The following is a 60,948-nucleotide window of genomic DNA, read 5'->3' on the forward strand; positions in this document are numbered from 1 at the left end:
TCTCTAGCCTTTTATCTTCTCCAATGACCAATAATTCATACTTACCAATAAACTTCTTTGTTTGTTGAATGTAGGAGATTAAGAGTACAACATATTTCATCAGTGTTTCTGTATTAATCGACCTCCTCGAGGGTCCACCATCATCCAAACAATTCTCTTTAAATTAAATTAACAAATTAGAATTCTCGTTGAAATAACTGACGTTTCATCTTTTTGCTTCAAAGAAACCTTCTTCAGTTTGTTGCCGGGTCCAAAGTGCTTTCAGGGTTACAGGTTATTTCAGCACATTGGTGTTGCACTCAACTTGAGTGCAAGTTGTTGAGAGTATTTTTATAGTCGGAGAGAATTTCAGCCCGCGGGTCTAATCTGCGGGAGAGTTACTGCGAGGAATCAGAAAACCATCAACTGTGATTTGCATTTTGGATGCCTGTCTCAGCCGAAACGCGAGGAAGGATTCTTTTTTCTCTTCTTTCATCCTGGCATTAGCCGTTCTACCTGTCGGCTGATAGCACTGTGTGTTAACAAAGGAAAGACACGCAGGGACAGATTGTGAGATGATGTTGCGGCTGAGATGATAACAGCCTTCCTGACTTTCTCCCGTACTTTTTTGAGTTCCCGTGCTTACGCTTCTGCTTGGTCTGTCGAAGACAAACATTGTCACGAGGCGCTTTCAGTTTCCTGCTGCTGGAGATTTTGACGAACTGTATTCAGGTGGATAAATTAATCCTCCATCAGTTTTGCCCTCACCTGCTTTTATACAAGCCGAATAGATGTTATTTCCTCTCTCTGGCGACTATTTAGTTGCTTTATTAACGTGTAAAGTTCCTGTTTTCTATTTACGGAAGCATTTTCTCAGAAATGCTTTTAACTCTTAACACAACAGTTGAGTTTGATAACCTGAAATGGCCTCTATCTACTGACTCAATCAAAATCGAAGAAATATTTTCAAACATGTTGAAAACATCGGATTTTTTTGCAAGTACCTGTCCCGCTGTCGACTCACTCAGGTTCAACTAACGCTTGTTCAAAACTGTGATGATCAGCATCATGTTCACCTTAATATTGTTGAAGGTTTTCACTGATCAGAAGACGATAAAGTCATCTTGATTTTTTTTTTTCATATTTATTTCCAGTGGTTCTGATCTGGTTGTGGGCGCTGCAGCATATTTCAGCAGAAAACTGGATTGTAAAGACCCCGCGGAACATGACGCATGGGAACAGAAAGAGCTAAGAAGCTTTTAACCTAAATTTAATCTAAACTGAAAGTACAGAACTAATGAAATCAGCGAAGATACAAAATTGCAGGTTTACCTTTGTGTAAATGAAAGTATGCAATTATTATCTGTTTATTTCTAAATTATTTATAGATTATTTCCACTAAATTTCTGAGGGCAGAGCCGGCATTAAATTGAGTTTTTTGGTGAAGGAAATTAAAATAAATATATTTGTTCTGTTATACAAAACAAGTAAGTAAGTCAGAGTAGACCAGGGTCACAAAGCACTTCAACCATCAAAAACAGCACACAGTCAAAACTATATACTATACAAGGCCAAGACACATAATACAAACAAATGATTCCCAGAAAATCAAGGAAAAGCCTGAACAAATAAAAATGTCTTGAGATGTTTGTTGAAGGAGTCAGTAGATCATCAAACACAGAGGGAGAGGAAGATCGTTCCAAAGCTTAGGAGCAACAGCCTGGAAGGATTTCTCTCCTCTGGTCCAGAAGCGTGTTCAGGAACCATCAGTAGATCTTAGGTCTGGGGTCTCAGATCACTGATGTAAGGTCTGACCATGAATAGATCTGAAAGTAAGAACCAGAATTTTAAAATGGATCCTGAAAGAAACTAGCAGCCAGTGAAGAGTTTTCAGGATCGGGGAAAGGTGAGTTCTTCTACTGGAGCCGGTCAGAAGTCTCCCTTTTACCAAATAACCCAAAAATGGATGTTAATGGAATTTAAAGAAGTGATGATAATGGAAAAAACAACAGATGATAACATTTTGGAGGTATTTACATATTGCCATCTGAGTCCATGAAGCTTTTTGAAGAATTTGCCATACTGTATAGAGGAAGCTGCCAGTGAAGTTGACTTATAATGATATAAACATGCCAAGAAATGTGAAAAAATATATTATTATTGATTTTAAAATGGTATCAAATTAATTCATATCTAAAAGATAAATGAAGTGTAATAATATTGAGTGTAAATTAGAGGCTTGTGGAAGGTTTATGCTCTCTAGTATTTCCATTCCATTCATGAATCATTCAATCGTCTCTCTCCAGTGTTTTCTTAGATCTTTTAAAAGTTCTTCTTATGTATGACCTTTCCTGGCCACAACATTTATTCCTTCATACATGGGGAGACAATCCTTGTTCCGTGTTACACAGCATAAAAAGTTATTAGAACTAAAACAGTTTTGTAAAACAAAGCTGTTCAGTGTTGTTCAAAAGACACATTGTTGCAGCAATTTCTCTTCAATAATGTCAAATATATTCAATGAACGGGACAGAAGAAGACAGAACGCTCCTAATAACAATATGTTTATTTAACAAAAAGTGTAATAAACACCACCTCTCACATGCTGGCAGACAGCGTGAGAAGGATTGTTACTGAATGTATGTCTTTATATATTACAGAGATCATTGTAAACATTCACTTATGTCTTGTCGGTTTATCTTCACAAAGGTTTCGAAGGAAGTTAATAGAAAAGCACTGACAACTGACGCACGTTGTTGCTAGGAAACATATGAACGTAATATACAAAGTCAATTTATCAAAACAACATCATCATAGAGCATTCTCATTAAAACAGTGCCATTTCTCACCGTAAGTCTACATTCCATTCAGCCACTTCCATGCTAACGACTGCAGATGAACGCTAGCATGCAGGGAGACGTTGAACCCCAGCAGGCCTTTTCACCAGCAACGCATGTGTTTTGATAAGTCGAGAGTCATCTTCGTGGCTCATCCCTCATCCCGACATGTATTAGAGGAAAATGTCCAAGTATCCTCTGAAAAATGGTGCTGTCAGTGTAATGAGAGTGTCGCGTTAAGCAGCCCTGACTCTACTGTTTGCAAACAAGCAAGCAAAGCACATTCGTGATCAGAACCAGAGAGGGAAGAATAGGTGCTGGCAGAGACGGCGTTTAAAGATGCTGCGTCTTTTAAGTTAGACATGTTCCCTCCAGCCGGGTCATGACCTCCATTATCAGGGGACTTTGATTGTGTTTGGAAGATTCATTGAACTCTGTTTCCTACACATCTTGAGGGAAAAAACTAAGAAAAACATTATAAAACAAGTATCAGATACGTTTTTGAATGTTGTCTGCGTTTGATTAATGTATTGGTAAAAGGCAGCAAGAGGAGTAAAATTCATAGTAATTCTCAGTGTTCATATTATTTAAAATCACATTAGAAAATGATTTTTCATCACGCAAAATGAGTCAAGGGTAATTAGAAATACAGTAATATATATATATATAATATTGCAGACCTCTGTCATTATAAAGAAATAATACTCTTTTTTTAGAATTTGAAATATATTTAAAAAAAATAAAAAAATCTTTATGTAACGTTTAATGGGTTTTTGTGTCAATAATTCATGTTTATTTCAATGTGATAAGTATGTGGTATTATTGTTTTATCTTAGGATTGAGTAACTGCTTTTAGCAGATGACTTGTTCCAGCTCTCGTCGGAGTGGTTTCCCGACCGAGAGAGCAGCACCTCCAAATCTGAGCCCTTCGTTCTCAGTCAGTATGAGGAGCCAACTTGGGGTTTTGGATGATATCTATTTTAGGGTCTTGTTTTTTTTTGTCTACTTGTACAAGTGAGAGAAGATTAGGGCATGAGATCCAAAAGCTAGTTGGGGCTGCACTGATCTGTGGTTGTAAAAAAAGAGCGCTAAGCCAAAAGGCAAAGATCTCTGTATACCGGTCTACCCTCACCTCTGATCACAAACAGTTGTTATTGAACTAAAGAACAAAATTATGCAGCCAAAATGAATGAATGAATTGTAAATTGTTTAATTTTTGTATGCCGACCTTAAAGTTACAATCATTTATTTATTGTGTATATTATTAGTCTCAATATTTTTAAATGTATTTCATTCATCACCACATACAATTCCTGTAACTATACTGTCATCAAATGTTTTCTGATATGAAAATTAAATGTTTTAAAACTGATCAAATAATTGCTGTTGCTGCTATATTTTAGGGGCTGTGGTAATATTTTTTTTAAATAATAGCTTTGTAGCATATTAAAGAACTATTTCTGCCCCTTATATTCCCTTATGGGGGTCATGGGGGGCTGGTGCCTACAAACTCCACGCGGAAAGGTCACAAGTTGCTTCCCTCCCGACCTGGAAGTGAACCCGCAACCTTCTTGATGTGAGGCGAAGGATAAATGTAGTCAATACGTCTTTATTAGAAAAATATCCAATATTTGTATAATGCTAAAGGTAGCGGCTCAACTACAACTTTTTTGTTCTAGTACTATTTATAAATACATCTTCCTTGTTCAAGCTACATTTTTATTACGAACAATTTGCAGCACAGTGGAGGAAGCACACGGCTCTTAAGTACACTGCGGAGCACTCGAGTGTGAGAGGAAACTAGGTGACAAAACAACTTATGAAAGGTATGAATGGCTTCATGCGAATTCGCTAAAAGACATTCACGATCAACCGGCCGGAATGACTCTCGCCTTCGTATGTTCATCCCTTAAACGTAACCACGTACTTAGTTACACCGACGTGGAGCCGGAACTGTAGCTACTTTCCAGCTTCCTTGAAACAAATAAACGCAACAAGCCGTGAAGGGATGGCGGCAATATCCGCTGGTGACCAGCAGCCTCCGGGGTCAGGAGTTTGGCTCCGAGACTACACCAGAGACGTGGTCAGCTGCACGGTCCCTTATAGAATTGTGTATGTGCGAAGGATTGTATGAGCCGGTGCGAGACAGAAAGACAAAGAGGGGGAGTTTAATGGAGTGTCCCCGGGCGAGGCTCCGTTGTTCCCCCTCATCAAGCACGCTGGCAGTGCTTTAGCCTCATAATGGCAACCGTGTGCCCTCAGCGACTACATGCTTCGCCGTTTCCTCTCACTCATTGCTCATTCTTACAGGTCAGGGCGCAGCCATGTTCTATACTAAGAGGCAGGAGGTGGAGAGGATGCACTACATCAGGAGACAAGTGGCTTGTATGTTCTCCGCCGGGGAATCAAAGATGCACAGGCCAAACAAGAGGGAGAGAGAAGGACCACGGAGTGCGGGAACCAATAAGGGGGCGGGATGGTTTACGAGGTGATTATGGAGGGAATCACATAACAGCACAATCTAATCACAGTTACAAATGGATCCCAGTCTTGGAGAGGGCAATGTCTTCCCCCTGTAAACACCATAGTATCGTAGCACACACTGGAAAACACATATAGAGGGTTCATTCCACTGAGTCGACGTTCAGACAATATTCTTCACACATCACTGGAACATTATGCACATTTATAATGGTATCAGTCCAATGAACATACAGAGGACATCAAACCAAAAACCTGCCCACATTCTCAGTTTTTATATCTCACTCTCTTTTGTGGTCGATTAACTAAATATCCCCCTCTGTCAAGATGTATTCATTCTAATAGAAAGCAACTTAATTGTCAGTGAGAGTCATATAATTTTATTTTACCGAAAGTGATTTCCTGAAAATCTTTGCTTCAGCCCAAACTTTGCGCTAGTCTACACTGCCCCCTAATGGCTATGTCTATATCGCATCCCAAATAACTACACTATCAGAGCTAAAAGACAATACTGAAAGCTAAAAGAAGATTTCCTTTAGTATATCAATTATTTCTATTATGTTTTTGCCTATGACTCTAGCGTGTAAGTCATTTTTTGTAGGAATTATTTTTGTTTGAAACATTTCGTTTCCCGTCTAAAATACACCCAGAGCCTCAATATCTGTTTGGCTGAAACCAAAGCTAACAGTCTTACAAAACAAAACAATACATTAAAGCAAAACATATTGGGTTTTAACCCCCTCATAGAGAAATAAACAAGAAAAAACTTTAATAAAGTTGATCCTGGGTTTTACTCTTTAATATCTAGAAACTAATAATAAATAAATAAGTATTTTTTGATTTATTACGTCCCATTATTCAATGTGTTCACATGTGGCCCTGGAGCCATGGGTTTCAAACCGCTCGCCAATTTGTTGCCCTGAGTAGCTGGGATTGACTCTGGTCCTTAAGGATGACAGGAGATGTTTTAAATGAGTCACAGCAACATTGTTCTTAATTTAATTCCTGTAGACAAATACCTTGAATTAAGTTTATTTACATGTAAATCTAGGTGGGAAAGATTATTTTCTATAACACCTTGAACTATCCCCAAATGTAATATTATTATTAGCAGTTAGTGACTTTTGTTTTGCATTTCAAACCTTATTATGACCCCAAATGTATAAATACTTGCCTCGACAGACACTGAAACACAGACTCCAGAACTTGAAGATTATTTTATCGAATCTAAATGAAATATCAAGGATGTTATTAAGTAAAGACTAGTGGTGCTGAAAAAGAAATGTTCTTCTAGTGCATTATTGCACCTTCAGGTCAAAACTGTCTTTTCCATTTCCTCACCTCATCAGCTCTTCCTCTTTTATTTGCCTCGTCATCTTCACAGACTTCATTGTCTCCGCAGCCCAGATAAGAAGTCGATTATAAGCCTCCTTTGAAAGTAACAAGGGCCGCAGTAGGACCATTATCAGACTCAAGGTCCTCTCAAGTATCATGGTCTCTTTACTCAGACGCAGGCAGAGTCACACTTTTGGACTTTTCTATTGTTCCGTCTCTACCTTATCACCCCTGGATGCTGCAGATTAATGATCAGCCCAAACACAAAGAAGCAGCCAGACAGAAGCATTTATTACAGTCTGCTCTCAAAGCAGGAACTATTTAAAACTAGAATACATTCACCAAAGTCTCTCTTTCAGTCTAGCATTTAAATAAGTTCTCTGTTAACACTGTCCGTCTTTAAAAGGAAGAAAAACTGCTTAATCAGGCGTGAAAAACAGCTTTAAAAAGTTTTATAGCTAGTAACCAGTAACATCACCATCAATCCATCTATTGTCAAGGTCGAGTCTGACACAAAGACCGGAACAAAAGAGTAGAAACGATTTTGTGGAAATAGTTAAAGAGTGAAAAGAAATGTCAATGTGATGTATTGATTCAAGCACCTGCAATATACATACTTCAGTGAGTCGATCAGGACGTTCTAAAGCTAAATCAATGTAATGCGTGGCCTTTAAATACCATCAACAACACACACGCCTAAAAATGAGATTCATTTAAATCATATTTTGAGCAGTTGTATCTTAAAAGGAACAGGGATATACAATGTTGTGATGTTAGAAAAAGGTTTAGAAGAAACTAAATAGCCCTAAAACAAAAGTAGTCAGTCTGATGCCAACTGAAATTTTCACCCAATATTCTTATTTCCCATAAATTATATAACCCTGTTATTACTCAATATATATTTTTAATGTATTTTTTAGCATTTAAAATATGAATTAGGGCAATGAGGAGCAAAAGCAGTGATGAGACCTTGAAAACTATCAAAGATCCAGGTATGAGTTGCGTCTCAAGAGCACTTGAACACAGAATTTGTTTAAGTTCCTGCAAACCATTTGCTAGAAAGTCGGCAGATTGTACTTCTGAGCAGTACTTGTTGTTGTCGACGGGCTCAACATGGTGTATTCTGCAACATCTGATCCTTTTGTGAAGAGAACCTCAGGCACAAAGATCTAATGAACAACACGTATGACTCCAGGTCGGATACATCATCATGGAAAACAGGTATTTCTGACTGAATAAACCAAATATAAACGTGTGCAGGCTTTTCATTACAGTTGCTGTTCCAATAGGTATATATTTTGTGTCTGTTTTCTTTCTTATCTGATGTAATAATGTTCATCTGCAGCGTTCGCGTCATCTTGTCCTTGGCTCTGTCTGCTCCTGTAATAAAAGCCTATTATTGCCTCAACTTTTTATTATGACGGAACTCTTTACTCGCCTCAGACATATTTTTGTCAGCAGAGAACATCAGGTATCATTGGGAGAAAAAAAAACACTTGGACCAAGACATGTCCTTCCCATGATGCAGCAGAATATGGTCACACATGTGACTTTATTTTATCATGCTTATTATTGATGGCCTGCAAGTACAGAGAAATCTTAGTTACTACACTTTATACTGACATGGCAATGGCAACACTATTAGGAGCTACTAAATGAAACTCTATATTATATATAAGAAAAACAGAAAGAAATGTATACTTATTACAGAAGATGAAAAATGATGTGTAATGTTTAATCTTAGGACTAGAAAGAAACATTTTTTCATCAAAAATGTATTCAATAAACATTTTATTGAAAATGCAAGTTAATAAAAAGATGAGCTGGATTGAAGTTCAGTTTAGGTTAGGTGTCTCTCAGTCTCCCATCCTACAGGATTATAGAACAGTCAGTAACACCGGTATCAGATGCATGATTTTACAGACTTTTGCCAAATCACCTGGCACGCTATGTAGTTTCAGTATTTTTATATATTGTATAAAATGACCACAACACTGAGTGAAAGCCAATGATGTCACAACATCACAGATTTTAATGTTAAATTGTGAATTATTCTGAACTTAACACAAAAAAACAGTAACTGAATTTAATTTGCTTTTAAAATTTAACTATATTGTTCAGTCACTGGCAACTTCCTTTGGCAAGACATTTTCTTTTCTGACTCAACGTGAAGCTTCTTGCCCAGTTGTCCATTAGATGAATTGATATTCAGAAAATCATTAGCTAAAAGCTTCTTCACAAAAAAAGTGATCGTATCGGAACATAAACACAGTTGATGCCCTTTTTTTAATTCAGTTACAAAGTGTACTCGCTAGACCGATTCAGACTACTGATTCACTGGATTTATGCGTTTGTCTTCAGTGTCCTTTTTAAAAATACATCATCAGAAACACAAGTACAGACGGTTACAAGCAAAAGACACTTTTAATATTGATGACAATATATTGACAGCTAGTAATGTGTTTTTTTTATATCGCAACAACTCATAGATGACATTAAAATGTTGATTTCCTTATAATTAAAAACTGAAATTCATATTAATATATATAATATATAAAATGTCATTATTTGCTTTGGTGCTTTAAATTAACTATAAATATGACAAAGAAACAGCAGCTTAGACACGTACCCTTCATCACACAGAAACACGTTCAAATGTCACTAAACACACAAAGTTTAAAACCTGTTTTTTGAGGTTATTCTGTGTTTGGTTTGTTAATGAACAGATGATGTCGACGGGCGTGAGCAGAAGTATATTGTCGGGGCTTTTGTTCTCCAGGCCTTTCCTTCTGCTCCATGGGCCACAGAACTCACGCAGTTCACCATCTGGATGTTTCAGCCACACAACTCAGATTAATATGCAAAACCATATGTTTAGGTCGGATCAGAGGAATTGTTGTGACTTCAGCCCAGGTGGCAAAATAGTATAATAACCTCTAATTTATGCAAAGAAAATTTGGCACAAATACAACAGCAGACTGACAATATATTTATATATACCAGTATAAATGTCTATATATATAAATCAGACTGACATGATTTATATGTATATTACTGTTATTATACTTGATTTTTTAATTATTATATTTTTATTAATTTATGGGTTTTTTTACTTTCTTTGGTAAATACATTTGGAATCATGAATTATTACAGTAGAGAAAGCATTAAACGAGAGAAGTATTGAAATATGAAAGAACACTACTGACCTCCTCTGGACTATTTATAACACTACATCCAAACGTAAACTACGACTTTATAATATCCTAAAAAGTACACGCTTTGAAAAAGACTTTAAAATCGTATACTACATCGTTTTACTCAAGTTAACTTAAAATGTTACTCTTGCACTTGTGCGGGAAATAAACCATTTTCATTACTATTACCAATCTGATTTTCTGCTTTTCCAAATTCCAAACATGTACTTTGAAAAAAAACTTTAAATTAGTATAGTATTGCTACATCACAACAAAAATGACTTCGTAGTCGTGTCCTTTGCCAAGTATTTTGACCAGAAATGTTAATTTGTAATTGGATATAATTTAACAATTAACTGAAAGGAGTTTAAATTTGAGTGTGATATTAAATCTTTGTACGTTTTTTTTAATTTTCATATAGTTTTAAGTTTAACTAAATGTTATGCCTGGGTATATTTTCCCCCTGACAGAATTAAATGGTAAAATTACACCTACCACAAGACGGCGCTATTTCGCTTATATCATCGTTTGAAAACCGCACATCATTTTCGAGCCAATGGTGCTTCATGAAGTTCATCAATCCATCCAATAATACTGCAATACTGAAGCATGGCTTGACTACGACTGACCTATTTCTACTGCAAATATATTCATATTTCAGACCAAAAAAAGTAACATTTAAAAAATGTCCTTAAATTCTCTGACAAATCATTTGATGTTAGATATATGATGGACATCAGATCCAAAAGGATGAATTATCTGTCAACGAATCCTTCTGATCTTCATACTCTGATAGGAAATAATAATCGGCTGACACTCTGGTCAGCAGCAGCTATAAGTCATCCTCGGGTGTTAGAGACCCCGAAGACTCGTCAGGCAGCAGAGAGAGAAGACAGATGGACCAGGTTAACCACTGTAAAAACGGTTGACCTTCTCCGGAGTGGTTAGAGGAGGAGAAACCAAGATAGTGTGAAGACGAGAGAAATAGAAAGGAGGTTGTCAAAGGCGGCGATGACGCTGTGGAATAGCTGCCATCCATCTTCAGTATCTCTGCAGACACAGAAATCCTTTAAAGTCTGGCTCGGAGGAGACTAAGATAGAGGAGAGGCTGCACACGAGCTCGTAGCAGTCGCTCAGGCTGCAGCCACGCATGAGTCCTTTATGTGTGGACTTTAGTGCATCATTGATTTTCACATGGAACTTTAGGGGCCCAAATTTGGGGTACATTTAGGGGTGTTGGAAAATATAGATATAGCAACATATTGCTGTTTCGATATTTATATTTATATATATATATTTTATAAAATGTTTTTATTTGGGGGTTCTAATACTATTTTATTTGTCACCATAGTTATTTTATGGTTTAAAGTCTGTTTTAAATCAACTAATTGTTTATTTCATTCAAAATTAACATGTTAATATTTACAGCGTTTGCTTATTTTTGTGGTGCAATTAATCTTCCAATCATTAGATGGCAGCAGTCATTACGTCTTCTGTAGCAAAAGGAACAATGAAATCCCATGGGATCCTGTAATGACTGAGGACAAGAGGATACAGTCGACTCCAGCAGCTTCCAAAGCTGATGTTTGGACATATTTTGGTTTCAAAACAAATTAAATCAGTTACGACTTCGTCAAGAGTCATGTGGTCCGTAAATACTGCAACAGCAGAATCAAGTACTTGACAATACTACAAATATATCCTTGTTACTACAGTTTCACAACATATCACAATATATGGTATCGCTGCGCCTGTATCGTGATATATACCGTATCGCCAGATTCGTACCAATACTAACCCCTTGGATCATCACTACAGAGTCCAGTTGACTTGCTTTGGGACCCCCTGAATAACCATGACCTGGATAAATCATACTCTGTACATAAATGTACTCTGTATGTTGTCATTATGTTAATGTTGATATGTTGACATATTAACATGCTTTGGTTTAACAAGATAAATAATGAATATCAACACTATCATAAAAACTTATTACAGTAAAACTGAAGTTGAAGAAAGGAATTTGATAGCAGACTCTCTTGAATAGAGTTTGGTAAATATTAAAATATTTTCGGCCTGAGAGTGCTAAACTATTTTGGCCCCTAGTCTGATTGAGTTTGACACCCCTGACCTACACAAAACACTTGGATATTGACTTTGGCCAGTTTATTTTCCTCCAAGTGTTGCCTATAGTCATTAAATATCTGTGACCAGGATTCTAAAAGGTGTAAACAAAGTTGTTATTTGCATCTACTTTTACGCTAACATGGTAACATCAACAACAATTATTCGATCACATTAACTTGGTTAAGTTAAAAATAAAAATAAAAGTTTTTAATCTGCTGCCTGTTGTTTGCTTATTTCCTATGTTTTTTTTATGATGATTCAAACTGTAACCTTTTTATTTCCCTTCTTTTTTTGCAGTCTTGCACTACCTGGCACATGAACAATTAAAATATAGTTAGACCTTGCACTGTGCTAACTTTTAGTCTAGTTTTACAGGTTGTAAAGTATTTACAACACAAACTAAAAAGTTCTGACTTTTCATAATTCAACTGTTGTCTAATTTTGAACAACAAGGTTGGACATACAGTATATTCATTGATTTTATCTGTATTTTAGCACATCATGAGTGAAGAGAAAGTGCATATTTGTGTTACTACATTTATAAATTATGTATGAAATTAACCGAAATAATGTCTACTCAGTGTTGGTTTTTGGAATGGAACATAACAGCAAACTACAACCACAAATGAATCCTGTCTTAACCATATCAACTATTCTGTCTCCTTATGAACAATGGTGGGTCTTTGCACATCTATGAATGACAACGTTAATATTACTTTATAATAATCTTCTACAGAGTGAAGAGAAAAGGTTTGGTTAAATGTTAGTAAAGGAAAAAGAGAGACCAGATGCAGCCATGACTAGAGGCTTATTCGTGCATGTGTTCATTAACACTTGACTGGCCTTTTATCATGTCTGCACTCAACTCACGCACCATCAGAGGTCCAGACATGTTTCCATGTTTAATCATGTAGTGCTTCTTATTTAACAATAATTAAACTATCCTGTTTTTTAAAAGGCCAACAAGGAATAGCTTTTTAAAAGGACAATAATGAACTACAGCAATTATATGAAGTGATTGATACCATTGCATTGGCATCTTTGACCATTTAACATTAAAATTAAACTGAAAATTCAGCTTCTTTTTTTTTAGAACATATTTATAATTGCAAAATGTTTAACTCTTCATAGTTCACCCAAAATTCAAAAACTATTTTTTCTACTCACCCTTATGTTGACAAAGGTTTGGGATTCTTTTCAGAGTAATCGGTTCCTTTTTAAAGTTATAGACAAAAATGTTTGTTCATTTTAATGTAGCGAGTGGAGCTCAGTTGTCTTCGTCTTTATCTTCGTCCCAAAAGACACTAAAAACATGTATATGCCTCCATACTGTTTAAGATCAACTATCACTTTAACATAAAAATATATTATTACAAGATGCTTAACAAAAACGTCTATATTTTCTCTCTTGTTAGGATTTCTTATTTTATTTTAAGTTTAAAAAAAAAGAAAAAATCTGCCTTAAATCTGTTTCTATGCATATTTATTACCGGTATATAAGTATAGAGTTTCATAGAATAAAATTGTTTTGTATGAAAAGTCAGAAATTGATTAAACTTTATTCAAGTTTTTTATTTATATCAGGAAAAAAGGTAAAACCTTCTAATTCTGCTTTATAGTAGCATTCCAACACTTGCAATTTATGCCAGTGTTCTATCACAGTTCAGTCCCGGAGAGATGCAGACCGTGTTGCACCTCAGGGCCAGAATGCTCCATCCAGCATCCATCCATGAAATGAGAAAATCTATAATGCATTTAATTCTGTTCTCTTTAGATCAAAGCTTTGTCTTCCAATGACACCGACGAGACGACTATCACCGCATCAACCTCTGCAGTACAAACACACACACCCGAGTTAATCCAAACTGTCTGCATGCTGGTGTTCATCTGACTCTCACAAACATAAACACGCTAAGTCATTGTAGTTTTGTTTCCTATGAATATTTTAGGCTCTGCGGTTTACATTAGAACGGAAATGAATCTTGGGGGAACAAACTTTATTCAGGAGATTAAAATCTTCAATAATTGAAAGTGCACATTATCATAACTCACGTCTAGCTGTGCGCAGTAAGGAATATTTATGCTCCAATAAATGTTTTACCGTTATTAGACTTGTTTGCTTAAGCTCAGAATTTATTATTTTTACTAGATAAAGTATATTGTCAAACCTAAAAAAATGAAGGTTAATAGGGACTAAACTTTAAAAGAAATTATAATCCAAGCATATGTTTTATATGGTTAATAATCTCAAGGCTGCTTTTGAAGCAGATTCCTCTTTGTTGTCATGGCTACCACACTGGATTCAGACTTTGATGATATCACTGCTCTTAAACTATCCAGGCCATATCTCTGACGTTCTATGACTGTCTATTTCCATGTGTCATTGTCAGTCAAATGAGTCATCTGTAGACAATGGTGAAAGGAGGATGTGAGAAGTATCACCAAGGAGAGCCAGATAGAGGAGTTTGTTGTGATTCATTTAATCTCATCAACGCTAACACAGAGTTGATCTGAAGATAAACAGATCAATACCTTCTGTCTACAACTCCCTTTTTTGTTTGGTTACAAGAGATAGTTTGGTTAAGTCAAATCTGTTTTATTATATTTAGTAGTTTAATTCAAAGGCAATAAAGTAAGATATGCAATTCAATACAACTAAAGACATGTTTTATATTCATCAATCACATTTTGTTTGTTTTCCCAGTAAATAAATCCAACAAGGGGAGCAGAGCATTCCGACGCCTTGCTCGCCGTCTCTGGAACTTATTACCCCTATAACTGGGAAACTTTATTTGACCAGTTCAAATCTCAATTCAAATTTCATCTATTTTAAAATGGTCTATTGTCTTTTCTGCCATTTTATTCACATTTCATTGCAGCTTCTTTTCAAGTTATATTGTTTTAATGTGTTTCATAATTAAGTTAATTTGGTATTTCAAATGCATATATATATATGTATGGTTGAGTGTCTACAAATAAAATGTTTATTATTATTATTACTACTAATACTAATATTACTATTAAATTGTCAAATAGTAAAAGAAAATAAGTTACAGATAATCAAACATCATTGTTGTTGCCTGGCTTTATGTTATGGTTATGGTTAAGCATAATATAAACAATTGTGCTGTGGTTTAAATGTATATAGATTTCAAGTGGTTACATAAAATAGAATTCATCAATACATTAAAAAACTATATTGAAGTTGTTTCCGTGCATGTACAAACCCATTGGGACTCACATTGATAATGATTAAACAGGGTTTATTTTCTCCCAGAAGATCGTACAAACAATTTAGGATTGACTCAAACCTACAAGATCAATGAACTCAAATAGTTGACAGGAGGCTGCTGGCGCGCTATGGGTATAGAGCTACAACCCAAAGAGCGGTTAACCCCAATGCAAATGTACATGACATCAACTATTCGTTAAAGTGACGCAGTTATTTTGACGCCCAATCGTCGCATAATAAACCCCGTTGCATTTTAAACGCGTGTCATGTCGTCTGCACCCAGATATCCGCGAGTGCGGCGCCGCTTTTCTAGTCTACGTGCCGCGGCTCTACGACGCTTCGGTCGTGCCTGGGCGACGTCGTGAACGCGCATGTCAGGCTCGCTGCAGAGATCCTGCTGCTCGACTCTCACGATCCCAGCGAGGGGATGATGGTGTTGACAGTGGACTCGACAAGTGGCCCAGTTTACGGGTCTACCTAGATGACAGGGGCAGAACCTACCTCCCAGACTGCCGGGTCGCATCCACCCCCGAAAAAAACCCCACTTCTTATCTTCTTCTTCTCTCTGTGCGAAAGGGAGACGACGTTGCGAGGACGACATTTTTTTACTGATGGAATTCCCAGTCGGTGCGAGTAGATGGAGAAGCGGAAAGGGTGGACTCGCTATAAATAATTAAAAAAGAGAAAAAGCCATCTGCTGCTTCAAAAAAAAAAAGAGACGGAAAAATGCATCTGCATCAGGTGTTGACGGGAGCCGTGAACCCCGGAGACTGCTGCTACTCCGTGGGGAGCGTGAACGACGTTCCCTTCACGGTGAGTTTGCTATTTTTTATATGTTATATTCTCGTGAAGCTGGTTGACTTGCTAGCGTTAGCCTAGCTAGCATCGCGTTAGCCCCCCGCTAGCTAGCTCAAGCACTAGCTAGCCAAAACTGCCGCACCAGGAGAGCACCATAAAAAACGGCGAAGCATCTCCGAAGCCTTTACCCGACTCCGACCTCCTCCTGCTGCCGGGACACATGACGAGCCTCTCGCCCAAAAAAAAAAAGTGTTATGGTCGCACCTTTTGCCCCCCGAAGCTCATGTATTATTTACGAGTCGAGGACAGTTCACGTTAGCCACTCCAATGACCTTTGCTGCAAGGGAATCCCTTTTGTAATGCGTAAATTGGTGACATTTACACGATGGGTTAGTACCACAAAGAAGAATGACAGTTGGGTTTCGTAATGGGAATCGTGTGAGGTTTGCTGTTTTAACCGATGGAGAAGAGTGTTGAGACTGCGATGCGTTTTTAGTGGCTGCAGAAGTGGATTTGGCGTTAAATCCTCCTCACAGATCATTAGCCTGCTGTCATCCCAGCATCATCTGCGCCAGTCGTGACGTAGGCAGCCTTATATGGACACACGAGGAAAGGCCTGGATGACTGTCATCAGAAAATATATAGGATTCTCTTTTTCTGGATCAATAAATCATTTAAAAAACAATCTTTAAGCAATGTTACCATTAACAACGTGAAAAGATTGATTATACTCACCTGCTCATGAGTTTTTGGTTCAACATATTTAACAATTTCAAATGATGTTCCTGGTGAACCTTGAGACGTAATGAATGTACGGCATGAGTAGGAGAAGGTTTTAAAGGCATCATGACCAAGAAAAATCTCACAAAGTGCAACGATTCCAAACATAAATTCCAGATCAAGGTTATTATCACTTGATCTACATCACACTTAGGCAAAGTGCGGCCTTTTGACTGTATTGACGCGGCCCTCGTAATGTCAAAGTATGATCATGTATAAATGGTTCTAATGCATTAACAAATCTATTTTGTATTTATTATTCATTTACATTTTCACACTTATTTACTTTTTCCCTCCTTTCTTGTGTGTAATTTTTAGACTATATATATTAATCCCTCAAAACATTTTTTTTAAGTTAGTTGAAGAAATGTTTTGAAATAAACTTGTATATACAAGAATAAAATTGCAGCTTATTTAGCTTAATTAATGTCACGACCAAATGACAAATGTCCTTTTTTCAGGGATTTTCTCGTCTTTCTTTTTGCTTGACGGCCCCTGATCTACTCCGTAAGAAAAAAAAGAGAGAAAGAAAGAAAGTTAAAGAGAGTCTACTTCTTCTTTTATTTTTGATTGAATAGTTGTTTTTTCTCCGAGTACAGTATCGTATACTTGTGTTTTATTGTTTGGGCACAATATGCTTTGCTCCTCGAGTGCAAAAATTTGCTAGCATCTTTCAGTTTACATTCCTTTGAGTTTATCATATAGATTCTTACTCTTTGATGCTCTTTGTCTGAGAAATGCTCAAGCTGAAACTTCAATGGAGGCTGTGACGTAGTAGTGTGTCGTGAAAATTTATATTTTGGAGACAAAGGTTTTGAATCCGTCTAGGAGTTGATTTCTAGATGGAATAAGAAATCAGAATCAATAGCTATTTTTTCTTCAGCTGCTGAAAAAGATGAATATCAAAAATAATACGATGCAAATAATGCAACATCAAAAACAAGCCAATCTCAATTATCAAGTTCTGATCACACGAAATGACAGGGTATGCGTGAATGAGTACCCAGGCCTTGGGTTTGACACATGTACTCTAGTACTTACAGCCAGTAAGACATTCTTATATTCAGCAATGCAGATTCTGATGGATGTGAATTTGGACAACTGGAAATATTACTGCTGGTGCTACAGATGCTCTTTTATTGTTGAAGAACACTTGATATGACTTTCGTCATGGATTTAGTAAAAAATGTAGCTGTTTTTGTTTCTAAACAAATAACAAATTGATATGTTATTAACTGACCATATAATTGGGTCGCTTCCTTTTAATGCCCAACATGTAGAGCTCTCCAATCAGATACACTTTATTTATGATTATTGACATTAAATATCATATGATATTTAATTGATTTAAATATCAAAAGATTGAGCTCCTTCTGCAGAGATGATGCACAGATCAAACAGTATGTGCTTTAGCCATTTCATCTGCGCAAAGCATTGATCACTGTGCTATAAATACATCTTCCTCAGTCTGAGGTCTGGCAACCTCCCAGCATTTCTCTTTGTGCTTCAAATTGACAGGAGCGATAAGATTAGTCAATATCCCATTAAGTCCAGCAAGGCATGGACATGGACTCTAATATAACAGTAAATAACCCTGAAAAAATGATGTAGCATGCTTATCTTCCATGATGGAAACTTCCTTTTGTCCATAATGGTCAGGACTGTTTGTGTCTTTGTACACAAACCTCATGTATATACAGTATATGAGCAAACCCATCACTGTATATTTTCTTTGCATAGGAGTAAAGCGTGACGTGTGTGTGTTCTAATGTAACAGGGAAATGAAAATTGATAGAAACATGGCCACATCCACATGGTTATTTCCCGAACAGAACAATGCAATAATGGAATGTTTCTATGAGTCACATGTTCCAGTAGTATCACTTAATAATCGGTTCCATGCATTTGAATTCGTTTTTCTTTTAATTAAAATAATTTTACATGAACGTATGAGGATCACAACCTTGGGTCCACTGTACACAACATTAAACAAAACAATGTTTTGTAAACAAACTTCAGGTCTCATCGTAAATTCTGTTAATACATTTTGAAATTGTTGTTGAAAAGGGTTAACAAGCGTTCAATGTGCGAGCCTGCCTGTTTTACCACCTTACACAACGTATTCCAGACAGTAATATGCTTGATATTGTAGGAGAATTGTAGTGTTCAATACATGCAATTATTATTAAATGTAAATGTAATGTGGTCTGGAGATGTAGCTTTCTAAATGTGTTAATCTCAATGAGTGATGCCTTCATCATCTCATCTTATTTAATATTTTTCAATTGTGGTTGAATCTCTCTTCAAGGCACTTGGCCTCCTCTCTGTGACCCCGAGATCAAGGCTTTCTCAATGTGAACTTAAAGGCCTAGTACCTGAGGTCATATTTGGCATTGCTCTAAGGCCCATTTCCTTTTGGGCATTTGAAGAACTCTAGACATGTTGTCCGAAGCATTTACACTCACACCAATCCTCAGGGCCAGATTGTGACCCAAATACACTGCCTCATAGACAAGACTCGCACGTATGCACTGTTTGTGTATCCATGTCATTGTCCGAGCTACTACTAAAGTTTCTGTCATTTCACTGTTTTACTAGAGTAATAAAGAGATTTAATGAGTAAATGGAACTGGTTTGACACAGCATTTGGTCAGAATTGAAACCGTAGAACTTCAAGTCAGCTTTTAAAGATTGACGATTGTTCAAATGTTTTGTGTTGCAAAGTTAAAGCACAAAGGTATTAGTCTCATTTCCCAATGCATGCACTTCCTGTTTCTTTGTGTATATTATGTTAATGTTCACGGTGGTTGGTTATCAAAAGTGTCCTTCAACTGTCCAATGAGGTTTTTTGTTTGTGTTTTGCCGGGTGTTCTTCAGTGAACTTGGACTTTGTCTTTCCACTAGGATCAATGAATCCTTCAATTCGCAGTATAATATTGACATATACAATTATTTTGTTCATATTCTAGCAGAAGGAAATGGCAAACTATATACAGTGTTTTAAAAGTTAAAAGCATGAATATGTGGGCTCATCTGTTATCCTTACATAACTGAAACTGAAAGCGTTGGAAGGAAGCAGCTGTCAGGAGAACATGCTCTGATGATTTTATTAGTCGGGCCAATTCAAATGTAGAAGCAGAAGTAAAGTTTATCTGTCTGAATCAGATTTTACTAGTCTTTTTTTTATGATACCAGATCTTTTTTTTTCCCCTCTACTCATCGTTTAAATTATTGTTTGAAACATGCTGGTAATAATTCACATTTTAAAATAATGAATAAGAGTCAAACTAGAGAGTATGATGCATACTTAAAAAAAATTAAAAAAAATTCTCTTGTCATATGTCGTATTATTTTGTCGGCATTTATGCTCAAGAGAGTTAAACATTTTGGAGTTGTAAGATCATCTCAAGGTTTAATTTTAAAACATTTGTTATGCACTAAACAAATAATTAAGTTAATTATTTCGTGACAATCAATAAGTCCAGCAAGAGACAGAATAAGGACACGAAACAATGTATATAAAAGTTGCTTTACACCGTTTAATTACTGAGACATAAAGTCACTTCATCACCAGTTCATAATGTTTTGTCAATGTTTCACAGAAGAGAATGTTTGTTTAAAGCCAGCGTTTTCCTACCTCACGTGATAAGCCAGGAAGGAAACCACATTTCTCCTGTGTTGTCGTGATCATGAAGTCAGCATATTTAGAAGCCACAGATTCAGCAGATCCTCATTCTGTCTGTTGCTGCACTAATCCATCGTCTGGAAATAATGAACTTCCCCATTTTGTTTATCAGCTTTCAGATTAAATCACAACAAAGGAAAAAAAATGTTATACTGATCAATATATTATTGTTGTATTTAATAATAATTCATTTTCCAATAACTACATATTTAAATCAGCAAGATGGAGATTCAATTTGTGTCGATTTGTTTTGGAAGTATGTCTTTAGTAGAGGCGTGTATTTGCAAGAATATGGCAATAGGATATCACGATACAGGAACAAAGATACAATATATATAATAATGTAGTAACAAGGATATATGTGTAGTATTGTCAAGTACTTGACTCTGGCTAAAGAATTTACAGACCACAAGACTCTTGATGAATTCATATCTGCTTTCATTTGTTTTGAAACCAAAATATGTCCAAACATTAAGATTTAAAAAGCTCCTGGATTCTACTGTATCCTCTCGTCCTCTGTCATCACCGTATCTTGCTGGCTCATTGTTCCTTCCGGCTGCATAGGACATACTGACTGCCATCTAGTGACCAATAGATTAATTGGAACACAAAAAATTAACAAACGCAGTAAATATCTACATGTTGATTTTAAATTAAAAAAATCCAATTCTTTAATTTTTCACACTTTTTGGAATTGTTCATCTTAAAAGAACAATAATAAAAAATAAAATGTGATTTCAAAACATTAAAAATAATGTTTAAGTACAGTACTGTGCTGTTGAATATTAATGCAGTAGTTTTCAGGTTTGCATTTGTCTAAACTATTAAATATTGTTTTTAAATTGAACTTAATATACTTTGTAATACCATGGTATGATATTTTAACGAACAATTGAGCTTAATTTCATTGTCGTTAAGCTGCTTCTTTTAAATGTGTCTGTCTGTCAATATTTGACATGAGCTCTACTTCCATTTTACAACAAATGAAAACTTCCACAGTCTATTTCCGTCCCTGCAGCTCCCTCTGTCATGGTGTGCACATGTGAATCATGACGGTGACAGATATACGCACACACAAAGACGGAACAAAACCTGACGAGAGGTTAGTCTTTTATAGGCACTGCATTGTGTGGCCTGACTCGAGCCTCCTCGCTTCCAAATGACTTGTTCAACAAAGAAAATGGATTTCACTCTGGAGTGATCACTTGTGTCGCGTGTGCGTTTGGGCGTAAATGAGACTAGGCGTAGACGGTGCGTGACGGTGACCGCGTTCTGATTCCAGCTGTACTGTGCAGCAGCAAATGCTGCAGTGGTGTATAATACTGAAGTCTTCAATTTCCACATCACATATAGAGCACGGGGAAATAAAAAAAAATTGTGTCACAGTTTTGTGTTCAGCCTCAGCCCGCGTTGTCACTTTAAACGCTAGATGTGGCATTGGTGTTCACCTGTGTGGCCTCATGGTTCCCGGGTTCTCCTCCTGTTCTCCTGAATAATGAATCGCACACGCTGCTGTTGGGAGTCAGATATTTGTTGGAGGCCAAGTTTCCTGTCTCTTTTCTAACCATAAACTCGGTTATTATATTAGTTTATCATCAAAAATTGACTATTTCCAGCCTTTGGAATAAGTTTTCATATTGGTGTTTGTTTGCTTTAGCAAAAGAGAGATTCAAGTACTTAAATAGAATTTGATAACCATAAACACACCAATATAGGGATTAATTCAACACAAACAAATGATAAAATGTTTTATTATGAAACAGTCAGTCACAATCAGTGTTCTACACCCACTCTCCTAGCATGCTTCACACTAGATGTGTCTAATATTCTCTTTGGTTAACAATGGCTCTCTCTTCTTTGGCCATGTAGAGAGACTCTTAAAGGTTTGACTCTCCTGTGCTGATGATGAGGATTAATGACTGTATGACAACACAGTCATTAATCCTCATCATCATTTCTGAGCTTAGTTTGTGGTGAAAAATAATGTGAGGTTTTCATGGGATAAGCAGTTCAGAGACGATTATATATGGATAGAGATTGAGATGATATGGACCAGAACATCACGGTTCAAGAACTCTTTCTACCCGTCTGCTGTCCAGATCATGAATATTGTTTAATTCTAATAATTAATTTTATATTTACATGCCTTTTTATATTATGTCTCTTACTTTATTTTATTTTATTGTGTTCTTATTATTTCATTTTAATATTCTGTAATGCCACCACCACAATTTCCTGTGTTGTGTCTACTGGCAATAAAGGTTTTTCTGACGCTGAAGAAATACACTAGCATTATCAGATTCTCCATTTAATATCTCAGTATTATGTAAGGTTTTCTTGTCTTGGCTGAAAGAGTGACCTCCCACAGTGTTAAGCCGACACCACCATCATCGTTCTTCACAGAAAGCGTGGTGTTCTCCGAGTGTTGTTTCTTACTTTGATAATTAACGTCTTTCTATTTACCACTCGACATCAAGAAATGTTCAAGAATATAACCGTTAATAGACATTTAAATGGAATTTCCTGTGTCATCTTTACTGCTGAATCTGATTAGATCTGTGCCCACTTTTGTTGTTTTTTTCTATAGGCCTACGGCTCAGGCTGCGATGTAGTCATCTTGGCCAGTGACTTTGAGTGTGTGCAGATTATCCCTGGAGCTCAGAATGGGAACATACAGGTGGGCTGTGTGGAGTGCTCCCACCAGCTTGGCAGGGTAAGTGTCGACTACACACTAAGGCATATTCCTGTGTGCTGCTCATGGTACTGGTTATAATATCAATTCCATTAAAGCCACAAGAGCTGCAGTCATGCAGTGTGTACACTTGTTATGCCCCGTCTGTGTTTGTCGTGCCCGTTCTCCGGTGTAAATGACTGCACTAACACTGATGGAGTGAGTAATATCGGGATGACGAACACAGCCTTTTTATTTTTAGATCGCTGCCTCCTATGGAAACACAGTCTGCATCTTTGAACCTCTCTCCACCAACCCAAACAAACGTCACAAAGTGAGAGTCTGCAAGAATCTCTTAAACACATTTATTTCAATGTATTTACATATATTTGCGTGTGTTTATGTTGCAAATATGTTTCCCTATTTTGCCACTTGCAGCAGCTAAACTATCAGTGGCAGAAAACAGGACAGTTCTTCCTTGATGCCATCACCTATAACCTGGCATGGGATCCACAAGGTAGGAATTTGACGGCCCCTGTGTAAGCACAACTTCCAAACTGTGCTCTGTGGTAGTCACTAGGTGGCTGAATTGCTTCTGTGTCCTCAGGGAACCGTATTCTAGCAGCAACTGAGAAGCTACAGTTGTGGGCTCCGCCATTGGCCGATGCTTTAATAGAGGAGGAGGATGGGCAGATGACAGATGACAAGCCTCATCCGGTCCTGAATGACTGGAACTGCGTTTGGCAGTGCAAGTATGTGTAGTAACACATTTAATGTTCAACTTTGATTTTATTAGCTACACATTCATTCTTCCCACATTTGAGAAATTAAAGCAGCAGTTCACAGAAAAGTATACATTAACAAGATATTTGTTACATAATTAAAAAAAACAATAATAAAATCATGATAAATAATATTGGCAATTGAATAATAATAAAATAAAATTCAATGTATAAAAACAAAAGTCAATATTATAATGATGAATAGATCAACGTCTACTTCAATTGCTGAATTTAACTAAGAATCCTGCCAATAATGTTGCTATATATGTTGATAATTACAACGTCCAAATCCAGATCAGACCCACCAACACTCGACGGACAACAACTATAACACCAATAGAACTGGAATAGAACGGAGCCCCATTTTGCTCTGATACCACAAATAATTAGCGGTTTTAATGAGTAGAGCAACAACTCTATTATTGAGAGAGCACAAGAAATTAGTTAACATAGTTATTAAAGATTTGTGTCGGAAGAAAACATTCTAAACGACATTTTAACAAAAGACGTTACCAACATATTTTGGGTCTTGTTAATTATGGATGTGCTTCCATGCGTCTCCGTCTGTGTCTTCCCCTCAGGACTGCTGCATCAGTTCACGTTGCCAAGTGGTCACCTGATGGGGAATACTTTGCCACAATTGGGAAAGTATGTAGGTCATGTAACCATAATCTTGAATTCAAATGCTGTTAAATAATCCTAAAAATCATGTTGTTTTGTCGTTGTGCACAGGATGACTGTTTACTTAAGGTGTGGTATCCTACCACGGGCTGGAGGTCTGCAGTTGTGGTTCACGACCCCTCTGACAAAAAGCATATTCCAGTTCATTTTTCCTTCGTTTACTTGGCACATCCTCGGTCAGTCTCTGGCATGTCCTGGAGGAAGACCAGCAAGTTCATGCCCAAGTAAGAGCAAGCATGTTGAAAAGTATACGTTTGTTTTTGTCATTATTTAAAAGATCGAAACCTTTATGAACAAGAATATGCCGTTTTACTCTCCATTATATGAATTAGAAATGTGTATACGATTAGTTATTTTGAACTTGTTTCTCTATTTAATAATAAAGTCATCTTTCTTATACATCCACAGGGGTTCTGTCTGCAATGTGCTGCTTACGTCTTGCGAAGATGGCGTATGCAGGTTGTGGTCTGAGACTCTTCTACCTGAAGACAGCTTACTGGGCGGACAGATATCGGAGAACAGTCATTCTGTCAGTTCTAGTTTACCAGGCTTGGCAGGAAACAAGGACAAGATTCAACATGCTTTGGAGGTACAACATCTACCATGATGTCACGCAAAGATGATAATAATAGTATTTTCTAAGATAAGCAAAGCCCTTGTTTTCCTTTTGCTCTTCAACAGTCCATCCATCATCTGAAGCATCTTCGCAGAGGTCGTCGACGATCCTCTGCTCTCGTGGCACACAGTGATATCCTCCCCTCTCAGCTCGGCACCCAGGACACACACACCCACCGTCACATCGCTCATCACGCTAATGCCCTGTGTCACTTTCACATATCAGCTAGTATTAATCCAAACACAGGTAATTGAATTGAATGTCACATGATTTTAAGCTCTTATTAAACATCCTCTCCTCTCATCCATTAGACATCCCATCAGTGCTGGCTGATTCAGCTTTGTTCAACCCTGATGACGGCACTGGTGGAGGAGGCTTCGTTGTGCATTGGCTTAACAATAAGGACCTCAGCTTCACTTCCTCAATGGACCTATTTATGTTACAACTCCGTAAGTTTACTGAACAGCAGCTTTACCAAACCACTGAAGACCCGCTGGACCCTGAAGGATCCCCAATGAAGTTTGACTTCGGTATGAACTGCAAATAATTAAAATTACATTTATCAGTTTTAAAGCACCTTCTTTCATGTCTTTATCAGACCTGGACGAGATGTCAGACAAGGCCTCCTCAGAGGTCGGTGAAGATGGAGAGCCAGGAGAACAAGGGAGCACCAAGGCCTCCTCACCGGGGTCAAGCTCCAGCATGCCTCTGCCCTCAATGCTGCTGGAGAGGAAGATGGAGACCCTGATCACAGAGTGGAACAAGAGTCCCGACATGCTGTTTACTATCCATCCTGCAGATGGCTCTTTCCTTGTGTGGCACGTGAAGTACTTGGATGAATTCAACCAAGGAATCTTCAGACAAGTCCAGGTGAGTGTTTACTCTTTAACAATTGCATCATCATAATGAAGTCAAACCAGGGATGAGCAGAACTGAAATGCCTTTGATGAACTTTGGACATTTCCTCATCAATCAGAGCCTGTTGTAAAAAAGATAGTTTAGATTAACATCACAATTGAAAAAGTTCACCCGGTTAATAGTATTAACAGAAAAGTCAAGTGATTATTATTTTATTTTTTTAGAACAGACACTATTTTAACTAATAATGCTTATGGATTTTTATAAACTACTATTAAAGTAGTTTTTTTCAAGACGGTAAAATATATGTAAGGGTAGAAATAACGCATGGCAATCTGACAATTAAAATTCTGGGATGTCTTATCTAACTTATAAAGCATTAAAGTTTCTTGTCTCTGTAGGCATCTGAAAAAAGGAAGCGTTTTGGTTTAACTGTTATAAATTGCATCATGACATTTCTCAACAGGCTTCCATTACGGATATTTCCCTGAAGCAGGCTGATAATAAAATTTCCAGAAAAACTTGTTTTATGCTGTTTTAAAAATTGGAATACTTCACAAAACACAAAATAACTCAGTGTTTCATCTTTTAATTTAATTCAGCTTTATTTTACTTTACCTCACAAAATATGTTTTCGTTATTCAGCCTCATAACTTTTTAGATGTATTTTATGAGCAAATGTGTTCAATTAAGTGGATTTGTGGATCAAATGATGATCTATTTTCTCGCAGGTGTCCTTCTCCTCTCGTATTCCAGTGGCGTTTCCCACAGGAGATGCTAACTCACTGAGTAAAAATATCCTGATGTACGCCTGCACTTTAACCGAGGTGGAGACTTCAGTGGCAGCAGACAAGGAGAGGTCAGTTCAACGAGTCTCCCGCTCTGCCTCAACCTCAGCTGGTCTGGGTTCACAAACCCTGGCCACCTCTTCTATCCTCCATTCTGGCATTAGTCCTGATGTCATGATGATTTCCAAGCATGTCGATGGGTCCCTTAACCAGGTAATTTTCTTTGTGAAAATCCCACCATTTATCATAATGTAGACATTAAAACGTCCTTTCTCTACTTTTCCAGTGGGCAGTGACATTTGCTGAGCGTTCTGCATTCTCCAATGTTCTGACCGTGTCACACAAGTTCCGCTACTGTGGCCACCGCTTCCATCTGAATGATCAATCTTGCCACACGGTCCTGCCACTTCTGCTCACTTCATCACATCATAATTCCTTACTCACACCCCCGTCAGCGCCCGGCAGCCTTGAAGGAGAGCAACCTCAGACTTTCCCACTTCCAAAGGGACTTCCCAGGTACGACGTCCTAACAATGGACAAATACATTTCCACAGTGGCCTCATTATATTCTGTGACTGTTATGAGAGGCCGTCATGTCGGAAGAAAAGAGGGCCAAAACCATAAAAACAAAGAAATAAAATGAGAAATCCTAATCTGATTGTGAATAATCATATATTTTTAACTGTATTTTTAGATTCTAAAAAGAAAATGAAATGCTTTAGTTTTTCTTTTTTTTCTTCCTATATTGAATGCTTAAAAAGTGGTAATATGACATCAAATAAGTTGTTTAGTAATTTATTTAAATTCCATTTAAAGATGTTATATAAAAACACTTGACCCAGAAAGAAAATTACAGGAAAAAAAGGTAAAAACAAATATCTTTAACAAGTTAAATGTATCCATCAGAAGCATTTCTACATGATCAGTTTTAAAGTATTATTTTGGCCTCATGTTGAATATATATACAGAGTCAATCAATTTGAACTCATTTTCAAATTGGAAAATATTGACTGAGCTCCATTTTATTTTCAGGAAACAACTTCGTAACGCAGCTACAAGGACCTTTCATGACCCAAACGCCATCTACAGCGAGCTGATCTTGTGGAGAGTTGACCATATTGGACCACTGTCCTGCACTGGAGGCGTGTCTGAGCTGGCCCGAATCAATTCTCTGCACACTTCTGCCTTCAGCAATGTTGCTTGGCTACCTTCACTTGTACCCAGCTCTGTACTCGGTGAGTACAGTTGCTACTGCTGTCCTTGAGAGCTTTGCACTGCCTACTTTAAAAGCCTGAGAAGGATCAAGTCTTGTGTTGCTGGACGACTCGTGTTACCTTCATTGTAAAGTAATGCTTGTCTAGCTTCTTAAGTTGACGGCTTCCTTACTAAGTTTCTTAGAAAATGGAGACATAGTTGGCACATTATTGTATATATCAAACTCATTTGTCACTTGTGTGACTTGTTTCCTGATTATATTTAAATTAAATCTCATTCTTCTTTAGGAACTTACTGCAACAGTGCCAGTGCCTGTTTTGTGGCATCAGATGGTAAAAACCTTCGTCTGTATCAAGCTGTGGTGGATGCCCGAAAACTACTCGATGAGCTGTCGGATCCAGAAACATCTGTGAGTGTTTTTCACGTAGACAAAATAAATCTCTACAAAACATTGTGGACCCATTTCCCTTTGCTGCTATAAAACCTGATCATTGTGAAAAATGACTGTGTAATAATTCACATTTTCTTTCCTGAACGCTCTTTAGAAACTGGTGGGCGAAGTGTTCAACATTGTGAGCCAACAGTCCACTGCCAGACCTGGTTGCATCATTGAGTTGGACAGTATAACAAATCAGGTTTGAACCTCTTCGTATTTCATACGTGCTTTAGAGCACAGGAGTCAAAATCATGGCCTGGGGACATATCATATGCTGGTGTTTAATATAGGATAAGGAACATAGCTTATTGGTTTCAACAATTATGTTGAAGGAAATTAATTTGCTTGGTGAGTGTTTGACAGAGACAAAGACTCTTATATATTGATCCTTTAAGAATAAAAAATAATGTCATTATTATACCTATACTTGATAAATAAACATTTTATTCGCCTGGCAACTTTAGACGGCCAAAGGATTTTGACCCCTTCTGTGATTGAGTTTGATTCACCTGCTGCAGACGGATATTAGTTCCATTTCTATTAATCATTTAAAGCTGCAAGTATATTAATTGAACAAAAATGTTGTCTAGTGTGGCACCAACACACAACTGCTGCACGTCTTCCAAGAGGACTTCATTCTCGGTTACAAGCCTCAAAAAGATCCAGAGACAATCATTCCTACATTTCCAGCAAGTGAAGGTACTATTTATTTCTTTATGAAATACCTGCATCATTTGGTTACGTAGTTTGATGTGATGTACAATAAGTATTTCTCTTCCCCACACCCAGACTACCAGCCTGCACCATTTTCAGAGAAATTCTTCTTGGTGGTGATCGAAAAGGATCTAAACAGAAACTCTGTCCTCCAAATGTGGCATTTGCATCTCAAGTCTGTGCAAGCTTGTGTTGGTATGTTTATTTATTTCTTAATTTATTTATAATATCCTGCAAAACCTGTTCTTTTAATCTCAATATTAATGAAATCTCTCCTTCCATAGACGATCTGACCCCGAACTATAGCTCTCAGGGGGGGCTCTTGGTTCCAAATCAAGCTGTCAATCCTGAATCATCTCCAGAGACTTCTCCTATCAGACCACTGCCACGTTCTGCCTCCACAGCCAACCTGCAGTCGGCCAGCAAACTCATCCTCAACTCAAAGCTGGTGTACAGCAAACGGCTTGACCTTCCCCACGGAGTGGAAGTTACCAGAGCAACCCCATCTGCTGGTGAGAAGTTGATCTCATTTATTTCCTTCACCATCTCAGTGCAATGGGAGCTACTTTAAAACTTCGCTATAAGGCTGTCAAATCTAATCTCTTTCTTGTTACAGGTCATCTGAGTTCCTCCTCGATCTATCCAGTGTGCCTGGCTCCATACCTGATAGTCACCACTTGTTCAGACTCTCGTGTGCGCTTCTGGCACTGTGCCGTGGACAGTGATGATAAATGCGAAGAAGACGACCAAGACAACCGAACATACCGCTGGGAGCCTTGGGCTCTAATGAACGAAGAGGAAGACAACAACAGTGCCGTGTGTGTGTCCGGACGTCCAGTTGCTGTGTCATGCTCATACATAGGCAGGCTAGCTGTCGCCTTCAAACAACCACGACAAGCACAGGTAATATTTAGCAAATCATTTTGTTTTGATAATCAAATGTTAGAAGTTAAAAAAAATATGATAAGCTGTAACAATAGAAATGATGTAATGATAAGTTGAATGATTTAAAATAACTCTTTGTTAAAAAACTTTGTTTACTGAATGTTATTATCAATGAATATTTTTGCAAGTCTCACATTCAACAAAAGAAGGGGAAGAAGAATATGGTGATTATTATGAATTAAACTCTGACATCGATGCAGATTAAACGATTAATGAGACAAGGTTTGAATTTAAAATCGTGTTTACCATAGTTATTTTACAGTATTTTTCTCTCGAATCAAAAGCTATATAGATTATTAAAATATAAATTAATTCATATACTATATGTATACATATCTCAAGGGTTGATATTTATCTTGACAAAACTATAAACTTTAAAAGGGATACAAAAAGCTAGAAAATTGCTAAAAGGTTTGTATAGTCCTTTAATACAAATTCTGATTATTTTTCAGATTTGTGGAAATGACTTCTCCATGCATGTATCCATATACGAGTGTGAGTCGACTGGCGGCTCAGAGTGGGTTCTGGAACAAACGCTTCACCTGGATGACTTCACTAGACCCTCATCAACCCTGGACCCCAGAGTTAGCGTGGACTCCAACCTATTTGTTTATAGCAGGTGAGGCCTTTTCCATCCATGACCAGGTTTCTTCTGGCTTTAGTTATTATTTATTGTTCTCTCTGATTACAGATCTGACCTGTTCATGAGCAGAGATCACAGCTCCCCCAACATTAAACATTACGTCCATCTTGACTGGCTGTCCAAAGAGGATGGGTCTCACATTTTAACAGTGGGAGTGGGATCCAACATTCTCATGTACGGGCGTATTTCTGGGATGGTTAATGAGCAGACGAGCAGCAAGGAGGGGATGGCAGTCATAACCCTGCCCCTAGGAGGCAGCATTAAGCAAGGAATCCGCTCCCGCTGGATCCTTCTGCGCTCAGTGGACCTACTTTCATCTGTGGATGGTACCCCGTCTTTACCAGTCTCTTTATCCTGGGTCAGGGATGGAATTTTAGTTATTGGCATGGATTGTGAGATGCACGTTTATGCCCAGTGGCATCAAGACAAGAAACTTGGTGAAGGAGAGGATGGTAACGCGTCGACGACTGATATCGCAGGAGGACAGAACACGGTCTTTGAGGGGAGAGCTCGGTCTAAGAGTGTGTTTGAGGGCAGTGCTGCTGCAGAGGAGGCTCTGCGTGCCCCTGCAGGACTTCAGGAGGGAGGCCTTTTTGAGGCAGCTCATTCACTATCTCCAACTTTACCTCAGTATCATCCGACACAGCTGCTAGAATTAATGGACTTGGGCAAAGTTCGTCGTGCCAAGGTATGTATTTTTATTGTTGTATACTTAAGTACTATAAGTTCACTATCTGAAAGCGCTGTTTGACTGACGTGACTTTACCCAGGCCATCCTCGCACATCTAGTCAAGTGTATTGCTGGAGAAGTTGCTGTAGTACGAGACGTTGAGGCGGGCGAGGGCGGATCCAGGAGACATCTGTCCCGAACCATCAGTGTGACAGGCAGCACAGCCAAAGACACTATTGTAGCTGGTCGCGATGGAGGAAGAGACTACACAGAGATCAATGCAATACCTCCATTGCCTCTGTACGCGCTCATGTTGGCTGACTTGGACACGTCCTACAAGGGAACTGAAGAAACTGTTAAGGGTCCCAAAACTTCAAACGGGGATGGAGGTCACAAGACATCGGAAGACCAATACGCTGACTTATTTCAGGTGAGAGTTTTGGCCCTCCTCATATTATATTCCAAAGCTATTTGCATGATAGTGAGTCTGTCCATGTATGAATGACATCAGTGATCATCTTTGTTTGTGTAAACAGGTGGCAGCGGTCACCACTGATGACTTTGTCAACTTTGCCACTGACAAGCCAGAGAAGAAGTCCAGGGTCATCAATCTCTCTCAGTATGGTCCCACATACTTTGGCCCGGAGCACGCTCAGGTATTGATATGAAAATGGCAATGAGTTGAGGTTAGGTGAAAACACACTGCTTGGACTATTCTACTGGGTGATGAATCACCAAGTATATTTTTTGTTCCAAGGTTGTTTTTTTTTATAATCGAGGCAAACAATGAAAAATAAAGCAAAAAAGAAACAAAGAACCAAATACAATCAGAACATATGAATGCACAAATGATTTATAGTGATGTTGAGATATCATTGCCAGTTTATCCAAAACTAATTATATTGGCTGCCATATCTTATGGAAGGTCGTTTCTCTTGTGGCATATTGGATTTTCTCTCAAGGTGAATGTCTGATTCGATTCTTTAACCACTGTGTAAAGGATGGATAGTGTGTAGCTTTCCATTTAAAAATGACAAGTTGGCTTGCCAGTCATAAGGCGAATGTTAAAATCTTTTTTTAATAATTGTTAAGATTTAGGTCTTTAGAGCGACAAATTAATGAGTAAGAAAGTTGACCACATGCATTTTGAGGATATCTTATTGTTACAAGAAAAAACATGTTTTATTCTTGTCACACATTTATAATATGCACTTCATGTACATTTTAAAATGAATGTTTTCTTCTATTATAATTATTTTCAACCCTGATGGTTTCCTTTGAACCCTTGCTCATGTTTACAGGTGTTGTCCAGTCATCTCATGCACTCCAGCCTCCCCGGACTGACCCGACTGGAACAGATGTTCTTAGTTGCCCTCGCTGACACGGTCGCAACCACAAGTGCTGAGGTCGCCAGCTCTTCTGACAAACAGTACACAGGTAAATCTCAGTAATATTGCTGTTTTAATTAAGTCTTCTCGGATTGTCTTTCAGGATTATAAGGAATTATAAAATATTTGAAGGTTTGATTTGCATTTTGACTAAATTTGGATGAGACTGCTGGTAAAATCAACACAAACGTATTCTTCCAAGTCTGACACATGATGATGTGTTTGCAGGTGGTGAGGCTCTCGATGAGTGCGGACTGAGGTACCTGCTCGCGATGCGTCTTCATACCTGTCTGCTCACCTCCCTGCCACCTCTCTACCGTATGCAGCTCCTCCATCAGGGTAAGTAACTCTCTCTGCATCACACCAGCCAATTTCCCCAAAATAATTATAATCTAAGATAGTCGGAACGTTAGAACAATTCTTTCCTTCCTTTCTTACAGTTTATTGAAATAATATACATTATACGTTACATCTTTGTTGTGTCAACTCTTCCAGGTCTTTCAACGTGTCACTTTGCATGGGCTTTCCACTCTGAGGCTGAAGAAGAGTTACTGAACATGATTCCAGCGATGCAGAGAGGTGATCCACAGTGGTCTGAGCTCAGAGCAGTCGGTGTGGGCTGGTGGATACGAAACATCAACACCTTGAGGAAGATGGTTGAAAAGGTATCTTTGACGGTTTATAGTACAATAATAAAGCTGTAATAACACCTATTCTATGTCATGTAAAAAACAATATAAATATTGTTTTATCCATTCTTGAGACATGTGCCAGAATTGTAGTAAATTAAGAAATCATATCACACTTCATAGCTTCTTAAAAAAGGTAAATTGTTATCTAAATCACTCACCAAATTTTCTGGTCCACAGGTGGGCAAATCAGCGTTTCAAAAAAACAACGACCCGTTAGATGCTGCTCTTTTCTACTTGGCCATGAAGAAGAAAGCTGTTCTGTGGGGTCTGTTCAGGTGAAACACTTTTTTAATTATAAAATGTCTTGAAGGACGCTCAAAAAATTGCTTCTTTTCGCAGGTCTCAGCACGACGAGAAGATGACCACTTTCTTTAAACACAACTTCAGTGAGGACCGATGGCGGAAGGCTGCACTAAAAAATGCCTTTTCGCTCCTTGGGAAACAACGATTTGAACAGTCGGCAGCATTCTTCCTGCTGGCCGGATCACTCAAGGACGCAATCGAGGTTTGGGCAACAACTTTTTAGACTTGCAGGATATTAGTTAATTTAATCAATCATCATATCGGAGTATTGATCCATACAAGACATATGAAACACAGGGACCACATGCGGCCCTATGAATGTATTTATGCGGCCCTCAGATCTGAATGAAACATGTATAAAATGTTTATCTTTCATCTTGTATTTATTCATTTATTAACTATTAATATTAAGTTACTTTTTATTTTGTCCTTTTTGTGAATATTTCTTCATTATTACAGATTTAGTTCCGTTATATCTTTTTTTTTTTCTTCAATTGTTTAGAAATAATTTATTGGCATATTTAATATTATTGTTCTTTTGTCCTTTTTTTTTTTTTTTTTTTCTTTTTTTTTACATACAACTTTGATTCTGCTCATCTCCCCTCAACAGACCCTGATATGCACTGATTAATGACATGATATTTTTACCTCGCAATACAATACAATGCACATACTTTGTTGATACATGTGCTTTAGAATGATGATGACATACAGTATTTGATAGTAGTTTTTGTGTATAAAAATGACATTACATTTTAACAAATATCTGTGCCTCTTATTAATTTCCGTTTTATCTGTTTAATGTGGGTTGGTTTTATATTTAGTTCTCCGGGTAATTTGTGTTGTTCATTCATGTAGATGTTCATTTTTAGATAACACATTGAAAAATAAGTGTTCCCTTTTTGAAACCTCAGGTGTTGTTGGAGAAGATGGAAGACTTGCAGCTGGCCATGATCGTAGCAAGGCTCTATGAGGCAGACTTTGAGAACTCATCCACCTGCCAAGGCCTCCTCAACGAGAAGGTGCTGGGATGTAACCGGGACGGCTCCGCTTACCACTGCTCCCGACTTCACCCGGACCCCTTCCTACGCAGCATAGCTTACTGGATCATGAAGGATTACACTCGAGCCCTTGACACCTTGTTAGAGAGAATCCCTAAAGAGGATGATGACAACCCAGGTCGGTCAATCTCAAACTTGTTCAGTCATCAAGTCTTCAACATTTTGACTTTTGTGACTTATTTTTTCTGTTCCTTTTTTTCCAGATGTCATGGTGAAATCTTGCAATCCTGTGGTTTTTAGTTTCTATAACTTTCTCAGGACTCACCCGTTAATCATCCGTCGGCACTTTGCTAAACCAGAGGGTAAAGTCACGACTGTAGGTCTAACTTCAGAGAAGAGCACCGCAGATGAGATCAACCTTATAGAGCGCAAACTATTCTTTACCACAGCAAATGCACATTTTAAGGTAGGATTAGCCACTGACTGTTAAAAAGAAAATGTTCTCCACTCTTAGTGACTATTTCATTATTTATTTTGTACAGGTTGGATGTCCAGTTCTGGCCCTGGAAGTCCTCTCTAAAATCCCCAAAATTACCAAGAAAGCTGGTTCGTCTTCTCCGAGCAAAGCTTCTTCCAAGGCCAACGTGAACTCCAACCAACCGATCGAAAATGGCACCTTGGGATCTTTGGATTGGGCCTCACCGGCGCCCCCTGCCAATGCTTGGGGCGGAAACGAAAGCGCATTGGATTGGAGTCAGCCAGCGGTGAAGTCAGAAGAAGACGACCTCAAACTAGACTGGGGAGATGACAAAGACGATGACGAAGATGATGAAGATGATTATCTGACGATGAAGAAGCCAGAGATCAAAGTAGAAGAAAATGTTCCTGCTGATCCCAAGTTACAACGAGACGACTCTAAGGTGTGGAGAAGAAAAACGGGTCATTCTTATGCCTGAATTTTTGTTAATTCCCTCTGTTGTGTTTCAGGGTGAGTCTGAGGTGGACGTGATCGCGGAGCAGTTGAAGTTCCGAGCCTGCCTGAAAATTTTGATGACGGAGCTACGGACACTTGCTACTGGCTTTGAGGTGGATGGAGGGAAACTCCGCTTTCAGCTCTACAGTTGGCTAGAGAAGGAAATCGCTGCCATGCATAAGATCTGCAATTACAAGGTCAAACAAGACAAACTCTGGTGAATTAAAAAGTGGGCATGTAAAAACGGATAATATGATTCTACAGGTGGAGGGTAAGGAGGAGGATTCGGAGGTCGAGCAGCGAGGAGAGCGAACACAGTCCTTCGATATATCAGATGATGTTTTCGAGCGCTCAGACGCTGGCGCGTACGAGCGCCACCAGATGGAACGGCGACGTCTTCAAGCTAAACAGCAGCACTCTGAGAGGCGCAAGGCGTGGCTGAGGAAGAACCAGGCCCTTCTGAGGGTCTTTCTCTCCTATTGCAGCCTTCACGGCGCCAAAGGAGGAGGGGTTACATCCGTACGGATGGAGCTACTGTTCCTCCTTCAGGAGAGCCAGCAGGTGCACACATCAACAGAACTTAACGTGGATTGGTTTATCTCTTGCTAAGCTCATTCTTCTGGACGTGTACAGGAAACTACAGTCAAGCAGCTGCAGTCTCCTCTGCCTCTCCCTACAACGCTGCCACTGCTCTCAGCCTGCATCGCCGTCACAAAGACCGTCATCGCTAATCCAGTCCTCCACCTCAGCAACCACATCCATGATATCCTGCACACCGTCACACTGATGGAGACCCCACCGCATCCAGAAGTCACTGAGGATCAGGTCAGAGTGAAAGATTTTTTAGTATTTATCACTTTTTAAATCATTTCATTCTTGTTTAAACTCCCAACAGATGTGGACAAAAAGTCCACATAGCAATATTTGAATTAGATTTTCATTAAATGTATGGTAAAGGTATAAAATCAAATGTGTTTAAATGATTATTCTATTTTTTATATTATGGTATTATTAAATACTTACAAAAATGCCATAGGCTGAGTAAACAGTTTTAAAACAAAAATCCTATAGTCGTATTTAGAGAAAATTAAAAAAAAAATGTAATAGTTTGTTTCTACATCTTTGACCCAATGAGGGCCTCAAAGGCCAAAGGGCTGCATGTGGCCCCTGCGCCAGGCTTGCCCAGGTCTGATGTTGTCCTTCTGTACAGGTGAACTCTCTTCACACTCTGGCAGCGTCTCTCTCCGCTTGTGTTTATCAAGCTCTGTGCGACAGCCACAGTTACAGGTACTTTCTCTTCACCTCTTTAAGAAATGTCTCTGTATTGTAACATACTGTGTTTAATCGGTACTTGTTTAAATTTTACCATGTGTCATTAAATGCTTGACAATAAATCCTCTTTATGATACGTCTTCAAATATTGACAAGTTTGTTAAATGGACTTTGCAGCAGCCAGACAGAAGCCAACCAGTTCACTGGCATGGTTTACCAGGGCCTGCTGCTCAGCGAGAGGAAACGCCTACGCACTGAAAGTATCGAGGAACATATCACTCCCAACTCTGCTCCAGCACAGTGGCCAGGTACAGCGATGCTCTTTCACTTCTTAGCATAGACGTTATTCACACTAAGATCACAGACGGGGAAGGTTTTGTCAGCAAATAAATTGTATTCACAATTAACTTTGCCTAAGATAATAAGTTACGTGTTGAGGAGAGGATTTCAATTTAGAAGGAGAAACAGGATTCGGCTTTGATGTCCTTCAGGAGTGAAAAAAGACATGATTATAGAATATTCATACTTGTTCATTTGGAGAGTTGACGAACATTTTGTGATCTTGACGATTCTCTTCAGGTGTTTCGTCTCTGATCTCGCTGCTGACGTCTGCCAGAGAAGGGGACCAGCCCAAGCTCAACGTGCTACTGTGTGAAGCGGTTGTGGCTGTTTATCTTGCACTTCTCATCCACGGCATGGGCACCCACAGCAGCAACGAGCTGTTCCGCCTGGCAGCGCATCCTCTGAACAATCGCATGTGGGCCGCAGTCTTTGGAGGCGGAGCCAAAGTCGTCATTAAGCCAAAGAGGCCCGAGGCTCCTCCAGGTAACATTTATATTTGTGGTTATGGCTATAAAAACTCCCCTCTTGCTTATGATTCATTTCAGCCCTGTCCGTTGAAGCTGAAGTGTCTTTAGCTCTCTCTTCTTTTGACTGGCGATACTTTTGGTCTCCGATGTGTTGTGGCAACACTCCAAAGATGCTGGTGTGTAGTGTCTTGTGTGAGTGTTCCCTCTGCCCTGTGTCTCAGTGCCGGCTGATTTTGAGGCAGCAAGGCCTGAGGAGTCTCAAGAGACAGGAAGACCTCAGCCCTCCTTTAACCCCCAACCCGTCCACACTGATATCCAGCGTCCAAAACGACCCCCTCCTCACATTTCAGTGGGAGAAGTGCAGGGCACTGTGGCACCACCAGCAACTCAGACCAGCTGTGAGTAACTGGGCTGGTGGATTGCGGTGCTGGTTTGCAGATTTGCAGTGCATGGTAATCGTACAAGTTTGCAGAACTGCAGTTGCTTGACCCCCTTTTTCTTGTGCGGCTAGCCCTGAATGTTACTGACAAACAACTAAACGATTAATGCTATGAAATGGATTCGCTCACCAACAGCTCTCTGTGTCGGGTCGAGTGTGTGTGTGTTTGTGTGCACTCAGCACTGCATGTACATGTTGTTTTGTCCTCTCTGTTCATCTCATTGTTCCACTGCTACTGTCAAAATTAACCCACAGCTGGGCCTAACAAGGAATGTTCAGAAGCCAAGGCTGGGCGGAATAAATCTGTCTCTGAGACTAAAGCAGGTACATCTCCACATGATATCTGCTTCTACAGACTCGTATGCCGTCATAACAGATTTACATCATCATGATATCATATTACCGCTTGTTGAATAAATGTGTCCTGCACACTGTGTGAGGATCTGTCACAACACGCCATGTTTGACATTTGCATTGGCTGGTAACTTCCCTCGTCACATGAAAACACCTCAGACATTTTTAGATAATTACAGCTATTTTAAGCACCAGATCAGAAAGACGAAAACATAAATGCCAGGAGAATAATATGACTCACGTTTTTAAATTTTGGAAGTGCTTGTTTTATGCTCTGTAAAGTCTGTTTCATGTGAAATACTCATGTTATTTTTAAAAGATTCATGTCTTGGGAAATATTCATGGGAAATAACATTAACTACGGGTCTGGCAAATGGCAGTACGTCACGATAGAGGGCAACGATACGATATATTGTGATACTGTAGGATCTGTAGGATTTGTAGTCGAGTCGAGTACCTGACTCTGGTGTTGCAGAATTTATAGACCACATGTTTCTTGACAAAGTCTTAACTGCTTTCATTTGTTTTTAAACCAGAATATTTCATCAGCTTTAAAAGCTGCTAGAGTGGACTGTATCCTCTCGTCCTCAGTCATCGAGATTTCAATGCTAGTAGTTAATGACTGCTGCAATCTAGCTGGTAGGGGGGAGGAAAATATCAATGCTCTTAAATATTGCACTGTAATGATTTATTGATTAATTTTTATTATTTATTATATTAGTTTTTTATTTACAATTAACATGCAAATATGTACTTGGTTTTGCTGGTATTTCTTCTTTTGATACCCAAATATAGATATCTCGATCAATAAAGTTCTATCTATCTATCTTTTTGAAGTAAGCTAAAGTTAAGCATTGAACGTTGCACGTTAAATATGCTTTGACTATTTACTTCAATTAAATTATTTAAGAGACTTAATAAATCGTTGGCTCTAATGTCTCACATTGTACTGTATCTTATCGTTGCCCTTGTATGGTGATGTGCATCGTATCGGCAGATTCATGCCAATACACACCCATACTAACATGAAGATGTCGCATTAATTCAACCTTAGTGTTATTCACTGTGATCCGAATATGTTACTGTTGCAGTCATTTGAATAATGATGTTGTTTCTTTAAAACACATTTTAAGCTTAGAGAGAGTAAGATTTAAATCTTAGCGAAGTAAATATTGACGAAGAGCTTTGTGTGATTTCATCGTCCATTGTTGTTTGTTCACTGTTCAGTGTCATGCACTTCATCGTCATTTTGACTGATGGAATGATGTGTGTAGTATCTGTGTGTTAACTGCACTGTCTTCTCTGGTCTGTTTGTGTTTTGTCTTGTTTCGTCTGGTGTGACACCAGATATGGATGTCCAGGATAAAAGTGCAGGTTTGTGTACGACCCTGTGTCCCGTGTTCAACCCTCAATGTTTGAATGTTCTCAATGTGTCTCTTGATCAACATTTAGTCGCCTTCCTTGACGCTATGATGCTGGTTTGGTTGTTATTCTCCATCTGGGGGGGGGGCAAAGATTTGATTGACACTTGGTCCATTTCTTTCACTGTTTGTTGTGTTTTGGGTGTAGATCCTTCTGAGAAGTTAAACCCACAACCTTAGGCACAAACTCCTCTTTTCCTTTTGTGTTTAAGTTCATGTATAAGTAAGAGTTTTAATGTTGGCATGACTTTATTAATTAAATTTTTTCCCGCTCCAGCTGCTCCACCTAAGCAGCCAGCAGAGGACGGGGACCGGTACAGACGCAGGTTCACAATGAAGATGCTGGTTCCAGGACGTCCTGTCAAGGAAACCCCAGCAACGCCCCCTCCCGTGCCCACAGAGAGACCCGCCTACAGGGAGAAGTTCATTCCACCGGAGCTCAGCATGTGGGACTACTTTGTAGCCAAGGTGAGTTTAACAAATGTCTAGTTGACACATTTTTATCAGCTTCACACCAAATCCCTCAATTTCCTTTTCGTCAAAATTCCCTTCTCAGCCTTTTCTGCCGCTGTCGGAGAGCAACGCTCTGTGCGACTCGGACGAAAGTGGGGCGGAGGACGATGAAGACGATGACGATGCCTTCCTTTCAGACACACAGATTAACGAACACGCTGATCCGAACTCGTACAGGTGAGGAGACACTGTTCCTATAAGAATTGCTCCAGTTGTGCCTAAACCAACGAATCCATGTGTTTCAGCTGGGCTTTGATCCGCCTGGTCATGGTGAAATTGGCTCTTCACAATGTCAAAAACTTCCTTCCGCTCGCTGGCCTTGATTTCACAGGTAAACACACGACATGAGTTTTTCTCTGGGACACATTGGTTTTCTAATAACGTTGAATTCTCTGCAGACTTGCCAGTGACCTCTCCACTTTGCAACGCGGTCTTGAAAACCTTGGAGAATTGGGAGCAGCTGCTTCTGGATCGAATGAACAAATTCGACGGCCCGCCTCCCAACTATATCAACACTTATCCGACTGACCTCAGCGCTGGTGGCGGGCCCGCTATACTGCGGCACAAGGCCATGCTGGAAGCTGACAACACCCCCTTCAAGTAAGTATTTTGTAGATGTTAAGAGAAGAATCTTTGTTAATACAGTACATTTGAAACGGTCACCAATACTGTGTTTACAAATGTTAGCACTTTATTGGCAAAGCTTTCCTCAGCCTGATGTGATCTGACAGTTTTCTCTTGTGCTTGCCATGTGAACTAAGATGGTGTTTTCTGCTTGTTAATTCCTGTGGTCAGAAGTCACTCTTTGTGAAAGACAATTGTGTTGAATTAGCTCGAGACGGTTGAATACAGATTCATCAGACTTCTGTTCTACTATTTAACCAAAAATATCTTTCAGAGTTACACATTTATACTTGATTATAATGCAATATCCTTTTTTAAAATATTGTTGCAATGAACTCGCAGGGGCAGCAGATGGCAGTTGCACTTGCAAACAGTCGCTTTTGCAAACCTGTAGATGCAGCTCTCTACAACACAGACGGTGACAAATATTGGAAGATGTTGATCAAAATGATAATGGTACAAACACCAGAAAATCTTATCTAGAGCAGGGCTGGACCAGAGTTTTCAATGGCTGTCGTCAGAAGCCTTCTAGCTAATCAATGTAATAAAATATCCTTAATATGATAGTAAATATGATATATATACAGTATATATATTGACAAGAAAAATGGAAATTTAAAATGCAAAGTTATTATAAAAACATGCCAGCATTGTTGTGTTTTTGTTTATTTTGTTTAATGTACATATCATATAAATAAATGTATAGTAAATAATGTTTTCAGAATATTTCTTTATTTTGCACCTCATGAAATGACCCCAAAATAATAAATGAGGAAAAAAATATTGAAAATTGTATTAGTGATAAATGATATATGAATAGTAAGTACAAAATCAGTTTCACTTTGACATTTGAAGATGCATTGTTTTTGTTGTTGATAACTTCAAGAGCAAATTACAACAAAAATGTTATTATTGATCGTAAAAAAATATTTTGTATTAATTTCCAGGACCAAGAACAATCAGTCGTTCCCTGCCAGACGTTTGTGGCATTTTCTGGTCAAACAGGAAATTCTTCAGGAAACTCTGATCCGTTACATCTTCACCAAAAGGAGGAAGCAGAGTGAGGTCAGTATCAAAACACAAGTCTCATTTCTGCAAAGTGGTTTCTTCTAAAACATCTTTCTTTATATTATTATAATATATTATTATTATATTCCTTCATGCCTCTATACGGCAAAATGTTTTTATTTAATTATGACTCTTAAATGATTTAAAGTCTAATAAACAAGCAATATTTTGTCACACAATTTGTGTGGATGTCATGTAGGATCAGGGTTCCTGGTGGGTTCTGGGCAGACCCAGGACCTGCTACAGTAAGTGACGCCTTAAAACCCCTAGAACAGCCGAGACCTCCCTGTGGAATTAACTTTCCTCCATCTTTGTTTTGGCTGCTTCTCTGACCTCGGCTATGATGAGGATCTTATTATTGACTCCGCTAAAGTCAGAAATGTATCAAGATTATAAATCTCATTAAGGTTTTCTTTTTTTCACACCATCGTATTGATCATATTGGTAACATGACTGTAATCGTCGAGTACATGCAGAGCAGTTTCATCGCCTACTGTGATGTCTGCTTCCAATCTTATCTGCTCCCTTCAAAACAGTCTGCTCCTGTGAATATTGTTGTTATTCCCTAATACGAGTGAGAGATAGTCCTGATGAAGTCTAGCTCTGAGGTTTCCTCCGTGCACGGATTCACAGCAGCGTCATGAAGAACCAAGTGCATAATTAAAAGCTTGTTTCCATTTTGTTTTCATTCCATGTTTTATTTTTCTGTGTTTGTGCATGTGTTCCCTGTTGTCGTGTTGTGTGCCGGTGTGTTTTGTCTGTATTGCCGTTGTGTGTGTTGTGTAGTCTATAGACAACCAAACGGACCATGTAAGCCCAAACAGCAGTCTCAATAAGGTAGTATCATCCACCGCACCAGCCCCTGGCTGCGTCTTTCCTGTCCCTCTGGAAGAGTCACTGTCGAGCCAAGTTTGAAGGAACGTGTGATTAAAAAATAAAAAAGTAGTGTAACAGAGAAAGTCTCAAGGTTGAAGCCTGGAAGAAGGAAGTCTAACGTCTCCTCGTCAGCTTGGCCCGACAGCGACTGCTCCTCAAAAAATATTTCATAAAACTTTGAATCAAATACACTCATCTATCCTGAGATAATTATTTCCTTTTGTGTCTCACTTCCTTCTCCTGAGCATCTCTAGCTAAGACTTAAAGCCACTGCTAACTAACCTGCATGCTTACGGGCCTTGGTGAGAGTTGATCGACCCGCAGGTGTTGTCACTAATGGTGCAAACTAATTTTCTTTTTATTGAAGTTCTTGACTCTAAATGCTGTCGAGCATCATCTTGTTCATGTGTTGCAGGTTAGCCATGATTTGGGAAAATAATTAACAGCTATGGGAAATTTTAAATGATTTTAATCGAATGTGAATCAAATCTACCTTCTTTCCTAAAACCAGTTTTTCTTCACACCGTCATTCCTTGTGTTCTTATTCTCCTGTGTAGGTGGAGGCAGATCAGGGCTATCCAGGAGCAAAAGCTAAAATCATTCACAAAGAGTCCGACATCATCATGGCGTTCGCCATCAATAAGGCGAGTTGTTTCAGCTTCTGTCGCCTACATAAGGTTAATTTAAGTCGTTTTCTTACAAACATTTCGCCTCGGACTCCAGGCCAACACCAACGAGATCGTTCTGGCCTCCACTCATGACGTCCAGGAGGTGGACGTGTCCACTCTGGTGTCCGTTCAACCCTACACCTGGATCGGGGACGACTTTGATAAGGAGTCACGCAGGTTAGATCGTGGAGTCACTTCACATGTGCTTTGATCTGATAAACGTGTGTCGCCCTCCAGCTCTGACGACGTGGACTACCGCTCCTCACACACCAACATCGCCCAGGCCAGCTCCGCCCCCTTCGCCCCTCCACAGATGCAGGTGTCTGCGTCCATGCCCTGGCTGGGCAGCGGGCAGACCAGCATGGGGGCCAGCGTGGTAAGAGCCACACTGTTATTAGCATTGGAGCAGTAGCTGGTGTCGACCAACAGAGGGCGTGCTAGGCCTCGTTTGAGGAACTAGATGTCCAGTGATGTTGGGTGGAAATGTGTTGCTTACTAGCGAAATGGCGAGAATCTGCAGCCATGATTTTTATCACAGTACAGAGACAACGATACGATATATTGCAATACTGTAGAAACGAGGATATATTTATAGTATTGTCGAGTACTTGACTCTGGTGTTGCAGAATTTACAGACCACATGACTCTTGACAAAGTCGTAACTGATTTCATTTGTTTTGAAACTAAAATATCAGCTTTAAACACTGCTGTAGTAGCCACATATATCTTTCTTGTGTTCAGGTTTGAAACTGTCAGTAGAACCTTTTTGGAAGGTCAAGTTAGTATTTTCCATGCACTCGTTTGTTTCTACCGATGTTTGAGAACATGCATGTTATTTCTCTCTCTGTTGATACATCCACAGATGAACCTTCTACAGTTACCATTTACCATAGCTGGATGTTTGAGAAAGAATTGTTTAAAAAAAAATGTTTAGGGTGTAAAGCAATGGTGGGCAATTACATTTTTCTCAGGGGCCACAATATAGACTGTGACTGTTGTGAGGGGCCATGGAGCCAAAAGAGCAGGCCAGAGCCAGAATAAGATGGAAAAAATAGTAAAACAAACAAAAAGAGACAAAAAGAAAAACTAACAATAAACCAAACCTTTCTATTATATATTTATAAACCTTTCATATATATATATATATATATATATATATATATATATATATATATACAATGGAAAGGAATATTCACCAAAAGAACCCTATACAAGAACCCTAGACAAATATTTCAATTTAGAGTAAATATCTTATAAATAAACTGAATGATAAATAAAAATAAAATTGTTAGCAGTCAAATAATTGTTCTACATGTTCTACTCTGACTTTGTAAGGGCCGCATAAATATAATCAAAGAACCCCCGGAGTCGCCCATGTCTGGTGTAGAGCTACAATCGACCAGAGAGATGCGTTATTGTTATCATCTTAGGGTTTTCTTAAAATACATTTTTCTTTAATGCATTTACTTTTCATAATACTTTAGACTTTCATTTTTATTAAAAGCACATTTTCCATTCAAGTGTTTATTTTGTTCGACTCAAGTCTTTTATTTTGATATGATTTTGCCAAGTGTGTGTTTCTGAGTCTTATCGGCGTCTCAGACTAAACACGGCCCGTGCTGAGTCTATAGCGGCTGATACTGTCCAGCAGCATGTTTTTCTATGAACACATGAAGATTCCAGACCCAAGGTACGGATCTGCGTCACGCTTACATGCAGTTCTCGCTGTCCCAGCCAGGAAGATAAATCCTGGGCCTGATTATCGACACAGGGTTGTCCACGTTCAGCCGACTATCAAGGCAGAAGAGAAGTCTGGAGGACAGTCTCGTCTGTCAAAATAAACATGTGTTGCACATGTTCTCTAATAAACACAACACTGTCAATTAAAGTGTTGTGTTTTTTTTCCTTCACTTCTCCAGATCATGAAGAGGAATTTGAATAATGTGAAGAGAATGACGTCACACCCGATATATCAATACTGTAAGTCGCCTCACTTTTGTCGTCACTGATGCACACTTGAGTGTTTGGTTCCACAATGTGTGTGTTTGTGCCGCAGACATGACGGGAGCTCAGGACGGCAGCGTGAGGATGTTCGAGTGGAACCGACCTCAGCAGCTCATCTGCTTCAGACAAGCAGGCAACGCCAGAGTCACACGTCTGTACTTCAACTCGCAGGGCAACAAGGTGAACACGCTTTTTTTAAAACACTTTCTTTCAACACGCATGTGTGTAACATTCGATGTCTCTATTCGTCTTCAAGTGTGGAGTCGCAGATGGTGAAGGTTTCCTGAGTCTCTGGCAGGTCAACCAGACGTCTTCGAACCCAAAGCCATACCTGGTGAGCGAACGACACAGATGTGTGACTGATACTGACGACTCATGCATCCTAACATTCTTGACAATATGTCACGATACAGCAGCAACGATACAATATATGCTGATACTGTAGGAACAAGAATACATTAGTAGTGTCAAGTACTTGACTCTGGTGTTGCAGAGTTTTAGAGGCCGAACTATGAAACCAAAACATCAGCTTTAAAAGCTGCTGGCATTGACTGAATCCTCTGGTCAGGACCAGAGGAGAGAAATCCTTCCAGGCTGTTGCTCCTAAGCAACTCCTGTTGTGTTATCAGTTTTTTCCTGACCTTTAAAGTTATACTTTATGAATATTGTTTTGATTGTTTAAGTGCTTTGTGACCCTGGTCTGGAAAAGCGCTATATAAATAAAAAATTACTTACTTACTTACAATCTCGAGGGATTTCATTGTTCCCTTAGCTGCGAAGAACGTAACTGCTGCCATCTAGTGGCTGTTAGTTTAATTGCGACACAAAAATTGAACAAACTCTGTGAATTATTTGTTAATTAAAAAATGGAATAAACTTTAAATAGAATTTTTTGAAATATAAATTATTTAAGAAGTTTGATGAACAAATAAATTTAAAAAAAGCTAAATTGTACAAAAAGTACATTGAAACAGTTCTGTCAGTACAGTATCATGAAAAAATACCTTTTTTTTCTGGTTGACACATTCTGACATGTACACGATGGTTCTTGCAGAGCTGGCAGTGTCACACTAAGACCTGCGGAGACTTCGCCTTCATCACGTCCTCCAGTCTCATCGCGACGGCAGGACAGTCCAACGATAACAGGTGAGGATCGCTCGCTCATCTTGGTTTCCCTGAACAAGATGAACAACAAGTCTTTCCTCCTCAGAAACGTTTGCCTGTGGGACACGCTCATCTCTCCCAGCAACACCATGGTCCACGGTAGGAAAGCCACAAACTCTCTCACAAACTTTTAACTGGTTTTAGAAGCGAGTTTGGCGACTGAATATTTCCGCGGTGAGGAGAACAAAGTGTCCTCTGTCGTGGCTCTAACGTCCTCTCGTCCTCAGCGTTCCCCTGCCACGAGAACGGGGCCACGGTGCTGCAGTACGCCCCCAAACAGCAGCTGCTCATCACCGGAGGACGCAAAGGCTTCGTGTGCGTGTTCGACATCCGTCAGCGGCAGCTCCTCCACACCTTCCAGGCCCACGACTCGGCCATCAAGGCTCTGGCTCTGGACGCCTTCGAGGACTTCTTCGTCACCGGCTCTGCGGAGGGCAACATGAAGGTGAGTCGCTCGTGAACACTCGCCGAGTCTCCAGCGGATCCACGTGAAGAAGGAGACGCTTCTTACAGCTGCTGGTCTTGTCACGAGCTGGTCCTACACTTGTCACCAGTCGCAGCAGTTTGTGTGTTTTATGGATCAGAATGTTTTGAATTTCTGCATGAGATGCATTAAAACATGTTTTACCGTATTGTAGCATCTGAAGCTGCTTTTGATGAAGACGATACATCGGATTTTAACAGCTTCAAGAGTCTTAAGGCATTAAAATCTTATTATATATATATAATTAATATAAATATATGTATATTAAAATGTGACCCATTATTAATTGCATTTTATATTTGGTCACATTTATTTATTTATTTAAAAATAATAATTTACACATTTACAATCACAACAGTGGAACCAAAAAAACAGTGAAGCTGTTGCAGTCAGGACTCTCTCAGGAGACGCACGTCGGGATTCATCTTCAACACGTTTCATATTTCAAACTGTAGGAAGATGCGTTTTCTCTCCATCTTGATTTATAAAGTGTTACCAGACAATATATTAAAATCTAAATCTTGCTTGCTTCAGTAGTTGATGTTGGCTTTTGTTTTGGTTGATTTTCAAGTTTTCAATTTCAAAATTGTATGAAATCATCTTGAATTTAACTTATTATAAGCTTTAGTTTCCCTGTTTAAAACTGACCATCAGGGTCTGAATGAACACTTGACACTGTTATTGTCAGTCTCACTTGGATCAATAAAGTTTTATCTATCTATTTATAGAGGTTTTTTTATGAAGAAAAAAACATCAATTTAACTCTAGAGGGACAACAAGCTAAACTAAAATATTCAATCGGGTATGTTTTAAAGAATAAGTAGAATCCTGCAAAAATAAAAACAATTTTAATTAATTTCTGGGTAAAAAACAATATTAAATGTTTTTACTTTATTTCCTAATTCTTAAAACTTCAAACACAATTTTCACGCATCCACACTATGAACCAGCTTTGTCACAGATCACCTACCCCTCCTTTAAATGTGTGACATAGTGTTTCAAAAGATTGTGATTCATGTTTTTAATCGTAAATATAATATATATTTCTTAACGATGTCGTTGATGCGCTCGCTGTGAATCCTACATCACGCTTCGTTCCTCCTGCAGGTGTGGAAGTTGGCGGGTCACGGCCTCATGCACTCGTTCAGCACCGAGCACGCCAAGCAGTCCATCTTCCGCAACATCGGCGCCGGCGTGATGCAGGTGGAGACCCGGCCCGGGAACCGCATCTTCACCTGCGGCGCCGACGGCACCCTGAAGATGCGGGTCCTGCCCGACCGCTACAACATCCCCTGCAGCCTGGTGGACGCCCTCTGAACCCAGCCACGCGTCCCACAAAGTTGAACGGTCTTAAACCGGGGGGCGCTCTCCGCGTCGACGCGGAGTCGCCGGCGGGTCGACCTTCGACCCCGCGAGCAGATCCTTTTCCATCTCCAGAGGCTGAGAGCGAAAGCCGCAGGTACTTGATTTCCCAACGCCTCCGAATCGTTCCCCTTACTTTCCCCTCCTCCACGAATCTCGGCTCTTCTCGTGCGTCCATAGGGAAGCTATGCATGTCCTGTTCTCGTGCAATCGCAGGTCTCTTGATAATAGTGTACAAGTGCTCAAGCTACATTTTTGAAGTGTGTAACTGTCGTCATTTTGTGCCCACGGCTGCAACTCTCTTAGCATCTACTGTAACCAGCACTGTGGTCTGTTCTCCAGTCAGTGGTTTCCAGTGTGGACCCGGTTGTTGGAATTTGTTTCGATGCCCCCCGATCCCCCCCCTTCCTTGCCCTGATGGTGCGTCCCCCGCCCGTGGTCACTCACTCTGGTCCGGACCCGGGGTCCCCCCCTCACCTCCATGTTTGTGCGGCGACTGCTCGGACATTCCTACGTGTGGACGATGACGTGTTGAACTCTCGTGACTGTGATCTCAGTGTTTCCATCCGTCTGTTCCCGACCCCTCACCCCCCCCACGACCCCCCCCCCCCCCTGAGCAGAAACACAAAAAGTCCCGGTTTTGCACACGACCCCTCGATTTTTTTTTGTATTTACTCCAGCATTCCTTTCGTTTTTAACTTATTGCTTTGGTTTTGTTCTAGGAATGTTCACGTCTCAGTTCGACCTCCTCGTGTCACGTTTGCACTCAAATTCTGGAGACACTAAAAAGTTGATTTTCAAGTGAAGAAACAAAATGAATGTGTGGCTTTATCCGGCCCGTGGTAACCGTGGAGATAGTTTTAATATATACATAGATATTTATATATATAAATATATATATATACAGATAGATCTACGAGACATCACCACAGCTTGTACAAACATGTTTTCCTCGTTTAGGTTTTTATCAGCTGGACTAGTCGTGCGTTTTACGTGTATGTATGGTATTTATTCAAGAGTGTTTTCCTCCTTCCATGTGTACTGTGTGTATATGTCGTGTATCACAGATGTCTGCGGTGTGTGCGCGCGCATGTTTGGCCCCAGGAGCCAATAATCACGGGTAGACTCTCTCGAGGACGTGCAAGAACAGGTCATGGCCAGTTTTACCTTTGTAAAGTGAATAAATCGTTTTTATTTCATCAGCCGCTTCCACACGCTCTTGTGTTCGCGTCTCTTGTTGCTGTCAATAAAGTTCCGTGCCGCTTTCTGGACCACGAGTGTAGCCGGACACACACACACACATACAAGACACACACACATGCAAACAGTGACGACACCAGAGGTTTTTTCATGTCCGGAGCAGGAAATACAGCAGCAGTGAAAACACGGTAGAAATCAGCAAATGCAGGCGACGCCGCCATCTTGGTTTGAATCACATTTGACACTTTTTTAGTGAAGTTTCATCAAATAAGAAACAAATGTGACACTTTGACACTGTTAGTGTTAGTCCTCGCTTTAGTTGTTTTTTAAATAAAATAACAACTAGCTTTTTTATTTATATATATATATATATATATATATATATATTTATATATATATATATATATATATATATATATATATTTATATATATATATATATATATATATAAACTTCTGTACTTTTTTTGACGTGTGGGAGAAAAACGAACCAACAAAGTCGGACTTAAACTCATGACCTTCACTCGTGTGACGCAGGTCTGTAGTAAAACAACATTGCGCAACAGTGAGACTCAAACTAAATATCACAAAATTTAACTTTGAAGTGTTTTTAAATGTTTTTTAGTAACGAGCAATCACTTTTTTTTCCGCCCAATTTTTTTATCCATCTTTTTTTTGCCTCTATTTCTCAACGAAATACATTTTTTTAACTTAATCACACGAGAAGCAAAAGACCTTCCACCGTCTTAATGTGGAATCTGTAAAACTTTACTCATTCGCACATTTTCTTTATCTTTTTTTAAATATCTCGCCTCTTAAATGTATTTTAATTCACTTGTATTTCAAACCCAAACCAAATGAATTGACTCCAGTGAATCTGATCAAGTACGTTTCTTTACACAATTAGTCATTTGACTCGACAAGTTTGTTAATACAAGTGTTATTTTGAAAATGAAAAATAAATAATAAATACAAAAGTTTAAAACCAAAGCGTTCATAATGTATTTGCGATATAATGTACAAAACATGAGAAAAGAGGTGGAATAAGAACATTTATATATATATATATAAAAAAGACAAACTGGTGTAAATTGTCCATAAAGCTTCATGAAACAATGACTTCATTTAAAGGCCACTAGAGGGCACCCTTTCAATAATGTGGGCTCTGAACCACTATTATACATTATTTAGTATCAGCAGGCGCCACCTACTGGTCTCTGAAACTTACAACAATGTTTCATGAAGATTTATTGACCCATAACTGCGAATGTACTTTTGTTTCTTTGTTATTCACTTTAATATAAATATAAAAACACAAAAACAACTTAAAAACTTTTTTCACACTAATAAAAAAAGACAATCAACAGTTTTCAAAATAACATTTTGGTTGTTTTTTTAACAGATTTTTTTTTTTGGGCAATTCTTAAACATGTAAATGTTGTCTTTGCTTGATTATTATAATTTAAAGTATTTGATTTTTTTTTGGGATTAAGGAAATTGTACTTTTTGTTTACTCTTTTTAAATTATAAATGTATATTTTTGAATTTACCTTTTTTTTTTTTACTTTAAATTTCCTCTTTGTATTATTGTTTTTGTTCTTTTATAATTTAATCATTTTTTTCTATAGATAAAGTTGTTTTTTTTAATGTATGCAACTTTTTTTTATTTTGTTTATAGAAACAAAACTATTTTAATACATGACCAGTGGTTGCTAAGAGCTAGCAGGGAGCTAGCATGTTGCTAGCATGTTGCTAGCACAGAGCTAGCAAGGAGCTAGCACGTTGCTAGCACGAGCTGCTGGTCCCAGCGTCACTCGTCGGAGATGAAGTCGACCTCGTAGACCCGGACGTCGCTCTGGTCCCACACGTACAGGTGCCGGTCCTTGGGACTGTAGGACAGCATGGCCAGGACTCCGCCCGGAGACCTCACGTCGAAGGTCATGTTGACGGGCTTCCCCTTCAGGAGGTCGAAGGCGAAGGTCACCCTGGTGTCCTTGGTGTCGGTGACGTACAAGACGCCGCAGGCCACGAAGGCGTTGCCCGCCTTGCCGCGGGGGAAGGTGGTGTTGACGTAGGAGGTGATGGAGAAGGTCTTCTGGTCCAGCTGAGCCACCACCAGGTTCTCGTCCAGGCTGGAGGCGAAGATCAGCCACAGGCCGTTCTCGTCCGCGGCGACCTTGAAGTAGGTCTTGGAGTTGTGGAGCAGGTACATGAGGTTATGGTGCAGAGCCTCGTCCACGGACAGAGTCTGGAGCCTCTTGGTGCTCAAGTCCAGCCTGGAGAGAAAACTGGCTTTTAAGGCTTTTTGAGAATAAACAATATTTAATATTTTTTAGGTTCAAAGCTTGAGTTTTTAAATGTTCGAATATATTTAAAATAAATGTTTGTTTTTTTTTACACATAGTTTGATATTTTTTTAATAGTTAAAAAATCTGAAATTCAATTTTCTTTATTTCATCGCCTTTTAAATTCAATATAAAATAGATGCAAATGTTGGTATATAATAGTATAACAGATTATATTGAATTTCGAAGAAAAAAAAAGATAGAAATAGAATTTTAAAAAATATTTGTAAAAAAAAAATCGAAAAAGGTTCAAATGTTTTCATTTTAATTTTTTTTTTAAGTAATTTAAAATTTAAATGCACACATTGAATTTAATTATTATATGAATGATAATGAAGTGGTTTTAAAAACATTTGAAAAAAATATATATTTTTGATTTTCTAATTCCAAATAATTAAAAAATAATTCTAATAAATGTTGGTAATTTCATTGAATTTAAAAGGAAAGAAATTAAAAGAAAGAATAAAAAGAAACTAGAAAGAAATTTGAATATAAGTAAATGAAAATAAAACGTGTAAGAAAAGAATTGCTTTTGAAAATATTCAAATGTCTTAAATATTTTATTAAAACAAATACATTTTTAATATACAAATTATTGTGATTAATTATTTTTTTTAAAAATTAAATGCTTTAAAAACATGTCAATAAAAGTTTAAAAAAAATAAATATAGTGTTTGGTTTTCTGATTCCAATCATAAAAAAATTAATTGTCTAAATTCAATAGTTTGTTATTTAAAGCCTTTTAAATTCAATATAAAAATGTTGACGGTGCCACTTAAGATACTATAAGAGTAACGAACCAATCGGGTGCTTCTAAGTTGTCACGTGATCCTCTGCTCGTCGCATGATTGGCTGAGATCACAATGAAGTTGCTCAGTATTGTTCAGTGGCTCAATTATACCAACATTTTTATATGGAATTTAAAAGGCTAAGAATAAAAAAATATATTGAATTTTAAAAATGTATTTTTTAATTATTAGAAATACAACAAAAAACGATGTGTATTATTTCTTTAATATTCAAAAGTTTTAAATTAAATTAAAAACTTTTTTTTTGACTACAAACTATTAATTGTCAATAAAATACAATATTCTGACGACACTGATCTACTCCACGGATCAATAAAGTTTTATCCATCGATTGATCACTTCAGACTCACTTGGCCAGCAGTGACGTTCCAGCCACGTGGTAGTAGAAGGATCCGTTGTGGACGACGTGTCCGCAGCCGTGGTAGAACTTCCTCACGTCCACCGTCTCGCCGCTGCCGTTCCTGAACGCCTCGGCGTTCTCGTACACCTTCACCAGCCGACCTGCGGGGGGCGCCGTCAGCTCCGTACTCAGGTGAGTCGAACCCCCTCTTCGCTCTCACCTGAGAAATGCTCGGCCACCCAGACTCTATGGTCGCCGCTCCGCGCAGTGTCCGTCATCCACGCCCCGTAGGTGCTCGCCATCCTGGCCACATCTCTGGGCCGGACCAGGGACTTGATCAGGCAGTCTGGGGGGTCACACATGGGGTCAGCTTCGGTCACGGACTCGCGTCTGGAGACTCACCGTTCGGCTTCTGCGGCTTCAGGCTCTGAGGACTCGACTCCTTCACCAGGGTGTCGTCGTTTGGGATTCTGTGCAGAGCTTTAGGAACCAAAATGCTTCACTTAGTTTGTGTTTGACCTTGACATGACCTTCATTTCAGAGTTTCTAGAATTTAAATCCTCACCGAGGGTCTGAGTCGCCTGCAGGTTTGCTCGGTTGTGTCTTAACCTCGGGGGTGCCTGAGGGCCCGGAGGTCCCGGGGGACCCGTGGCTCCGGGAGGTCCAGGGGGTCCGGGGAGTCCGGGCGGGCCTGGAAGAGTGACGTCGATGAAAACAATTATTCTGGACTTCTTGTTCTTGTATTCTTGTTTATGAAACAACTTTACCTTCGATGATGACGTCGTTGGAGGGCGAGCCCTTCTCTCCCGGGGGGCCGGGCTCCCCTCTGTCTCCAGCGTCTCCCTTTTCACCTGTCAATCATGGAAGTGAGTCAGATTCATAGATGCAGGTTATTATATATACCATATTTCTGCTGCAGTGCATTATGGGACTTCAGAAATAGAAAAGTCAGGAAATGTTTTTTAAACAAAATAAAAATAGATATTTTAATAAAAAACAAATCTAAATTTTGTAAACCAAACAAATGAACATTTTGTGAACACCCCAAAAAATTTGAACAAAAGAAAAAAAAAATTGAGCACTGAAAAAAAAACATTTAGAACACAAAACAATTTTAAAAACCAAACGAAAACATTTTTGAACACAAAACAAAAAACAATTTAAAATACAAAACAAAACAAAAATGTATTGGTTAGAAAACAAAAAACATTTTGAACACAAAACAAAAAACAATTTTAAAAACAAAACGAAAAAAATGTAATGGTTAGAAAACAAAAAACATTTTGAACACAAAACAAAAAACAATTTTAAAAACAAAACGAAAAAAATGTAATGGTTACAAAACTAAACACATTTTTAAAAACCAAACAAAAACATTTTTGAACACAAAACAAAAATCATTTTGAACACAAAACAAAAAAAAGGATTGGTTACAAAACAAAAAACATTTTAGAACAAAAAACAAAATTCTTTCTTTTAACATAAAACAACATTTCTTTTAACAAAAAACAATGTTTTTTTTGACAAAAAACACTTCTGAACACAAACCCTCTCGTGGATCAGGTCAAAGGTTAAGTACTTCCTGCAGCCGTCGACCGACTCTCCACTGAAAGCGAAGTGAACCCAAATGGAGCATCTCTCTTACCTCGCTTCCCTCGTTTCCCATCAGCCCCGGGCGCTCCATTCAGACCGGGAAGACCATCAGAGCCGTTGTAGCCCGGCATGCCGTCCGTCCCGGCTGGACCTACAAGCCACGCGTGACTCATATTTGAATGGACTCGAGTCTAAAGATGTGGGTCAGTAAACCACAAAAGAGCTTCACTCACCAGGGGGTCCCGGGGGTCCTGCGACAGAGAGGTGTTTTAGAACGGGTGGTCGGTTATTAAAGATGTGTTTTTAGGAGAGCGAGGACCTACCGGAGATGCAGACTCCTTTGGTGCTGTTGCAAATGTCAATCAAGAGTTTGATCTGAAGGGAGAAAATATCACTGAAATATCGCAACGTTTTGGTTTTTCACAAAACTTTATCGATTTCTCTTTATTCTTCACAAAACTTTATCGATTTCTTTTTTCTTCACGATACGGTATCGTTCTTTTTTTTTCTTCTTTGCTGAATTTTTTTATGCTTTGAAATTAGAACATTCTTTCATTGTTTGTATGTTTTTTTGTTTGTCGAATAAATTGTGTGTAAATTAAAATGATTTTATTTTTTATTAAATATTTACATTTTTGTGTTGCAATTAAACTTCTGGCCACTAAATGGCAGCAGACATTACGTCCACCACAGCAGAAGGAACCACAATAACCCATCGATGACTGAGGGCGAGAGGATACAGTCGACTTCAGTAGCTTTTAACTCAGATTCTCATCAACACACACCTGTGTTCCCGACACAATCATCACATGAGTGAGCCTCACTCACCGGCACCACCGAGTACGTCATCATCATCATCATGTCGTCCTGGAGCTTCTGGACTCTGGGCTTGTGCTGATGTTTCATCCTGGTCTGGTTCTCCTCCAGCTCCTCCGGGTCGATCTCCCTCAGCTGCTGCTCCGTCTCCTCGCTCCTCTTGTTCCTCGAGGACTGGTACTGACCCGGTTCCTCCGCCTTGGCCCGCAGCCCGGCGTGCCTCGGGACCTCCTGGAGGAACTCCACCACGGAGCTCTGCTCCACCTCGGTCAGTCTGGACTCGGTCCGCTCCAGGACCGCCTGCTGCTGGTTCTGCTGCGCCAACAGAACCAGCAGACCCACGGAGTTGACCAGCGCCAGCAGGCATGTCCCGTACAGAACCAGGCGCTGAGAGAGAGTCATGCTGGGGGTCGGGATCCACATGGTCAAGACCTCGCCTCCTCCTCCCTTGTGAAGGTCCGACTGCAGCATCCACAGACTCAGAACTTTCGGGTCCAGAAGATGAAAGTCCAACAAGTCACCGGCAGCTCCGGAACCGTCTGAGGCGTCTCTCTGCTCCCTCTGAGGACTGGTGTGTACAGTGTTGTGTTGTTCCTCCGGTTGAAGAATGGGTTGTGCGTGTGCACGTGTGCATGTGTGTGTAGATGCTGGACGTAGGAGTGAACGTTACACAATCTCCAGGCCTGTCCAGTCACCTGATTTATATTCATCTCAGCCCATTCTAGTGCAGCGCCGTGGGCAGACTGACATCAGACACACACACACACACACACACTTGTCATGTAGACGTCAAAGCACACACACATACTCGTGCACTGAACTGTATCATGGGAAGTGGTGACTACTTTAGTGCGTAGTTGGTTAATAGTCGTTTTTATCTTAACTATTAACTTTTGTTATCTAAAAGAATCACTTATACTTTCGCTTTAAATTATTTATTCAAAAGTTTTGTTGTGTTACTTTCACCAGGGAATTGTGTTTTTGTTGGTATTATTTTGTTCATGCAATTGTTAGCAAACAACATGAAGAAGTGAATGAATATTTGATCTCATTCTACTGTTTTGAATTTTATTTAGTTGGTTCATTTACATGGTTCAGCTTGAATTTATTTTGGTGAATAATAAGAATAATAAGAATAATAAGAATAAGAATAGGTAGAAGGTTAGGAAGAACTTGATGAAATTGTTTTTTTCCAAATTATCCACAGCAAATACAGCAATTTTTCATAAAAAATAATAAAAAATAAAATAAGAACAAGAACAAAGAGAAATAAAGAGAAAGAACAAGATGATGCAATCTAAGTCTAAAGATAAAGATAACAGAATAACAATAAGAATAACGATAACAATAACAATAACAATAACAATCTTTCGATTGATAAACATGCTTAGATTATAAATTACATTTTAGCTGATGAAAATATTTATTTGTTCTTTATTTGTTTTTGTTTGTTCATTTAGATGTTTCATCTACAAGAAGCGTCTCTTCGTGCCGCACTTATAGAACCGAGTGTTCCACGGTTGTTACGTCTCTGAAGGTTTCTTGGCTGAAGTTCGAGTCTCGATCGAACATCAAGTGCCTCATTTATCGAGGCTTCATCTTCTGCTCGACTAGAATTCCTCCTCGGGCGCTGAAACTAATGCCAGTCCTCCATTCTTCCGCCACAATGACCCATTTCTTCGTTCAGCAGGAACAAATGTTTCATCTCGACGATCGAAAAGCCTGCGGAGCTCACGTGTGAATGTCGCGATCACGGTGAAGATCAGTGAAGATGCCTCACAGGTTCCCATCCTTCTCTCCCTCGAGACCCTCGGCAGGAACACCGACCCCTGCAAGTCTTTCTCCTTCAACCAGTCACGCTGGAAATGAAACGCCCCGGAGCTCTGGGTCATCACCAGCATTTGTGGGGGAAACTGAAAAAGGCTGCAGCAGATGTGAACCTACTTCAGGTCAACCCTCCGTCCTGGAGGGTCTCAGATCACAGCCCACTTGATGAAAATCATTCAGAAGATGTAACACAGGTCATGTGACTTGTCTTCATGTAGAGTTTATTTTTAAGAAAAATGAGTGGATTGGAGGAAGCCATGGGACCGACCGAGGACCTGCCCACAATACAAAGGCTTCAACCCTGAGGCTTCGAGGGTTTGCTGTTATTTCTTGGTTTGTTTTATATTTACAACAAGATTTAAGTCACAAAAGAAAGATGTAAACACTTCTTCCAAAATTTAAATTAAATAAAACTCGACAAATATTTGACATTTCTTTGAAAGAAAATACATGATTAAGTTAAGTTATCAGTATTAAAAATACTTGTGATCAAACCATTCGCAAATATCTACATTTGTTCGTCTAAAGTAGCTTGTCTTATGCTTCGATACTTTTTATAGCTTAAGTTCTCAATACCAAAGCTTCCACATCGAGGATTCAAGGCTTTGAGAAGATTTTTGTCTTTTTCCAAGAATGCAAAATATTTGCTAAAGGTTTGTGTTTTTTGTGGCTTCAAGGCTTCGAACACAGAGGCTTCGTAGCTTCAGTGCGTTTTAAATATTTGCTCAATCTTCTATCTTTTTGGAGACTTGGTCACATTGCTTCGCTTTGTTTATCTTTTGCTCAAAATGTAAAATGTTACATGGTTTAGGCAGGCCTCGTTCTTCATGTTTAAAGTAAAAATTTAGTATTGGAAGTTATGCTAATGGTTCACATTTTCCTTTTTCTCTTACTCAAATCTTACGGGTCTTGGATGCTGAACTCTCTGACGCGAGGCTTCACTGTGACCAGAATGTTTGGGTTGTTTAGTCAAAGATTGGAGGATTCATGTTTGTTTTTTTTGGTGCTTCAAGACGTTGACATTGTTCAAGAATTGTTAAACTCTGCAGCTCGTGTCCTGACTAAGACTAAGAGGCGCAAACACTTTTCCCCTGTGCTGTCTTCTTTACATTGGCTTCCTGTAGAATTTAGAGTACAATTTACAATCCTTCTCCTAACCTATAAAGCCTTACATGGTCTAGCACCAACATACATTAAAGATCTAATCCAAACTTACAAACCCTCTAGGACCTTATGATCCTTAAACTTTGATCTATTAGTTATACCACAAATCTCTAAATGTAGATTTGGAGCCAGGGCCTTCAGTTTTCAAGCCCCTCTGCTGTAGAACCAACTCCCGGCTTCAGTCCGGAGGGCAGACACCATCTCTATGTTTAAAAACAATCTTAAAACCTTACTTTTCCATAAAGCCTATAATTAACCTAACTGTTTTTCTTAGCTGCTATAGGCTGAGAATGCTGGAGGATTTTTAGACACCGAGCTCTGTATATCCTTCTTTTCTTACATTCATCACCTGTGCAGTTTAAACCCACACCTTTTTATTTCTCTCCCGGAGCCCCAGGGCTCCACCTCCAGAGCTGCTGCTGATCCAGGATCTTCACCACGTCAGCAGATCCCGAGTTCTGTCCAGCATCTCCATGGACTCTCCCATACTCTCCTCTTTTCTCTCACTGTATCCTCCCTCACTCTTCTCCTTATCCATCTGTCTACCCCCCCATCCTTCCTCCCAGCCGGTCACAGCAGGAGGCCGTCAACAATGAGTCTGGTTCCGCTCGAGATTTCTACCTTCTAAAAGGAAATTTTTCCTCGCCATAGCTCACTGCACAGTGTTTCGCTTATTGCTCATTGTTGAATTGTTGGCATCTGTTTTCACTTAATCAACTATAGTCTTACTTCAACTGTAAAGTGTCTTGAGATAACTTTGTTATGATAAGACACTTTAAATAAAATTGAATTGAATTGAATTGAATTGAATTGAATTGATATTTGCAACAGATTCTTGTAGGGGTTTCGATGTTGTGACATCGCGGCTTCTAGGCCTTGAAGGTTCAGAAAGGAGGACGCGTTGCCAGGTCCAAACCGTCTAGAGTAGACATGCATAATGTTGACCTCAAAGTGGAAGGAAGGAAGTAAGGACATGGAGATCAAGGTTGTTATCCACCTTTTTAAAGTTTAAATAGAGTGTTCCAACTACAGTGGAGTCTCAAACTACTCTGCCTCCTCTAAAGGTCCATCAGGGGAACAGCAGACAAAGATTTGTAGTCAAACAGCAGTTCCTGAAGGAGCAGCGTTGAAGTCGTCTGGATTATCGTCAAATAATAATGATCAGATTAATTTCCGGCTCCATCAGCTTCCCTGTATCACTGGTTCTGATAACAACTGTGCAGATAAATGTTGGCACAGCAAGATCTCATCACTGCCTTTTGCAAATGATGTGATAATATTGGGACCTTCAGTCATTTCTGGATGAAACAGCAGCTCTTTGTTCCAGCTCTCATGGTCACCAACACGAAGAGGATTGTGGATATAAGAAGCCAAAACGAGGTCACCTGGACTCTTCCGTCATTCAGAAGAGACTCAAAGTAGAACTGCTGACTTTATTGCAAAGTGTTCTACTGGGTGGAGGCCTCGGGTCAGACCCGAGACACGATGGAGAGAGAACATGGGATGGAGGCTCTGCTGTGTTTTCTTAGAAGGAAGAGATTTCCAGGTTGAGATTGAATCATGTTTTTTGACACTCGTGCTTCTTCAGATTCCTCTTCTTCTTTTCTTCCTCAACATTACGAGTAAATATTGCAGCCGCCCTTCATTAGTATCAACTTGTCCTCTTCATCCATCCGTCTTACTTCTTCCTCAAAAACCATCCAAATGTGATGAAACGTTTATCAACAGAACAAAAACCCGGTAATTATTCTGTCTAATGAAGTCCTTCTCAAAAGAAATGTGATAAAGATCAACTTCGGCTTTTTCTTTCTAAGACACGAGAATGAAGGGAGGAGACCCCGGGGCGGATCACAAAAGGGTTTGAAGACCCTGGAGGTGCAGTTGCAGCTCTTTCCACATACTGTACATGTCAATCTTCAGCTCGAGGACATGAAAAAATGAACAGAACAAAACAATGATAACATTATTTATCG

General features: G+C 39.1%; 2 protein-coding genes across 4 annotated transcripts; one reads left to right on the forward strand and one right to left on the reverse strand.

The window, feature by feature from the left end:
• The first annotated feature begins 15,595 nt into the window (after positions 1 to 15,595).
• Positions 15,596 to 50,081, forward strand: dmxl2 (Dmx-like 2). Of its 3 annotated transcripts, XM_087793826.1 has the most exons (56): positions 15,596 to 15,998; positions 23,036 to 23,161; positions 23,382 to 23,453; positions 23,558 to 23,636; positions 23,727 to 23,871; positions 24,483 to 24,549; positions 24,634 to 24,806; positions 24,991 to 25,171; positions 25,264 to 25,444; positions 25,510 to 25,728; positions 25,797 to 26,068; positions 26,788 to 27,057; positions 27,131 to 27,360; positions 27,877 to 28,079; positions 28,347 to 28,468; positions 28,605 to 28,694; positions 29,086 to 29,194; positions 29,285 to 29,404; positions 29,494 to 29,721; positions 29,826 to 30,112; positions 30,607 to 30,773; positions 30,846 to 31,485; positions 31,568 to 31,897; positions 32,004 to 32,123; positions 32,769 to 32,904; positions 33,084 to 33,194; positions 33,351 to 33,520; positions 33,725 to 33,822; positions 33,887 to 34,052; positions 34,765 to 35,029; positions 35,115 to 35,317; positions 35,394 to 35,771; positions 35,839 to 36,021; positions 36,089 to 36,385; positions 36,458 to 36,649; positions 37,035 to 37,111; positions 37,274 to 37,404; positions 37,676 to 37,921; positions 38,600 to 38,668; positions 40,046 to 40,072; positions 40,397 to 40,587; positions 40,676 to 40,809; positions 40,878 to 40,963; positions 41,031 to 41,232; positions 42,204 to 42,321; positions 43,111 to 43,161; positions 43,758 to 43,844; positions 43,924 to 44,045; positions 44,106 to 44,244; positions 45,788 to 45,848; positions 45,925 to 46,052; positions 46,129 to 46,206; positions 46,927 to 47,018; positions 47,083 to 47,135; positions 47,264 to 47,481; positions 48,628 to 50,081. In XM_087793826.1, the coding sequence occupies exons 1-56, from the start codon at positions 15,912 to 15,914 to the stop codon at positions 48,835 to 48,837; spliced, it is 9,237 nt and encodes a 3,078-aa protein (XP_087649952.1). In that variant the 5' UTR covers positions 15,596 to 15,911; the 3' UTR covers positions 48,838 to 50,081. The 3 variants fall into 3 exon arrangements, with proteins under 3 accessions (XP_087649952.1, XP_087649951.1, XP_087649953.1); XM_087793825.1 differs by lacking the exons at positions 38,600 to 38,668; positions 40,046 to 40,072 and adding an exon at positions 38,127 to 38,303; XM_087793827.1 differs by lacking the exons at positions 38,600 to 38,668; positions 40,046 to 40,072 and having other exon boundaries at positions 15,597 to 15,998.
• A 468-nt stretch (positions 50,082 to 50,549) lies between these two features.
• Positions 50,550 to 56,527, reverse strand: gldn (gliomedin). The gene is made up of 10 exons (XM_087793146.1): positions 55,997 to 56,527; positions 55,492 to 55,543; positions 55,402 to 55,419; positions 55,221 to 55,319; positions 54,343 to 54,426; positions 54,141 to 54,266; positions 53,978 to 54,055; positions 53,796 to 53,921; positions 53,586 to 53,736; positions 50,550 to 52,357 (listed from the first exon to the last, which is right to left on the reverse strand). The coding sequence occupies exons 1-10, from the start codon at positions 56,453 to 56,455 to the stop codon at positions 51,892 to 51,894; spliced, it is 1,659 nt and encodes a 552-aa protein (XP_087649272.1). The 5' UTR covers positions 56,456 to 56,527; the 3' UTR covers positions 50,550 to 51,891.
• Between the last annotated feature and the right edge of the window lie 4,421 nt (positions 56,528 to 60,948).

The sequence above is a fragment of the Callionymus lyra genome, chromosome 6, assembly GCF_982586985.1.
Source record: "Callionymus lyra chromosome 6, fCalLyr1.hap1.1, whole genome shotgun sequence".
In the NCBI taxonomy this organism is placed as follows: domain Eukaryota; kingdom Metazoa; phylum Chordata; class Actinopteri; order Syngnathiformes; family Callionymidae; genus Callionymus; species Callionymus lyra.

Bases quoted from the DNA above. Each gene is read 5' to 3' on its own strand.
- dmxl2 (XM_087793825.1), top strand. From the start codon at position 15,912: ATGCATCTGCATCAGGTGTTGACGGGAGCCGTGAACCCCGGAGACTGC. The intron at 31,486-31,567 runs GTATGTATTTTT...GACTTTACCCAG, and splicing joins GCAAAGTTCGTCGTGCCAAG to GCCATCCTCGCACATCTAGT. The intron at 40,588-40,675 runs GTGAGTTTAACA...TTCCCTTCTCAG, and splicing joins GGGACTACTTTGTAGCCAAG to CCTTTTCTGCCGCTGTCGGA.
- gldn (XM_087793146.1), bottom strand. From the start codon at position 56,455: ATGCTGCAGTCGGACCTTCACAAGGGAGGAGGAGGCGAGGTCTTGACC. The intron at 54,056-54,140 runs GTGAGGATTTAA...TGGTTCCTAAAG, and splicing joins GCAGGCGACTCAGACCCTCG to CTCTGCACAGAATCCCAAAC. The intron at 52,358-53,585 runs GTGAGTCTGAAG...TTTTCTCTCCAG, and splicing joins GGAACGTCACTGCTGGCCAA to GCTGGACTTGAGCACCAAGA.